This window comes from Aotus nancymaae, unplaced genomic scaffold (genome assembly GCF_030222135.1).
Source record: "Aotus nancymaae isolate 86718 unplaced genomic scaffold, 86718_ANA_hifiasm-v0.15.2.pri h1tg000014l, whole genome shotgun sequence".
Classification (NCBI taxonomy): domain Eukaryota; kingdom Metazoa; phylum Chordata; class Mammalia; order Primates; family Aotidae; genus Aotus; species Aotus nancymaae.
The window spans coordinates 5,532,461-5,604,549 of record NW_026988425.1 but is presented as its reverse complement, the minus strand read 5'-3'; positions in this window follow the sequence as shown (position 1 = coordinate 5,604,549).

Genomic DNA, 72,089 nt, shown 5'->3' with positions numbered 1-72,089 from the left:
GGTAGAGATGGGGTTTCACCATGTTGACCAAGCTGGACCTTGAACTCCTGACCTCAGGTGATTCACCCACTTCGGCCTCCCAATGCTGCAACTTTAGGTGTAAGCCTCCGTGCCCGGCTGCCAACTGTCATTTTAAAAGAAAAAGTGAGTTGGTAGAGAGTGCCCCAGTCATCTACAAAAGAGACATCCACTAACCCTGATCAATCTTCCTGTTCATCCAGAATTAAATGAGCAATGAAGCAACTTTGTCCCTACTCAACAAAAAAGAATATCTTTTCAGATAGAATATAAATCCAGTGGGAGACTCTGGCCTTTTTATTAGAAACCAGGGAGGACTGGTGTACAGAGAGGGAACGATTTTACTGCTGCTCAAACAAGAACACTCCCCCCAGTCTTTCCTCATGCCATTAGTCTAAATATTTAATATATTGTGTGATTAGCTGAGAGGAATCAGAAGTTTTACTAACATCTGGGGATGTTTTATGGTCTGCCACAAATGAGTTCTAGAAGGTTTAATGTATAGATCTGGATAATGAAAAACAATTATAAAGAAACAGCCAAGCTGAATTTAGGCAACATGAGTAATATACAGTAATAAAATGGAAACAAACTTGGGGTGGTAAGAAACTCAAATAAGTGTCTTGGGAGAAGTCAATATAATTACAAGTGGAAAGACTCAAGGTGAATGCTATTTGGACATTTTAAATTAGTTCAAGAAAAAGGGCATGATGGTATTTTAAGTTTTCAGAGAGCAAATTGTCATTGTTTCCAATGAAGACAAAATTTCACTGAACTCCCTCCTTGCCCACCAAGAAGGAAAGGCCCTGTTCTGATCCCAAATGTATTAGTATCCTGTGCCTGGCATAACAAAGTGCCACCAACTGTGTGGTTTAAAATGGTAGAAATGTATTATCTCATAGGTCTGGAGCTGAAGTCCAATCAAGGCATCAGAGGGCCTTGTTCCCCTGAAGGCTGGAGGGGACGGTCCTTCCTTGCCTCTCCGTCACTTCTGGCATGGCCCATTGCTCTCTGGTGTTCGCTGGCTTGCAGCTGAGTCACCCCACTGTCTGCCATTATCTTCACATTGCCTTCTTCCCACTTTTCTTCACATCTTCTTTGCATAAGGTCTACAGTTACATTGGATTAAGGACTCCCCTTAATCCAGTATGACCTTATTTTTAACTAGTTAAAAATGCAATGACATCATTTCCAAACAAGTTCACATTATCAGGTGTTGGGACTTGGAGCTGCAAACATATCTTTTGGGGGGACACAATTCAACCCATAGCACCAAGGAAGAATAGTGCCTGCTTGGTAATTTGAACATGTGCCTTCCTTTGGGTATAGCTGCTGTTAGCTTCAGTTCCACTTGTTTTATTTTCTTTCCTGGTAACTACTGAGTATTTCTGTACTTAAGGAAGGCCTATTAAAGAACCTTTTCAAGCATACACACGGCAGCAGACTGGCCACATTTGTAAGAATTTCACCATCCCAGCAGTTCTCAGGGCCCAGGAAGCTCTCTTTGTTAGTGCACAACTAGGTCACAACCAGGAAATTAGAAATGAGAAGGCTGGGAGTGGAGAACCGCACTAGGCTCTGGGTTCCTATGAGTGAAGACGTCTATTACTAGATTTCTGATGGGGTGTCTGTGTGTGCATGGACACAGGGTGGAGAGAGACGAGCAGAATGTATTTAAATAAATGATTGAAAATCTACCAGCATAGCTGAGCACACAGGGAAATCTGATTTACTACAGTCTTACTCTTTGAAAATCAGTGATCCGGGGCATAAGTAGCATGCAAACATTTTTTATTTATCATTTTTCTCTTTTATCTCTCCAAATATTTCTACCCATCTTAACACAAGATTTTACTAAGTCCCAGTATAGGAAACCTATGAAAAAAACAAGAGCACTGACTGAAGCGGATGGGGTAGATTCCATCGCACCTCCTTTTTCACGGATTATCATCCAGCACAACTCACACTGCAGCTGCAGCCGTGTGCATAGTTTGGTGCAAGCTCAGACTCATCTGAAGTTAGTGGAGTGTGATGGGATGGTCAGTTTTATGTGTCAGCTTGGTTAGGCTGCCATGCCCAGTTTTACGGTCAAACACTAGTCTAGATGTTAATGCAAAGGCATTTTTTAGATGGGACCAAAGGGCAGAGCTAAGAGCCTGGGTGGCAAAATTAAGCCAAAAGCCTTCAGAGATATAAATGACTGAAACATGTCTAAGGATCAGGAAGAACCCTAAGCAAGGAGCATGCCCTGTTTCCAGTCTGGATTATCCTGGTGGGCCATAAATGTAAACACAAGTATCCCCATATGAGAGAGATTCAGGCAGATTCAACGTAGAGGGAGGAAGAGGCACTGTGACCACAGAGGCAGTGGAGACCAGAATGACATTGCCATAAGCCAAGGGTCACCAGCAACCACCATGAACTGAAAAAGGCAAGGGCCAGATTCTCCTCTTGAGCTTAAGGAAGGGGTGTAGCCCTGCTGACACCTTGATTTTGGACTTCTGGCCTCCAGATGTGTGTGGAAATAAATCTGTGTCATTTTAGACCAAGCAGTCTGGGTGATTTGTTCTAGCAGACACAAGAAACTCACAACGAGAATGAGAATGAGATGGCAGGGCCCAGAGAGAGATGGGCAAGAAAACAGGTCTCCTCCAAGGTGCCCCGCCATGGTTAGAGCCACCCCGGCAGGCAGCCGCTCCCCTCACCACTGCGCCCTTTTTGCTACGTGGCTGCCACTTAGACTGCGTAGGGTCTAGACCTGGGCGTTGTGCGGGTAGCTGCAGGCCCTGGGCTGGACGCAGCTTCCACCCAGCCGGCATCACACTGGGCTGACTGCATCACTCTGAGCCCAGTCTAGGGATAGATTCTAGGCTGGGCATAGTATCTGCTATACTGTAGCAGACATCTGTCCGGGTCCCTCTGGCAGCTGAGAAAACACATGATAAGGGAAGCATTTCCTTATTTGTCTTATCCTTAATGCCTGTGAATACATCAGGATGCTTATTTGCGAAGGCTGCTGCTCTACCCATGGGGGTGCAAGACTCAAAATAAAAGCCACACCAGGTGGCCAAGAACAGCCATACTTTTCCAGGAAGGGGCACTACACCCCACTTGGAAATCTGTGCTTTGGCTCTCCTCATGGAGCAGGTGTGGTGGATTTCACTTACATGAAAAATTATCTTTTTGTTTCAGAATTAGACTCCCAGACAATATCCCCTAGAGGGTTATAGAACTGCAGCCTGAAGAAACTTAGGGAATATCTGATTCATTACATTAATTGTGTTCATTAAAAATTTACATAATAATTTAGGAGCATTGAAAATCCATTCAGGGTCGACTGATTTTGAAATATATTTCCATATGAGCAAGGTACCTAAAGAAAACCACCTCCATATTTAAAGACATTTTAGGACCTAGGCCTTAAGGCAACTCTTCTAGTTTCTATTTGACACTGAGTTGGATTGTCCATTTTGCTTGATCTGGAAGAAAGCTGATAATCATGTTTCCGAATTACCTCCCAAGTACAAGACACCAACAGACGTAGTTTTCCTGGGGCTTCTTGTGAAGCCAGCTGTGCTGGGAGGCTTCCAAGGCCAAGTCAGGTTGGGGGATGGTGCCCCTGGGTGGGTTAGGGGGCTAGTGGGTGGCATTCAGGCTCCACGTCTGCCGTGCTCTACGAGCCCCTTCTTTCCCACCTATTTTTAGACTTGAACGTGTATCTGCTTAGTGGCAGATGTCCCAAAAGCCTTTTGCAATTACCTAAATAACTATGGAATAAAAGCCTCATTTCTAAGGAGTGTCAGAGGTAAATCTCATCTCACAGGCTCATTCTTTTCCAGTCTACTCACAAACTAAAGGCTCAAAGATACAAGTAATGCATTTTTTTAAACTCCATCAGTGCTATATGTTGCTATTTTATCATTCTCTAAACTCTAATTTACTTTTTTCTTTTTTTTGAGCATAGGGGAAAGTTTATTAAAAAGCTTTAGAGCAGTAATGAAAGGAAGGAAAGTGTACTTGGAAGAGGGCCAAGTGGGTGACTTGAGAGACCAAGTGCACCTCTAATTTACTTTTAAAGCAAATGAAAAACAGTCTAAAGAGGAAAAAATGCTGGATTTGGTTTTGGAAAGTTAACTGCAGTCTGCCATGGCCTGCGCAGCTCAATGGTCAATAACTGAACAAAAACCCGAAAACCACTTAGAACAGCGGTCTTCAGACCTCCGTGACCACTGGCAGACAAAGCAAATTAAGCTTCGCCTTCATTCTAAAGCCAAATGCTGTCTGAAAGTCCCACCGGGTCTTGTGTTGGTGGAATGCTTGCTCCTCAGTGCCTTTGCTCACAGCGGCCTGGCTGTCCGGAATCCCATTTTCTCTCCTGTTTAAGCCACATACATCCCTCAAAATCCAGTTCAAAAGATGCCTTCTCAAGGAAACCATCCCCAGCATGAACTCTTCTCTGCCCTGTGCCCAGACTCCTCGGCTTAGAGCATCACAGAGCTCCAGGTAGCTTGATTCATTGCTGGGATTCTGTTTCATGGGCTTCCATAAAGGAACCATAAGTTTCAGAGTTTCCGCTGGGCTTTTTTTTTTTTTTTTTGCTTCAATAATAAATGACATCGTTACTCTTACAAGATTTACTTATCATATCTGTTTACTGCATTAGAATATGATTTGCTAAAGGTAGAGACTTGCCTTATTAATCTTTTTACTTTTTATTGTTCTCCTCCCACAAAATACTCAGCCTCGAATAGAATAGGTGGTCCATTGTTTGCTTGTTTTAGCCTTTTGTAAGTCATACTATTCACTGTTTCGTGTTTAATACAGAGTATTATTTCCTGCCATCTGTGCTCAACAGAATAATCCCCTCTACCTTTGTGAAGATGTTTATGCTCTAATCCCTGGAAGCTGGAAGCATGTCACCTTGTGTGCAAAGAGGATTTTGTACGTGGAATTAAGATGATAACCTTGAGATGGGGAGCTTATCCTGAATTATTCAGGTGGGCTCAATCTAGTTACATGAGTCCAACTTTTCCTGGTTCTGGTCAGAAGTAGATATGATGACAGACAAAGGTCAGAAAGATGCACCATGAGAAGGACTCAGCCATCACTGCTGATTTCAAAGGTGGCAGAGGGGAATGGGAACCGTAGAATGCAGGAAGCCTCTAGGAGCTAGAAATGGCAAGGAATACATTCTCCACCTGTGTTCATTTCCCAGGGGCCGTCACAACCACTTATCACAAACATGGTGGCCTAAAACAACAGAAGTGAATCTTCTTACAGTTCTGGAGGCCAGAAGCCCACAATCAAGGTGACAGCAGGGTCCTCCTTTCTCGACAGACTTTAGGGGAAGGTCCTTTCTGGACTCTTCTGGATTTTGGTGGTTTCTGGCAATTCTTGGTGCTCCTAGACCCGTACACACATCTCTCAAACTTCTGCCTTCCTTATCCCCTGGCCTCTTCCCTCGGTCTATCTGCATTTCTGTTTCTCTGTTTTATCTTCTGATGAGGACACCAGTCATTGAATTATGGCTTACTCTAATCCAGTATGACTGCATCTTAACTACCTAATTACATCTGAGATTCCAGGTTGACATCAGTTTGGAAGGGGCATGATTCAACCTAGTGCACTCCCTAAGAGCCTCTAGAAGAGACCACCACTGCCAGAGCCTTGGCTTCATCCCAATAAGACCCACTTCCTCCTGCTTTTCTCTAGAACTGTGACGTAGTGAATTTGCATTGTTTAAGCCACCAAGTTTGTGATAGTTTGTCATGGCAACCATAGGAAACTACCTGCCCCCCAGGCTGGGGTCACCGATTTTGTCTTATTATGAATCACAAACTTTACGGGTATCTGCTGCTATGTTCATTCCTGAGGACAACATATTCATAAGCATGTCAGGGGAACACAGTTCACTGCCAGTGGTCTCCTTAATAAATTCCAGCAAAGAACACTGAGAGGTTTTATAAAGTTTCCACTTGTGTTAAAGTAGGAAGGACTGCATTGATTTCTTAAGACGCATTGCTTTGAGGCCTGGCTATACCTTCACCATCCTTGGAACTTCTTGGATTTGATACCCTGAGCTGCTTAATTCCATTTTCCATACATGTGCTTTCTTGCAGTTTTTCATTAAAACTCACCAAATGGTGGTAAACAGAATGGCAGAAAATAGAGGATTTTTTTTGTATTTTTATAGCCAAATCTGAGAAATGTCAAAAATAGCATACGAATCTTTCTGATTTCACACTCAAACTGTTATAAATAACAGACTGGGGTGGCAGAGTGGCTTGCTTGTCCCTAAACCATCACTTGCCAGGGACAGACATGCATTAGACACAGGTTTCAAAGCAAGTCTCGCTCACTGATGGTCGCTGCTGTGAAGAGGACACGCTTCTGCCCCATCTTCCCCATGCAGGCTGTCCCTGTGTCTCAGTTCAAGCAGAGGCTGGAAGATCCAGCAAAAGAGGCACAGTTGCAGGACGAGAGTGCAGGGGCCCTGGGATCCAGTGAAATTCTGATTTAAGGGACACAGTTTGGCAGTATGGCTGTGCTATTCCTATGGCTGCTGTCCCAGTCACTGCCTGAGAACCCACAGAACTGCATTTCTTAGAATATGCCCAAGCACTACAAATCCATCTGTTTGTCTAATCATCCATCAAAACAATTGATGAGTCCTTTTTTTTTGGAGACAGAGTTTCACTTTTGTCACACAGGCTAGCGTACAATGGGGCAATCTCAGCTCACTGGAACCTCCACTTCCCAGCTTCAAGCGATTCTCTTGCCTCGGCCTTCTGAGTAGCTGGGATTACAGGTTTGTGCCACCATGTCCAGCTAACTTTTGTATTTTTTATTGGAGACAGAGTTTCACCAGGTTGGCCGGGCTGACCTCTGATGATCGACCCTCCTTGGCCTCCCAAAGTGCTGAGATTATAGGCATGAGCCACTGCGCCCAGCCCAACTGATGAGTCTTTATCATTCATTTCTCAATTTAGAATGTTTATTTCAGATTATTCTCCTGAACTTTGAGGATTATCATACAGAATTATAATACATTTTTTTCTGTATAAAGTGTTTACACTTTAAACATAGTATCTCTAAAGAATCAGGGGTATAAATTATGAGGAATATGGAAAGCATTATGCTGTAAGGAGCTAAGTGCATTGTGGTTTCAGAATTTCTGACTTGAATATATACATTTATATATATTTATGCCTTTATGTATAAAAAGATGACAGAATAGTCATGTATATTTTCGAACATATATAAAGAAAATATCATTGAATAAATTCCACATTTCCATGTATTTGTTCAGGTTAAAAGACTTTCTATATTAAGCCCTGCAGATGAAATCAGAACTCTTTCAAATTAGCAAATGCAGGCAGTGGATAAACTTTATCCTTGACACAGTCTCTTGAGGGACGTCTAAGCATTTTAATATAAAATGAGGAGCAAGATATTCTCTACAGTGAGCTCAATTTGCCTTTGCATTCCCGCCACAGCATGTAATAATATTCATTCATGGCAGATTAACGGTTTGGTTTGTGTTATTGTGCAGAAAATAAATGAGATAAATAATAGGCACTATCTAGGCCACTGGAGCACAATTTGGTTGGTGTGACCGTGGATGTCACTGTCTGTTTCAGGGAGCTTATTCCATAAGCCCACAAGATTCCTAACCACTAAGAGAATCAGATGATCATTGTCTTCACTGCAGTACCCAGACCATCCCCGTCCTGGAAGTACTGCTGGATTGGAGCTTTTTCTGAGGCAAGAGAGGTTGTAAAAACAAACTCCAGTGTCAGCTGCGATGTACATCAGCACCAGCATCTTGAGGCTGTGAGTTGAGAATCAAGTGACAAAAGTCAGTGCCCCAGCCTGGTGAGCATGCTGGAAGATTGTCAGGTTTCCCTCTGGGTAAGACTCAAGTAAAGTCAGCTGACTTCTCTGACAAGAGCTCTCCAAACTTCCACTATCGGTGGGGCCACATTATTGGAAATGACACAGTGGAGATGTCAGTCACGCCCTTTGTTGAAACTCTCAGAGATCTCAAATAGAGGGTCTAGGCAGTTGGCTCAGAGCCCTGAGAGCTGATCAGGCCAGGGGTTTGGCCACACATTACAGTGACCACGGCTGGGCCAGAGGGCCAAAGACTGGCTTCTAGTGTTTGATGTCTTTTACATGTGCCATTGACAAGTCATGGGGGTCTTGTTCTTCCTCCCTAAAATAAAGATGACATTACTTTGTATAACTGTTTGATAAGGTTTGAAGAACAATCACAAGAAAATATATTGATAACAGTATGTTTTTCTGCCAATGTGAAATAAAGTATTCCTATCATAACACTGCATTTTAAAAATTATTATTTTTTCCTCCTCTAAGTCAGAATCTGCAATCCCCACTCCTCACTCAGATGGGAGACTCAGGGCACAGAGAAACTGATCACCTAGCCCCAGATCCCAAAGCAAGATGCTGTGAAAGAAAGCACCATCGCCCCTTCTTCCTCATTTCCAACTGTGCAAGGGGCACAGGTCAGAGGTGGCTGCTGTCTGAGTTTCAGTCCAGAACAGGCCAACTTTTTCTATTTTTTCGACACACCAGATGTCTCCAATTACTTTAAAAGATATACTAAATTGTCAGATATGTGTTTAGCCAAAATCGATTTCGATTTGCTTTTGAGGAAGGTTGGCAGGTTATGCTAAAAGTGTATCCATTTGGCCAGCTCCTCACAACAACAAAAAAAGCAGTGAAAAGACAGATCTTTAAAATAACAATCGCTAATATTAATCGCAGGTCTTGTCTCAAGAGACTCACAGCAAGATCCAGGAATTGATCTTATCGATCTGCATAAAAACCACAGGGAAGGAGGGAGGAAAACAGGAGCAGCTTTTATTTTCTCACTGAAAGACAAGACAATTAAGGTGGGGATCCAGCGTGAGGGAGCTGCGAGGGTAAGGGGCTGCAGATCGGACTCTGGGGGTTCATTCTACGAAGATCCCCTCTGTGGTGTAAGTGCTCTCATAACAGTGTTGCATGAATATTCATGGATACAGCCACTTACCCTTGGAGCCAGCTTTATCCCACTTGGGCCATCACCATCAACAGCAACCCGGCTTTTACATTTACCTTTAACATGTTCAGCCCTTTGATTCTTTTCCTTTTAAGATAACACTCTTTATAAAAGAGCTCTCATGTTTAAATAATTTATCAATAAGCATGTGAAATTGGAAGACTCTGAATTTACACTCACAGAGTGGAAGGCATCTGTTCTCTGGAAAACAAAGGGCCATAAATATCGATATTAGAAAAGAATTCCAGCCCCTCTTCCCCACTGGCACATTTCAGACTTAATCATCAGCAAGACCGAGTTCTGCTCATTATTCTACCCATGGGATAAGGCTACTTTATTACTGTCAAGACTTTGTTCTCTAATTATTTACAGAACATTTAGTAGAGGGCAGAGACCATGAAAGAGACTCCTGACCTTCAGGACCTTGGCGAAGGCAACCTCCAGGCTAGCAGGGGGAACCCGGGATAGAGTTGCTCACAGGAAATCATGGTGGTTTTTCTCTGAAACCACAACACAGCGTAAGAGGGAAAGATCCCCCAGTCATGTTAGAGGGAAGACACTGGGATATGTATCCCATGATTTTAGTGCTGTACTCTAATTTTTCATAATGACTGTTTCTCTGTGTTACCTATATTGTTTTGACGAGTACCTATTTAAGGACACAAAGAAGATGGATATTTTAAGGTTTGAGAGTTAATGTGTGTCAGACTCCATTATTTTCAGCGAAATAGATAGATTCTTTCTGTGTGGGAGGAAATGGGGCACAAGAGACAGAGAGAGAGTTTCTCTGCATCCCCAAAGGTATTTCCAAGTTAAAGCCTAGTTGCCAGTGAGGGGATAGAGCAAGAAACTTTGTACTGGATGTTCCAGCCAGAGGAACGACTGTGAAGGGGAAAGACCATCAGTGTGTCCCCACGAGCCAGGATGGAGACAGACTCCCTGTGAAAGACTAACTCACGGGAGATGTGGGTTCAGGAGGACAGGGCTCTTTAGAAGATGCCTAGAATGCTGCCATCCTTGCTGTAGAACCTCTGGGGTTGCTTGTCACTCAACTGCAATTACATGTTTCCTGTGGAACGTCCAGGTCAAGATTCTTGCAGACTGAGTAGTTTTTGGGGGTCTGGTTGGAGATTTGAGCTTGATAATGTAATACTCATGCTCTTTGCATCATTAATTCAACAAATATTTATTGGGCACCTCCTACTGCTGGACAGTGCTCTATGTGTTGAAACTCCTGACACAATAGTCCACATATGACAAGATTATCGTAGAAACAAGTTCTAGCAACAAGATCCCACCAGATAGACTCATCTGGGTAATTTGTACCTCATATACAAATCCATCTGGGTAATTCGAAATCTGATATAGTCTATGAACTAGATTCTTTAATTGGTATAAGGAACCTTCCAAATAAATTGGAGCTCTAGAATTGCCTCCAAAATAACTCTTTAGATAAAGGCAGTAAGAAAATGTACAAAAGTTACAGCTGCCTCACCCTCCTATTTGTATACTCACTTTCCTTCCCCAGCCCCACCTTCTCCTGACCATCCATCCTACCCCAATATCCTTGCATCTAGAAGAAAAATGGTTTGAACAAATTAAGACCTAATGAGACAAAACTGCAGCCTTGGTGTATTAGTCATCTACTGCTTTGTAACAAATTACCCACAAACTTAAAAGCTTAATCAGATAACAGCTCACAGTTTCTGTGGGTCAGGAATCTGAGACTGGCTTGGCTAGATGGTCCTGGCTCAGCATCTTTCATGAGGTTGCAGTCAGTCTGTTAGCTGGAGCTATAGTTATCTCAAGATTCAGCTGGGGCTGAAGGATCCACTTCCAAACTCATTCACATGATCGTGGGCAGCCCCGGGTATCTGCTGGCTATAGGTGAGAGACTTCAGAGAGACTCATGATGGTGGGGACTGTCCCTAGGGCTGCTCACATCAAGTGAGCTATCTGAGAAAGGGGATGGGGAGAGAGAGAGAGAATGGCCACCAAGATGAAAGTTGAAGTCATTTTTATAACTTAGGAGATGAGCAGTCATCACTTCTGCATAGGCTGCTGGTCACCCAGAACTACCCTAGTCAGTGTGGGAGGGACTTAACACGGTATGAATAGTCAGTAGGCAGAGCTCATTGCAGACCACGATGGAGGCTGGCTGTACCCTGGGTTAGATCTGAATTTGCCCTTCTTCAGGCTGTTGCCAAGCCCCACTGCAGGGGTGAGCCTGACGCTCGGGAACAAATGGAGATGAGGTCTACTTGGCAGGGAATAGGGGCAAGCCTCCTGGTTGCAGGTAACCTCTAAGACCAAAGCCAAAGAATAGCATGTGACCTTCCTGCTGCTTAGGAGGAGCTCTGTGAAACCCTTCAAACCAATAGTAAATGTGTAAGTACAGCGTCTCTCTTCCTGGAAGTTGAGAAAACTTAAAAACACAATCTTGTATATCCTATGAACCTATGAAATCCTAAGAACCTTATAGATTAGTTGGGTGCAGTGGCTCACGCCTGTGATCTCAGCACTTTGGGAGGCTGAGGCGGGCCCATCACGAGGTCAGGAGATCGAGGCCATCCTGGCTAACACGGTGAAATCTCGTCTCTACTAAAAATACAAACAATTAGCCAGGCATGGTGGTGTGTGACTGTAATCTCAGCTACTTGGGAGGCTGAGGCAGGAGAATCACTTGAACCTGGGAGGTGGAATTTGCAGTGAGCCAGATCGCGCTACTGCACTCCAGCCTGGGTGACAGAGCAAGACTCTGTCTCAAAAAAAAAAAAAAAAAAAAGAATCTATAAGATTGTTTAATTGTTATGAGGAACTTTCCAAATAAAGTTTGAACTCTAGAATTGCCTCCAAAAGGACTCTTCAGGTAAAGATGATAAGAAAATGTACAAAACTTAAACCACTTCATCATCCTATTTGTGTACCTGCTTTCCTTCCCCATCCTCTCCTTCTCCTGACCATCCATACTACCCCAATATCCTTAAAACTGCAACCTTCATGTGAAACAGATCCCAATACTACCTAGTCCATAGACTATACACCTTTTCCTTTTCCATCCCTGAGCCATCGCTAAAGGACTCCCCAATCCAAGGATCACGTGGGGACAGAAACTGAAGAACTGAGACTTGTTTTAGGCACAAAGCTTTCCCTGACTTCTCTCATTCACACGATCTTTGGGTGAGATCAGAAAATGCAAACACTTGGCTTGAAATGACTAGCTGGCATGACCCTGCAAGAAATTTAAAGCAAATGAAGAGAGCTCTCCTATTGGCAAATGATGGCAAATGGCTGTGATGATGATAGCTTGATCTAGAATTTCTGCTTAAAAGCACAGCACGGAGGAGGAGAATATCTGAGGCCAGGCAGGGAGTCCTGAGGTGCCTCTTGGTGTCTCTCTGCCCTGTGGCCACAGGGGAGAGGCAATTACAGTAACCACAGCCTACAAAGAGAAATGGAATTAAGGATCAGGCTCGGAAAGAAGAGATGAGTCCGATGCAAGTAACAGAGGTGGAAAAGGGAGGTGACAAATGTCAGTTACAGCTTGAGATGACCCCAGCAGTGGAGACTGTAGCTTATTCTAGAAATTGCCTCTTTAATGTCTGCTTCTAAATTGTGGCAATATATACATAACACAAAGTGTACCATTGTAACCATTTTTAAAGGCACTGTTTAGTGACATTAAGTACATTCACATTGTTGTGCAAACGTCACCACCACCCATATCCAGAACTTTTTCACCTTTTTCAACAGAAACTCTGCACCCATTAAACACTAACCCCCATATTCCCTCCCCGAACCCCTGGCAACCACTATATTACATTTTGTCTCTATGAACTTGGCTATTCTAGGTGCCTTATATAAGTGGAATAATAGGACATTTGTCTTTTGGTTACTGGCTTAGTACACTTAGCATAATATCCTCAAAGTTCATTCATGGTGTAGCACATGTCAGAATTTCTTTTCTCTTTAATGCTAAAAATGTTCCATTGTGTGGAATAGTTTTGTCCATTCATCCATTGCTGGACCCTTGAGTTGCTCCACCTCCTGACTATTGAACAATGATACTATGAGTATGAATGCATAAATAATCTGTTTGAGTCCCTGCTCTTAATTTTTTGGGTATATAATCAGAAGCAAAACTGCACCATCATTTTATGTCTTTTCAATAGTCTGCGGCCAGCCACCACTTGATGATTAAGATGGAGTGAGTTCAGCGCGATCGTGCACAGATCCAAGTGGTGCCGGGGCACAGGGGGACTGCAGCTTTGGGTGGCCCACGTCACATGGTCATGTCCCCACAGAGATTTTACGTAGAGCAGGTAGGCAGTTCCTATGTGGGCTGGCAGCATCCCACCCCAAGAGTTTGCTTCACCTCTACCTCGGTTTTGTGTGTATATACGTGTGCAACCTCCACCTCCTGGGCTCTAACAATCCTTCCACCTCAGCCTCCTGAGTAGCTAGGACCACAGATATGTACCACCATGCCCAACTAATTTCTTGTATTTTTGGTGGAGACAGGATTTTGCCATGTTGCCCAGACTGTCATTTTATTTCCTTGTTTTTTGTTTTCTTGTTTGCTAGTTTTCTGGAAAGCCAATATGACATTTTCAGCTTGAGGGCAAGGCAGGCTGGAAATGTTTGGGAGAAACTTCCTCTGGGAAAAACTTTCAACCAATGGAGAATAAAAGTTAGTGAATAAAACCCGAAGGGTGTCATTCTCTAGATGGGCAATTCTGAGACATGTCCCTGTGATTGCCTGAGTGTCCCTGGCAGGATCAAGCTCCAATTTCCCCAGTGGCAAAAGCTCAATAATTCACGAATTGTCACTCCTATTCCCTCTCTGTTTTAGCGTCTGCACTATCAAATAAACCACCTGTGCCCAAGCCCAAACCTCAGGTTCTCTGTTAGGATGATCCCAGAAGAAGATAATGAAAGTCCCCAGTCAACCACATGGGTGGGCAATAATTATATGAACATAATACAAAACAGCCCCGTCTGCCCACGGATTTTCTAACCTTCCAGAATTGAGATCTTCTGTTTTGGAAGAGAACTCTGTCCAGTCATTAGAGAAGAGAGAGCATATTGTTCTTATCTGAAGAGAAGGAGAGATTTAAAAAATTAGAAGTATGCCAAGAAAGCTAACAAATGAGAAATATTCATTTGTACATATTACCAACCAAATAAAAGCAAAAGTTTATAATAGTAGTGTATATGTGTGTGTGTGTGTGTAATGTATGTGTATATATATACATACGTACACATACTATTTGTTATGATCAGGTTTTATTGCTGTTTCTGAATTCATGGTATATATACAACATCGGGTTTTGCTCAAATTATAAATTTATAAAATGTACAAAGTCACTGGGGTATTTTTTCAGGCTATAATTGCTCACCAGTTGATATTTCCTGTCTAATTACCTTGGTTTCTTTCTGAGAGTGTAGAAACCTCTGAGCAGGCACATACTGAAAAACTTATTTATTATGTGCATCTACATTTTGAAATGAAAAGGTCATATAATAAAAAATGGTTGATCTTAATAGACTCTGCTTAATTTCATACTTCATCATATTTTGAAATATCCCAGGAGTGAACATCAAGGAAACTCTTAACATTTACGATTGAGATGATTTATGATTTAAATTATAATAATTTTTTAGTTTTAAAAACTAAGAAAATCAGTTCATAATGTGAGAATTTTCTAGAATACTTGTAATTTTAAGTAAGCATGCTACATTTATGTCTATTTGTTTTACACTAAATCACTGTAGTAAAACAAGAAAAAAAAGTTGATACTGAAAAAAAAAGTTGAAACAGAATAAAAGATGGCTCCCATCTGTTGTGGAATGTACTCTGCCCATCACCCAAATTTGTATGTTGAACCCCTAACCCCTCAGTGTGACTGTATTAGAGACGGGGCCTTTAGAAGGTAATTAAGGTTGAATGATGTCATAAGGGTTGTGACTTCATCCAATAGGACTGATGTGTTAGTCCATTTTCACACTGCTGATAAAGACAAACCCAAGACTGGGTAACTTATAAAGAAAAATAGGTTTAATGGACTCATGGTTCCATGTGGCTGGGAGGCCTCAAAATCATCATGGAAGGCAAAAGGCACATCCTAAATGGCAGCAGGCAAGAGAGAATGAGAATCAAGCAAAGGGGAAACCCCTTATAAAATCATCAGATCTTATGAGACTTACTCACTACCATGAGAACAGTGTGCGAGAAACTAACCCCATGATTCTATTATCTCCCACTGGGTCCCTCCCACAACAAGTGGGAATTGTGGGAGCTATAATCAAGATGAGATTTAGGTGGGGACACAGAGCCGACCCTTATTAACTAGTGTCCTTATAAGAACAGGAAGAGGTGCCAGAGGCTGCACATACACAGAGAAGAGGCAATGAAAAGGCACTGTCTACACTGTCACTCCCAGTGAAAAGGCACTGTCTACACACAGGAAGAGAGGCCTCAGCAGAAACAGTTGTGTAAGCATGCAGCCTGTGATGTTCTGCGTTCTGTGTGACAGCCTTCACTGATGAATATGCCAGCACTCCTGTGCTGGATGATCCCTAAGGATGGGTGATTTCACTTAACTCTGTGCACCCCAAACCACTAGGGCACTATTTTAAATTTGGCAGATTATCCATGAATTCATATTGATTGAATTCATATCAACTCTGTAAGTGTTGATGGTGATTACACTGAAATGTGAGCTCTCTGTCTTGAAGATGAACAAGTCACGGGCCTCACTATTAGAGGTCCTGCACCCTCACGACTGATGAGTGGGTAACTGAGCTGTTCATGTACATGCATCCCATAATACACATGTCAGACAAGCCAAGGCAGCATGCCCAAGCACAGATGAGAGAATCCACTTATTTGTTGTGAGATTTCTCTGTGCAGTTCAAATGTTTAAACAGTAACGTCATCATCAGTCAAGCTATTACGGGCAAACATCAGGCAGATCCAGTGAATTCTAGAGATGGGGTCAGAGGTTGCCCCCAGTCTTGCTGCATCCCCCAATGAGAGATCAACCTGAGGTCCACTTCTTTCTTTGGACAACCCCTTTGCTGTTTGTGCTCAAATCCCACAAAAAGGTTTTGGCAAAGTACTTTAAGTGTACTGCACCGTGTCTTTGCACCTCACTCCCATGGAAGTGCTAGAAGCTGGGCTGGGCCACCCAATTCCACCCCTGCTGGGACTCCTTCCCAGAGAAGCTGGGGGAAGCGGGGGACATGTGAAAAATCCCATGACGCTGAATTTGACAGCCATTTATGAACCATAAAACATGAAAGCATGTCCCTGTGTGCACTGCCTTGGTCAGTGTACAGCATACATTTCTTCAGACACATTGCTGCCTCCACACCTGTCCTGGCTGGTTCACATCCACATGCCATCTCTTCAGATGCTGACATAGGAAGGCAGCAAATTTGTGTCTCCATTGTCAGCTGGGATGGCTTCGCACCTCGATGAGGGTCATCAACATCCAAAAGCTGTGTTCAGCAGCATCAAAACGTGTTTCCTAAGGAAATAATTTGGGAAAGACTGAGTATCTAACTCATAAGCCACCTTATGTTGAAGGACATCTAGGAATGATTTGACCGATACTTTAAAGAAATTTGTCAAGGTGCCACACACACAGCAGGGGGCTCCAGCTTTCTGGTAACACTTTGCAACTCGCTCAGGACCCAGCTGAGGTAGGAGAGAAACAAAGCCCAGTAAACAAAGGCAGAGAGGGAGGATCATTATAGCACAAACAATGACATTAAAAAATCTACATAAAATAGAAATGAGCTGCAGCTGCTTCCCATCCCAGGGATGACAGGGCCCTCCTTCCAGTGGAATAAATCATTGCCTCCTGGGTCCCTATTGCAAAACCCATGATAATATCTGGAAGGAGGAGTTGAGTCTGGGTTGTGCTGCATAATCATGAAGGGAAGTAATTTTAAGTTTCTGCAGGCAGTTCACAATCTGTGTGGGGAGGGATGTGAAAATGACAAGGAAAAGAGAGCAGAAGGACAGGAGAGAGAGGACCTGGTGAACTGAGTGGGAGGTCCAGGCCCTCCCAAAAGACACCATCAGTAAAAGAAATCCCTGGTGCTGGGAAGAGGCGATGCCTTTCTAAGGCTGGAAATGCTGGCCAGGACAGCTGGAACTGTTTCCCTTCCAGCAGACAATGAATTTTTCCCAGATTCATTCTTTGCTAGCCCCTAAAGGTCAGTAAAATCTTCTATACATGTTAGCCCTATGTTCCAGGTGCTTTAGGGTGATGAAGGAAAAGGGAACTTGCCATCTGCAGCATTTTTCCACCCCACTCCCCACTTCCAGTAACCGTTGTTAAAAACAGGTCAAGCATCCCTTGCTCCTCCCCACTCATATTTATATTTGCAAACTCTACTCAGCTTCCTCTGCTCCTGGCTTCTCTTGCATGACAAATAAGTGCTCTGTGAAAAGCCTGCTGAGTCAGTGAGAAGCTTTGGAAAGACCACATAATGTTTTCATATTTACAAACATGTTTGGATACTTGTTTCTTTTTTACATCTTCCATTTCTTTCCTGAGATATTCTATCTTTCCATTTGTTTCAACAATGTTTGCCATTACTTCTTGGCACATTTTACAATAGCTTCAACTTTTTAACATATATTTCCAAAATCTCTGTTGTCTTGGCATTGAAATCTATTGAATGCCTCTTCCCAGGTAATATGAGATCTTCCTAGTTATTCATATAATGAATTTTGAATTATATTTTGGACACTTGAGTATTATGTTACAAGACTTTTGGTCTTGTTTATACTTTACGAAAAATGTTGATATTTTCAGTTTTAGGTGTCAATCATTGGGTCTGATCTATAAGTTATATTTAGCCTTCTGTAGTTTGAGTGTCCACTATTCCATTTTCAAAGGCTTTGCTGCACTGTTATGTTATGATCTGTAGCTCTGTAGGTAACACCCAGTCTAGAACCAAGGCAGTAGAGAATATCCTTTAGTTTAATTATTAGAGTTTTTGGTATGCCGTTTTACAGAAGCTTTATGCATGTGCAATTTGAGATGAGCCTAGGAATTGGTAAATAACTTCATGGGGCTGTTATCCAAGTTATTCTCTTTCTACAATGCTCCCAAGTACTTTTTGGTTTTCTAGAATTCCTTTATTATTATTATTATTTTACATTTTAATTCTATATCCAAAAAAGCTAAGGCTTTATTTAGCCTATCTACTATACACTTCCCTGACTATGCCAATAATTAGGGCCAAGGGATGGGAGGACATTAAAAAATGAAACAAAAATATTTACCCCACCTTCTTAAGACTAAAGCTCCCAGAGAAGAAGTTTCCTTCCTTCAGATTTAGGCACTTATGGGTCCAGCTGCCCTTGTATCTCCAGGAGACAACTTTAGTGCTCCTTAATCCTGGGCTAGGTTTCTCCTGGAGCTTTCTTTGTCCACATTAATGCCTACCTCCGAGTTTCATGCTGTCTTGCATCTGGAACTGGAGAAATTTTAAACTCACCCCTGGTTTGATAGTCCTCCAAATTCTGGCCATTTTCTTCAGTGCACCTGGTACTATTTAAATCCAGACTTCTCAAATAGTTGATCCCTGCATTCTGTCCAGATCTTATAGCTGCATTCATAGAGACACACAAGGTAGCATGTGCTTACTCAATCTTACCTGGAACTAGATTCTTACCAAATGTGTCCATCATCCTGATTTCATGTCTTGTGATTGAAATAATCACTCCCCTGTAAGTGGAAATTAAGTTTTTCATATACATTGCTTAATTAGTTTCTTATAAGATTCTTATTATTTCACCACTCTAACAGAAGAGGAAATTCAGACAAAGAGCCTAGAGCCACAAAGCTAATATGTGGCAGAAGGGACTCTGAACTGTGCTTTTAAATGCCAAGTCTAGCACTTTCAGTGCCACTTCCTAGAATTTTTTAAAAGCATAATCAGCTGGAAACATATTCTTACAGAACCAGAATTTTTCTTCTGGAATGAGGAATCAAAAGCTTTGCATAAAACAGAATTTTCTGCTAATAGCCTTGAATTAGAATGATGGTGATAATGGTAATGATGGTGGTGATTTAAGAGTTTGACATAGCTGATGCTTAAAAAAATAATTATTTTGAGAAAAATGTGTGTATGCTTCCACAAAACTCCTCTACCAATATATACATCAAGGATAAAATATAACCTTTATAAGTAAAATTTCAATGATGCAAAATAAATAGCACTCAAAGATAAATCCTCTCAGTAAGGCAGTTTACTTCTATAGAAGAGTGTGGCTCGTGGGTGGAGCAATGGTGGCCTTATGCTTGGACAAGGTGGGGAGGGGTACTTATGCCTGACAGGTCGTCCCTACTGCTTCCCCTATTGGCTAGGGTTAGACCACACAAGCTAGACTAGTCCCAATTGGCTATTTTAAAGAGAGCAGGGGTCCAAGCTGGAGTGGGAGGGTGGGTGTTTTGGTGGGAAGGACGGTTATGGGCAGGTCAGAGCAGATAGTGAGGAGTGACCTAGGTCAAAGATGGTGGCTGGAGCAGGCAACTGGAGCAGGTGACCAGGATGAGTCAGGTTGGAGCCGGGGGCGGGGGGGAACAGATGCGAACTACTGATTAGAACCAGTGGAGAAGGTTGTTTCCTGGAATTACAAGGAACTTTAAAATAGAGAATTAAAGAATAAGAGAGCTGAAGATACTGACATACTGATTCTTTGAAGAAAAACTTGGGGTTCACTATAACATAACCATTATCATACCATTCTTCCCAAATCTTGATATGTATGTATTTATTCTTTATATAACACACAGAGTATTTCCTTAGGGACTTTTGTGATGAAGAGTATCAAGACCTCAGATTGGGTGGATCACATTTCTGTAGAAGAAAATACTGTTTTATTTCCTTGGAGCTTGATAATAAGAAAAGAAATGAGATATATTCTCTTCCTGTTTACAGAAAAAGTATTACTGAGAATGAATGGTTAGTAGCAATTTCAAAATTTCTGAAACAGAATATTGAAACTAATAAATATATATTTTCCAATTTGTATGTGTGTATATAGAGATTATATAGATAGATATCTTTATAAATAACCTCGTTTCCTATTGAGAAATAGGAATTTTATATTTTTCTACTAAAATTGAAAGTAGAAATTCCAGTTATTTAAAACTCTGAAAATGAAAGCCCTCTCACAAGAATTCCCCTGATGAAACTTGCTAGAGGCATCTGGTGTCTCTGAATTTTAATAATCTCTTTTTTAAAAAAGTTTTCTTTTTTATCACACACATTGAATATAAGCATTTGTTTTCAAGCTTTAGTCTCACCTCCATGTAATCAGAATAATATATATGGTATCTCCATCGTTTAGCTGGAGGCTTAGAGAAGTATGCCCCTGAAAACCTTCCACATACTTTGATAAACACTCCCATAAGGCTTTCTGCATACCTTGGAACCTTCCAGGGTGAGTCTTTGCATTTTTTTCTTGTTAAAAGGATGAAACTGAAAGATATATTAGAGAAGGAAAAGAAACAAATTTGGCATACGATTCCATAAAAGGATGTCGGATTTGGCACTGCAGGGAGGAAAACTACAAAGAGATTCAGGAGAAACTTTGCTTCAAATAGACCTTTTTTTTTATTTTTCACAAAACAAATAATAAGAAACAATGCTTCCTTCCTTTCAGTTCATCTATTCTGGGAAAAGAATAATTTGTCACAATGATGTCACTGGAATCAGACTGTCTCTTGGAAAGGCCTGCTTTCTCCACTTTGCCCCTCACAAGGGAAGACACATCTTTAGGGGCCAAATCCCTATCCCTTCCATTCCAAACGTGCATATGCCACGAGCCAGTGCTAGAAGTCAGAGAGAGGCTATTGATGTCAATATATTTCTTGATTGTTACAATCTCCATTTTAAGTTCCTGTCTCTGCTTACTAAAGAATATAATTGTCATGACAAAATACGATATACATGACAATGAAGTTTCTAATTATCCAACAGATGTGAATGCTTACCATTACATTTGTACCTTAAGTAAATCCAATAAAAATGTCTCTGAGTGACAAACTATATTTTTAAAGTCTCTTCTAATTTTAATGGTTTATGATTCTAGAAAACTATTAGAGGTAATATCTAATCAAAATTTTATATATATATATATACACACAAACTAGATACATGAATACTTGCAGTATTTGACTACCTCATAAATTACTTTGAATGGTTTAGTCTAAGTATCTCAAACATTTACTCTTTGAATTTCATTAAACTACTGTATTGATTCCACAGTATAACTGCAAAAAAGAATCTACTCAGCAAAGAAAAATTTTAGTCTGGTCAAATTATAACTTGTGAATGAACTGGAACTTAAACGCTGAAATTTAATTGCATTCTTAACCAAATTTCATCTTAAACTGAGAAGGACTTAAGGAAAACCCTGACTTCTGTTTAAAAATACCACGTTTTAACAGAACAATGGTTATGATAATTCAGTCATTGCTTAGATGGAATTTATAAAGAATGTGATTATTAAGATTGGTACCATGCCTGTCACTTTGAATGTCATTCCATGAATGTTCAGAAAGACAAATGCATTCATTCACCAGAACTGATCACAGAGCTCACTGGTGACAGCAGGTGTTCAGGAAGGCTACAGGATTAACCAAAGCAGAGCTCTATTCTGCATGGATCAGTCCATATTGACAGTCACTTTGTTGTTGTTATTCTGAACAGTATAGGAAAGACTTATTTCTTCTTGATGATTCTAAGAAGAAATTATCCTAATCTGTAACTACAGATTGTTGCTATGGATTCATTGTAGAAAACGTGGACGAAAATAATTAAAATGTATCTATATCTCAATTCACAGATATAACTACTGGTAATAATTTGACGATACAGTGTCTTTCTTACAAGTGCCTTTCTATGCAAACACATACACATAGTGTATATATATATATGTGCATGTACATGTAGAGATAGCTCGATTAACTTTTTGAAAGTGAAGTCTACCTAAGTTGGTGTTTTGTGTGTGTGTTTGTCCTAACATCTATAATGTAAGCGCTTCCCATGGAGCTTGGTGTGGATATCAGCTCTGAAGTTCAGGACTGCAGCCCGAATGAGAGGTTGTGAGCCATTGGAGTCATGGTGTGGGCTCAACAGCTCAGAATCTTGTGTGCTAAGCACCTGCTATGTGCCCCCAGCTGGGCTTATAATTGTTTGTTTTCTTCCTATGAATCGGCCACATGCCTCCTGGTTTAAAGTCAGGGAGGGTGAGCAGAGGCTGGGTCCATCACACAGAGATAGGGGCTTGCAATATGGACTCTGGAATATTTAAATGTTGCCTCCATCAAAATTAATCCCAGGCATATCTTCCTCATACAGCCTCATTGATTCACATTCAACTGGTAGCCAGTAGACCAGATCTTAGGGTTCTCAAGCTGAAGGGAGCGGGCACATGCGGAGCCTGTGGGTCCAAAGAGAAGTTATCCATGGCCACTGCCCAACACGCTTCTGCAATAGGAAGCTGAAAATAATAAGAAGCAAGAGCAAGGGTGATCAGTTAAATCATTTTCTATCGTTATAAACATGTCCTGATGAGACCCAAGACTGTAGAGAAGGAAGAGAAAAATCACTCCTGTTAATGAGGTAGTAAGAAATATTTTACCTATTCTAAAAAACAAAATTTAAAAGGTAGCAAAGAAAAAGCTAAGCCTTAGGAATTCTAGTATATATATATTTCTCTTAGCTCTCTGGCTACCCTGATTTGTGTGCCCTGCGTGTATGGCAGATGCTCAGGGCTCCTCCATGGAGAGGAGCTTATTAAATATCCAACCACTTAATACGATCAGCCACCGAGCCCCATACACATGACATGCATGAGCATCTTCCAGATGAGAACTGTTAATGCCAGAATGTCCTCTAAATAATGTATCTATGTACCCTCCCACCAGCATTCAGGGTCGTCCCCATATTCACACACCCTAGCCACATTGGATCAAATCAGTCAGGTCCTTTCTGTATCAGTTAGATGTATGAAAACACGTCTCTGTTGCTTTAATTCTGTTTCCGTTATTGTTAGTGGATGGATGTCCTTCCACCATGCCTTCCTCTCTAGATCTCATCTTCTGCCATTTTGCTCCATTTGTGCCTTGCTCTTTTACCTGTGAGATTACCTTTTTTCCATAAAACATAATAGTAATAACTACATTTTCCCGACTTTTACTATGGTCCAGACATAATGCTAAGGACATAATAGATATTACTTCCTTGGGCCAGGTGCAGTGGCTCATGCCTGCACTCCCAGCACTTTGGTAGGCAGAGGCAGGTGGGTCAGTTGAAGTCAGGAGTTCAAAACCAGCCTGGCCAACATGGCAAAACTCTGTCTCTACTAAAAAAAAAAAAATACAAAAATAAGCTAGGCATGGTCCTGCACACCTGTAGTACCAGCTACTTGGAAGGCTGAGGCAGGAGAATCACTTGTACCTGGGAGGCAGAGGTTGCAGTGAGCCAAGATCAAGCCACTACATTCCAGCCTTGGTGACACAGTGAAACTGTTTCTGAAAACAACAACAACAAAGATATGACTTACTTGAATCTTCAGAATGACCCAATAAAGTAAGTACACTCATTATCACCCCATATTACAGCAGGACAAGCTAAGGTACCAGGAGGTTAAATGACTTGACCAAGATCATACAGGTAAGGATTACACATAGTACTGGACAAATAGTAAGTCCTCATTAACTAGTATCTACTATTACTACTGGTATTATTACGTTATTTATGGATTTTTAAATAGATCTTAATTTGTAGAGCAGTTTTAGGTTCACAACAAAATTGAGTGGACAGCACAGAGAGTTCCCATATAGTTCCAACTCCCTTCACACACACACAGCCTGCCCCACTGTCAACCTTCCCACCACAGTGATAAATGTCAAACTCAATTAACCTATGCTGACACAGCATGATCACTAACATCCGTAATTCATGTTAGGGTTCACTCTTGATGTTGTACACTCTACGGCTTTGGACAAATGTATAAAGATATAGATCCACTATTATAGTATCATACAGAATCATTTCACTGCCTTAAAAATCACCTGTTCTCTTTTTATTTTTCCTCTCCCTGACTCCTAGCAACCACTAATTTTTTTTTTCTTCTTACTATTTATTTATTTATTTTTTTTTTTGAGATGGAGTCTCACTGTGTTACCCAGGCTGGAATGCAGTGGCACAATCTCAGCTCACTACACTCTCCACCTCTATGGCTCAGGTGATACTCCTGTCTCAGCCTTCTCAGTAGCTGAAATTGTAAGCACCTGCCATCACACCCAGCTACATTTTGTATTTTTAGTAGGGACAGGGTTCCACCATGTTAGCCAGGCTGGTCTCAAACTCCTGACCTGAACCGATCTGCCTGCCTTGGCCTCCCAAAGTGCTGGGATTACAAGTGGGAGCCACCTTGCCTGGCCTAACCAATGGAATTTTGAATGTCTCCATAATTTTATCCTTTACAGAATATCACAGATTTGGAATCATATAGTATGTAGCCTTTTCAGATTGACATATTTGAGTTAATACACATTTAAAGTTGCTCCATGCTTTGTTTTTGTTGTTTTGATGTGTGTGTGTGTGTGTGTGTGTGTGTGTGTGTGAGAGAGAGAGAGAGAGAGAGAGAGAGAGAGAGAGAGTTAATAGCTCATTCCTTTTGGTGCTGAAAAAATTCCATTGTCTGGATATATAACAGTTTGTTTATCTACTCATCTACTGAAGGACATCTTAGATGCTTCCAAATTTTAGCAATTATGAATAAACTGTTATAAACATTTGAGTGCAGATTTTTGTGTGGACGTAAGTTTTTGGGTAAACACCAAGGAACTCAATTGCTGGATGATATCGTTCAATAAAGTATGCTGAGTTTTGTAAGAAACTGCCAAGTTGTCTTCCACAGTGCCTGTACCATTTTGCACTCCCACCAGCAATGAATGAATGTTCCTATCGTTCCCCCTCCTCACCACCAGTGGGTGTTGTCAGTGTTTTGGATTTTGGACATTTTGGATTTTGGACATCCCATTGTTGCTTTAGTCAGCTATCCCCTAATGGCATCCGATGCACAGCATCTCTGCATGTGTTCACGCCATTGTACACCTACTTTGGTTAAGTGTCTGTTCAGGCCTTTGCTCACTTATTAATAAGGTTGCTTGTTTCCTTCCTGATGAGTTTCAAGGATTCTTTATACGTTGTGGTTAATGGTCCTTTTTCAGCTCTGTCATTTGCAAACATTTTCTCCTGGTTTGTGGCTTGCTTTCTCATTCTCTTGACTGTGTTTTCCACAGAGCAGAAGCTTTAATTTTAATGAAGTCCAGCTCATTAGTTATTCCTTTCATGGATTAACTTGGTGCCTTTGGTGTTGTATCTAAAAAGTCACCACCAGACCCAAAGTCATCTAGATTTTCTCCTAGGTTATCTTCCAAGAGTTTTATAGTTTCGCGTTTTTCCATTTAGGTCTATTATCACTTTGAGTTAACTTTTGTGAAGGGTATGTTTGGGTCCAGATTTTTTTTTTTTTTTTTTTTTTGCATGTAGATGTCCAGTTCTTCCAGCATCATTTGTTTAAAAGACTAGTTTTTCTCCATTGCATTGCCATTGCTTCTTTATCAAAAATTGGTTGACTATACATGTATGGATCTATTGGGTTGCATTTTAAAAGGATTTTAGAAACATATATACATTGTGAACATTAATCTCTTGGTTATTTCATAAGCTTAAAACCTTTTCTTCTAGACTGTTGCTTTTCTTAATATTTTTCATGGAACAGAGATTTTAACATGCAACAACTTAACTTCTTATTTCATTAAAGTATCTCACATAGACATGTAGGTATATTACATTGCTAATATTATTATTATATTATTAGCATAACAAAAAGATGAAATGTTTAAAAGAAAACTATTATTAACATAATAATGGAAAATTTAATAAAATTATACAACATATAATGTATAATATAATCATAATTTTCTGTTATATATTCTATTTTTCAAACAATATATTTTCTATATAATATCCCATTCTGTTATATAATATTCTTATATTTTATAATCATACATTTATATATTAATATAATAAAATGTTAAATACATATCAATTAATATATAATATATAACATGTTAATATACATTTTGTTCTCACATCCTCATCATCCTCTTTTTATGTCATACTAATTCATCTGGCATTTGTCTTTGTGTGTAACATAAAACGGAAATACATCAAATCTTTATTTTTCTCAAATTGGTAGCTTTTCTAAAAAATATGAGACTGATTCCATATTTTCTCCACTCTATTGAAATAGATTTTCCATATACTTACTATAAAGAGGATGTTATTCTCCACTGTATTTTTTTTCATTTTGAAATTTTTATAATGCTTTTCATGAACTTTACAAGGCTTTTTCCTTCCACACAAATTTTATAATTGGATTGTCTAGTCCCCTAAAGCATGTTTTATGACCTTGCCAGGTGTTGCATTAACCTGTCTGTTGCCTGGAGAGTGGGACACAGGCTGAGGGCTCCACTCAGGGTCCGTGTGTCCCTACTCACATTTCTTTTATATTCTAAAGATTGTTATAGATTTCACATATATTTAGGGGATTATTTCTTTACTTTTCTATAGGTGCAATTGTAAAATTTTAGTTACAAAATGTTCTAATTGCTTGTTCTAGTACAGAGGAAAGTTATTGTTTACAGTTCTGATAAGTGGCTGTTTTACTCAGTGTGCAAACGGCTTTCAGTTCATCCTCCTGGCTTTTCTAGGCATCTCATTACACTGTTGGTAAGTGCCAGTTTCCTCTAACTTACTTATTTTTATTTTCACCACCGTGATGAGGACATTGGCTGATAGGTGGCTGTTAGCAGGAAGAGTAGAAATCTCCGGCTTACACATGGCTCTCACGGAAACGGTCTGAGTTCACACACGTGGAAGATTTAGTGAAAGGTTCTAGTAGACAGCACGTATCAACTTAAATAACTTTCCTTCTTCTCCTACTTTGGCAGGTTTTTTTTTTTTTTTTTTGAAGGAATGGTGGTGAATTTTGTTACATGCTATTTCAGCATCTGAGATACTTACATTTTCTACTTGAAAGTGATGATGTGATTAATTTCAAAACAGATCACCCAATCCTTTAGTAACTTTGAGAGGTAAGTATTGCTATACCTGTCTTTACAGATCACCACATCAATGCCCTGAGAAGCCAATTAGCTTGCCCATGATCATAGCTGTTGAGTGATGGAGCGAAGGTTAAATTAGGTTTGTCTGGCATCAAAGCTTATGACCTCACTCGGGCTAGACCTTAGAGCTAAAGTACTCTTTTAACCTCCCTTTAGACTGTGGGACACTTTTTAATTCCTGAGAGGGAGGAATGGCAGGGAAATATCATCTGTATTAAGTGTCCCTGTAGAAAGCTTTTGTGCTGCTGCTGTGGATGCAGTTCCACATGGTCCCAGGTGAGCAGGGATGGAGCTATGGCAAACACCTCCTTCAGGGATTCCTCAGTCACTACTCTTCTAGGCAAGCTGCCTGTAGTGCCACCTGAGAGCCCATGGCCCTAGCACTGCTGACTGACAGTGGGGACAGGAAGAGGGGAGAAGGTACCTCCCTCCTCTTTGGCCAAGGATGGCAGTTTTCTCATCTACTCATCCCTTCTCAGAGTGGGACAGGCCAGTGTCTCCAATATGCTGTGGTCCTGAGATACAGTGTCATCACCCCCCAGTCTTTTTGTCAGATGTAGGCATGTTGTGGCAGCACCTGTCTCCCCAGGGTTGGCCTGGGTCCTCGTCCTCCTGGGCAGTTTCTTCTATTCATGAAAACAGGTGAGTCACCTGGGCCAGCCTAGACCCACCTGGACAGCTAGCCATCCTCAGTTTCACCTCAATGGAGCTTTTCATCACCTGCCCAGCAATCTATGCCCTCCTCCCTCCTCCCACATCCCAGGGGATGTGGTTGCCCAGCCCAGAAGTTGACCCCAACTGCCTCTGCCCTAGGCACAGCTGGTCTCCAGGCTGTATTAGTCCATTTCCACACTGCTGATAAAGACATACCTGAGACTGGGCAGCTTACAAAAGAAGGAAGTTTAACTGGACTTAAATTTCCACATGGCTAGGGAAGCCTCACAATCATGGTAGAAGGCAAGGAGGAGCAAGTCACATCTTATATGGATGACAGCAGGCAAAGAGAGGTTAAGGAAGATGCAAAAGTGGAAATCCCTTATAAAACCATCAGATATCGTGAGACTTACTCACTACCATAGGGACAATAAGGGGGAAATTGCACCCATGATTCAATTATCTCCCACCAGGTCCCTCCCACGACACATGGGAATTATGGGAGTTCAATTCAAGATGAGATTTGGGTGGGGACACAGAGACAAACCTATCACAGGCCCTGTCGGTTCTGTTTCTGAAATGTCTCTGGGCCCCATGCCCTTTTCACACTTGCATGAGAACAGTCTCAGCCACCCCACCTTCTGCAGCTATCAAAGAGCTCCATGATCTGCCCCTGCTTGGCTTCCTCCAGGCCTTTCTTCATTCTGCACCATGGTGGTCCTTCCAGAAGATAAGCCCCTGAATGTCCACCTCCATGGCTTCCCACTGATCTTAGGACAAAATCTGTGCAGGGTTTTCAAAATTAGTACCATCTGGCCCCTGCTTCCCTCCCCACCTCACAACCCCCTCCTCTGTCGTATTCTACTTCCCATGCAAAGTGAAATTCCTCCAGCCTGGTCCCTCTTACCTCCAGGCCCACACAGGCTGCCTGGGTGTCCTCTGGGGTCTTCACACCCTATTTCCCAAATACAGCCTTGGCAACTTTACCTGCAACTGCAAGCAAGGCACATTGTACGTCTCCCCTGGGGAGACAGTGGGGCATCTGTGTGTCCATTGCTACAGCCAAAAGGATTCTCAAAACAGAGCCTGGAACTGAAGATGCTTGGGAAGCACCTGTTGATGGAATGGTGCTGTGTGAGGGCTATGGGTTGAACTGATCCCCACCCCCTACCAAATGCTTATGTTGAAGTCTTAATCCCTGCTGTTTCAGGACAGAACTGTATTTGAAGACAGGACCCTTAATGAGGTAGTTAGGCTAAATAAGGTCATATGAGTGGCTCTAATTCAATATGGCTGATATCTTTATAGGGATTGGAGACTGACCTGGGCAACAAAACAAGACCTTATCTCCAATAAGAAGAAGAAAGAAAGGAAGAGGAAGAAGAGGAGGAAGAAGAAGAGAGAAGAGGAAGAAGAAAAAGAAGAGGAAGAGGAAGAAAGAAGAAGAAGAACAAGAAGGAGGAGGAGGTGGAGGAGGAAGAGGAGGAGGATGAGGAGGAGAAGAAGAAGGAGCAGAAGAAGCAGAAGCAGAAGAAGAAGGAGGAGGAGGAGGAAACAAGAGGAGAAGGAGAAGAGGAGAAGAAAGAGGAGGGGGTTGGAGGAGAGGGGGGAGGAGAAATGGAGGAGGAGGAGGGAGGAAGAGGAGGGGGGATTAGGATACAGATAAGACATAAAGAAGGATGACAATGTGGGGATACATCAAGAAAGAGCCAAGAAATTGAGGTCTCACCAGAAACCAAACCTGCAGATACTTTGATGTTGAATTTCTAGTCTCCAGAATAGTGAGAAAATAGACTTGCGATGTATAAGCCCTCCCCTGTGGTGTTTTATGATGGCAGCCCTACAACGCTAATGCAATGAGCACCCATGGTTTTCCTAAGAGAGCAACACTTTTCAAGTTCTTACGGCTACAAGGAGCAAACACACAACCAACAGGCTTCAGTTCACATCTCCATGTCTGCTGCTCGCACTTGCTGCTACCGGCCTCCACTGGCTTTTTTCTTCAGTGGTAGTTTGGCATATAATCCCTCTCCCCATCAGTTGGAAACCCACACTATACAAAACATATTTCACCTTGTCTTTAATTTAGGCATGACCAAGGTAGCATTTTATATCAACCTATAGGCTATAACAAATAAATATGAAAACTGATGTCCACACAAGCTAAAGAATGTAGGTGGTAGAAATAAACTGTAGAAACAAATACACACATGCATAAACACACATGTAGAAACAAATACACACATGCATAAACACACACAAGGGCATACACACATACACATACGCATGTGCACAACACACATGAACATGTACATATACACATGCACACAGAGTTATAACCAATATGCACGCATACATACTAGAGTTGTAAAATAATCAGTTACTCTGAGTTTGGGCAAGCTGAGTGGTATTTGGACTGCCTTTAAAATTTGTCACATTAATTTTTGTGCTTTCAAGAGACTGCATTGGTGGCTCTATCTTCTCCCTGCTTTATTTTACTTTATTTTGTTTTATTTTATTTTATTATTTTTGAGATGGAGTCTTGGTCTGTTGCCCAGGCTGGAGTGCAGTGGCATAATCTCAGTTCACTGGAGCCTCTGCCTCTGAGGTTCCAGCAATTCTCCTGGCTCAGCCTCCTGGATAGCTGGGATTACAAGTGCACGCCACCATGCCTGGCTAATTTTTGTATTTTTAGTAGAGATGTGGTTTCACCATGTTGGCCAGGCTGGTCTTGAATTCCTGACCTCAGGTGATCCACCCATCTTGGCCTCCCAAAGTGCTGGGATTACAGGAGTGAGCCACTGCGCCCAGTCTTCCATGCTTAATTTTTACGTATTGCCTTTTGATTGGCTGGTTTTTTCCAGAGGTGGCGTGGTTGAGTTTAGATCCATAATCCTATTCATCATCATGCCAGCAACCATAGCAAAGGCCACCATTTCTTCTCCCCATGCTGTTACAATGCTGGAGGATGCAGAGTGGGCAGAGACTTATTGACACAGTGTTATTTAATTACCTTCATAGCCTTTTGCAAAACCAGGAAGGAAGCATTCCAAGCAGCCAACTCACTATCTCAGGCAGCATTTTTTGGTCTCTGTGTGTCTGCCTCTCACCTTCATATCCTTGCTGCTTGCTCTCCTGGGCTTTCTCAGGAAAATGCAGTTCCTCCAGATTTGTACCCCTGGACATGAGCAGCCACATCCTGTACTGCAGGCAGCTGCCACTGAGCTTTCAAACCATGCCTGCCCAGATCCCAGGGCTCAGCTTTTCACCATCATAATGAAACAAAATTTCTAATGAAGTGCTGAAGCTCGAGATAGAAAGATTTTTATTTTGTCAATGTTAACTTTACCAACAAAATAATACATTTGTCTGGGCCAAGTCTCCTTTATTGAGGATTCCTGGTGCTCTAACTTTATGTCACTGACATTTATTAAAATTTAAAAAAAAAAAAGGTCTCAGTGCAGAGCTGAAGCATGCAGATCAAGCCACACAGCTCTATGAGATCTCATCCCCATGAAGGATTCCCTCCCACTGCCCCCACAGAGAGTGGGCCAGGCCGTACCCCAGCCCTGGATCCTCTCTAACGCTGCTGAGATGCATGAGGTCTGCCTATAAGGGATTTCATGGAGAGAGGTCCTTGGGCCATGGCCTCAAGCAATACCTCATTCCTCATTTCTGAGCAAGAGCAGAGGCTTGCTGGCGCTTGCACTCAGCTAAGGGGAGTGAGATGAGCCATGCATTCCCTGTGGGCTTTTGCTCAGCAAGGGCATAGAAAGCAGGGTGCCTGGAGGGAAGGATCAGGCCTCTGCAAGAGGCAGAGTCAGGGATGCTGGTGCTGGAAGGTGAACATTCTCAGTTTATTTGTTACCGATCAATGACTGCACCTGTTGGTGGTGGTGACAGTTCTGTGCTCTCCCTCGAGCATGAGCCTCCATGGGAAGCCTGAATCACACTTCACAGAGTGTCCTGTGTCTCCATCTGAAAACACCATCTCCCTATACTACCTCTGTTTTCTCAGCTTCAAAGAAAGAGGCTGAGCTTTCTACTCTGAGTTCTCAACCCTTTGTAACAGCTAACTCTCTGTTTCAGACATCTGGTTAACTCAATTCAAATTCAAATGTCATGAGCATAACAGGGCATCTATCTATTCATATTACTGAAAGCCCATGAAATAGGACTGACTTCTATCAGGACTTGACCCAAAAGCTCAAGTGACACCAGCAGGCTTGGTCTCCTTCCCCCACTGCGATCTGCCTCCCTAGCCCCTCCCCTGAGTGCAGAAGTCACATTGACTTACCTCATGATAGCAAGGTGGCTGCAGGAGCTCCAAGCATCAAGTCCTTATACCATCTTTCAGGGGTTGAGTAGTAGCTCCCTCAAAGATCTCCACACTGCAATTCCCAGAACCCGTGAATATTACCTTTTGTGGAAAAAGGAACTCTGTAGATGTGATTGAGTGAAGGCTCTTGAGATAGGGAGATTATCCTGGATTTTCTGGATAAACCTGAAATGTTAACACAAGGGTCCTTATGTGAGGCAGCCTGCAAGGTCAGAGACAGGGAAGGAGGCATGATTACACTGCATGGCTGGATTGAAGGTGGAGGAACACAGGAGCCTCTAGAAGCTGGAAAGGCAAGGACATGGATCCCCACCCAGGAGCCTGCAGAGGGGCCTGGTTCTGCCAGCATCCTGACTTTAACCTAGGAAGACTGACTGGGGATGCTGGCCTCCAGAACTGTAAGATAATAAATCTGTATTGTTTTATGCATGCCAGTGGGTGTGCACTCACTTTTCAGAGGAGCAGGAGGAACTTCTTTTTCTTTTTCTTTTCAGAAGGCACAGAAAATATCTCTCCTTGCCCTACTGGCTCTAACTGTTTTGTTACCATGCCTGGATCAATAGCATGACCAGAGGGATGGGATAGGTACCGATGGACATACACCTCAAAAATAACTAGGGAATTTTGAACATTCTATGAGCGAGGCAACACGGGCGGTTCTTTATAGGAATGTTCTTGAATCTATAAAGAGAAAAAGGAAAAAAAAGAAAAAAGAAACAACCCTACTGTCAAAACAAGAATAAATATCTTGCAAAAGGGCATTTAAGTCACAGAGCTGGGGCTTAAAAAAAGAAAAAAGAAACAGTATCCCTACAGTCAAAACAAGAATAAATATCTTGCAAAAGGGCATTTAAGTCGCAGAGCTGGGGCTTTCTGCCTCCAATCCCCAATTCTTTCCATCTCTTTGCCTCCATGTCATGTCATATTTCTTTTGTCACATCCCACAACCATCACCATCATCACCAGTGCAGCAACATGGGCCAAAGAACCCCCCAAGAAGATGCTAGAGCGTTTCATAATTTGAGCATGAGAGAGGGAGACCCTGCTGCATCTGACTGAAATATGGACAGGCCAAGAGTTGCTCCTGGGAACCAACTCACCCTGTTTAAAGCTGAGGTTAAGGCCTGGCCCAACCCACCTCCTCTGTAGTTGATACTTGAATTGATTGACATGGGGCCAAGGTCTCTGCCATTTCAATTTCTCCTGAATCAAAGTCCCTTAACACCAATGAAGCAATGAGGGGGCCTCATCCTTAATTGCTACTGATCCCCTGGAGTTTGGAGGGTCTGGTCCACCCAAACTGGTTCTGTTCATGCCACCCCACCCAGTCTTTCTGTTTCCTGGGGCTCACCTTCGTATTCCACCTCTTGCTCATGCGGCATCACTTGAGACATTGATCACCACCTGCAGACGGATGAATAAATGTGTTTCATACCTGGCTCAGTGATTCAAGTGGGCTAGGGATGGTCGTTGGCTGCTTTCAGAGGGTGAAATGCAGCCAATCAGCCAAGACCCCCTGTGAATCCACACATTTATTCTGCAAAGATTTTACAATAGACTTTCTAAGTTAACACCCTTGTGGATAATTAACATGGTTAAGAGAGTGGTTTTACGAATGATAAAAGCTTTAGGTTTCGGGCCCAGAGTAAACGCTATTAACGGGTAATTCCCCTTTGATCTCCCCCTGCAAGGGCCATCCAGCACAAAGTTTACATGAGTAAACACAGTGTAGACAAAGGGGTGTGGGGTAAACAGACGTAACTGAGGAAGCTTCTTATCGTCTTTATCTCTTTCCTATGCTGAAGTAATGGACCGGCTGTCTTTGGCCTGCCCCAATAAAAGGTTTGAGACTAATCTATAGCTTTCTGTACTATTTTGCCAGCCACCCCGAGTGAATGCCAACAATCACTTCACCTACCCATGAGCAGAAACCTCCCTTTCCAGAGACTTAGCCACTGAAAGTACTGATGGCATTTGTGTCATGGGGGTTGCCCTCCTGCTTCTCTGCCTTGCTGTGTCAAGATGGGAGCTCTTCCCCGATACAAGGCAAAGAATCCCCACCCCAACCCCTCAGGGTGGTTCCTGCAGTGGTTTGTGAGGTGTTCTGGGACTAAGTGACCTGAATCCCTGCATGTTCCAGGTGACCCGATCCTTGAATCACAACAGCACCACCCTGCAATTGCATCTTCTCCCTCTTTCATCCCCATGAAGATGCAAGCTCTTGCAGCTGGGCTTGGTGCCACTCTCCAAAGCTGCCACCCACAGACCCTGCTGAGGAAACTTGGACTCCAGGAAACTCCCACACACAGGCCGCTCTCCAGAAAGAGCCCCATTCCTGAGGGTTTGTTACTTGCTATTGCACAGTTTAAAAGCAAGCATCTCTCCTAACAGTAACTTGCATATGCTCAGTTTTTTTGCTTTTCTTTTACCCTAAATGTATTCTTTAAAAAATGACAATTCATATGAACCCATCAATCTCTATTTTTAAAGCATAGCACCTCTCCCTTCCTCTTCCTTTCCTGCTCATCTCTGCAGAGGAGAGACAAGCATTCCTGCTCCTTGTGCTGGCTCTGGGAATTGCCTGGCTTTCCTCAAGGAGAAAGCTTCACTCAATGTGACAGGGAAGGCTACATTTTTTCTGTAGATAGTAATTGTTTAGGTAATGTGAGATGCAACTTGGAAGAAAGCCATATCATGTTTTTGTCTTTCTCTGGATTTTTACCCACTAAAATGCTGACTAAGCAAAGAGCATGGGGATAAATATAAGTCAGAATTTATTTATTGGGGGAGCAACCAACCCAAAGAGCTAAGTGATTTGGTGACTTTCCCTTGAGCATGTGCACGCTCTCTCTCTCCCCGTTTCTCTCTAGAGAGAGAGATGTGTGTGTGTGTGTGTGTGTGTGTGTATGTACCTTTTTAAAATAGTAATGCCATTTTGAACTATTTTCTTCATTATTAATTTAAAGAAGAGTCATGAAGACAGAATTACTGGTATGAACAGGAGTCAAGTTTCAGAGCTGGAAAAGAGATCTTTATTTCTGCTTCAACTCAGAGGGAGAGGCTGAGACGCAGAAGTTGAAGGGAAGATGGGAACTATAGTCAGGCACCATATAAGGACATTTTGGTCACGGATGGACTGCCTATATGACAATGGTCTCATACAATCATAACTGTATTTCTACTGTGTCCGCTCTGCGTTTAGATATGTTTAGAGTCACAAATACTTATCATTGTGTTACAGTTGTATATCAGTTGCATATCCTTATATTACAGCTGCTTACAGTATTCAGTAGAGGAACACACTGAAGGTGTTTGTAGCCCAGGAGCAATAGGCTCTACCATACAGCTGATGTGTGCAGGGGGCTCGACCACTGGGATTTGTGTGCATATACTTTGTGATGTTCGCACGATGGAATCACCTGTTTCTTAAATTGTATCCCCATTGTTAAGAGATGCCTGACTGCATACAAGTCACCAGCAACCAATAATAGCAGCACACCCAGGACGGAGCCCCTGGCCCGGATCCCAGAGCATATCCCCACACAGCTGTCACACAGGCCGTGCGCTTGGTTTTATGACTCTTCTTAGTTTGCAAACTTACCAATATTTGTCACCATGGGAAAATAAATTATGAGAGATAGGATTGAAGATAATCTTTGCATGATCATTTCTGTGTAGCTGAATTCAAATATCATCAAATATTTGATAAGACTTGGATATTTAAGGAAAAACGGTAATAATTTATTATACTTTTAAACATTTACACAAGTGATTAAAATCTTCACTGTATATTTTGCTATTTGTCTGCAGGAGAACGTTGCAGTGTCTTTGACAGACAGCAAGGTCCCTCTCTTGTGTCCCTGCAAGGTCATCACTATAGGGGGTGGAACTGACTGATCTGACCCTGAGGCCCCTGGCAAGTCTGGGAGCCAAGGAGGTTCTAGTGTATCAGGCATAACTTATATTATGCAGCAACATTTGGAAGTATGAAATAAATCCTCCTCTTTTGTGTTCATTACTTTCTGAAGAAAATCTTTATTCTTACATTTTAAATTATATCATTAAGAAAATCCAGCTATTAAAAACAATTTCTTTTGGTAGAAAATGATTACTCTTTACATGCATCAATTATTTTGTCTATTTGCTCTAAAGTCACTTTGGGAAAGAATGTCATAAGTATTTGTAGTGTGTGTGTGTAGGGGGGGTGCAGAAATGCAGGGAACTGAGTTGTTTCCATGGCTGAAAGTGAATTCCACACAAGAGCAGGATTCATGGGATTTATGATGTGAATACACTTTAAGCAGCCAAGGAAGAGTGGATGCAGTGGTGCCTCTGATGATGTGGAGACGTGGAGGGTGCCCGCTAGATAGGGCTCAGCTGATGCCCACCTCCCTGGCCACCTCAGTGTTAATTTTCCCATGTGTCTCTGGACATCCCCATCTACTGATGGAGAGAAGTAATGAAAGCCGCCCCTGGTAGGTCTCCAGTTCTCATTAGGATGTGATGTGTGCATCAGATCTCTGGGCACTCTGTACATTGCCCAGGTCACCCTGGTGATAACCTGAGAAACAGCAACAAATCACCAACAACTTTCGTCTCTTTTATACAAAAACAGTGATTTTTTAAAACAGTTTAAGAACTTAAAGCCAATTTCTATTAAAGAAAGTCACTGTTGGCCAAGCACAGTGGCTCACACCTGTAATCCCAGCACTTTGGGAGGCTGAGGTGGGTGGATCACCTGAGGTCAGGAGTTCGAGACCAGCCTGGCCAATATGGTGAAATCCTGTCTACTAAAAATACAAAAAATTAACTGGATGTGGTGGTGGGCGCCTTTAATCCCAGCTACTAGGGAGACTGAGGCAGGAGAATCGCTTGAACCTGGGAGGTGGAGGTTGCAGTGAGCCGAGATGGCGCCATTGCATTCCAGCCTGGGTGAAAAGAGTGAAACTGCACCTCAGAATAAAAAAGAGAAGGAAAGGAAGTCATTGTTAAAAGCAACTACCACAATGAATAAAATGTGAGTACTGTAACCTCATGAAGGAAGAGACCCCTTTCTCGTAACAGGAGCCATTTGTATAACATTAGGGTTGGAAAGGCATTTTGATTTTCCAGCCCTGCACAGCTATGACCCTTAACACACACAGACTCTCAGAGGCCTCAGGATTCCAAAGTGCCCCTATAAATCAGGCCTTGCCAAGGTCATGAAGGCCTGAAGCTAGATCTAAAGAGCATGTTTCAGGCTTTGCCCTGCTCGATCTCTGTGACCTGGTGTAAATTGTAATTATGGCATGCCTCACGGTTCAGGCTGGAAAAAATAAAGCACTCTCAAAATAGCACCACGAAGTGCATCAAGTGAAGGGATTATTTACAGAGTTGTGCACAGGGCCAAGGGAAGCCAAGAAGAGGTGGTGGGCACCCAGGACTGGAACACTGCAGAGCTGGGACCACTGCCAGACGATGAGCAGCAAATCACGAGTGTGGCAACCAGAACCAGAAAGAGCAGGCTTTTCAGAGCTGTGGCCTGTGGTCAGGGCATCCAGCCAGTCTGCTGGGGATGGAGGTGGAGGAGTGATACCCCAGGCTTGGCACCTGTCACCCATCCACCTGCTGTCTGGACCTCCCATTGGCAGTACCCAATCTAAAGCTAAAGACAGGGGAGTCCATTCATGCCATCTATATGGAGGACCCTGGGGGGCTTAAAGCTGGGTGCAGAAAGGATTTGGGGGGTGATTGGTCTCTCACTGCCTCATCTGACTCTCCTGGTCCCCCTCCCACAAACGTCGGGCTGCTCCTTCACGGAATCTCCTGTGGCAGCCTCCTCCTCTGCTCATCTGCAGAAACAGCTCTTCCCAAGGGGTCTACCTGTTTTCCCGAGGGGTCTAGCCTTCTGTTTGTGCACCCTCACCCCAGGGAAGTGTGTCTAGGTCCCTCAGGCCAACTACCATCGCGTAATCTCTCCACGGCTTAGTCTGCCATTCAGACCTGTTCAAGGAACCACTATCTGTGACCTCCACTCTAAGGATGCCCCCAACGTTCTCCTGTTAAAACTAGTCTCCCAGGTAGTGCTTGTAGCAGCTGCTACCACTAACGCCTGTTGCCTCACCATCCTAGTCTTTCTTTTTTTTTCTTTTCTCCTTCTTCTTCTTTTTTTTTTTTTGAGACTGAGTCTCACTCTGTTGCCCAGGCTAGAGTGCAGTGGCATGATCGTGGCTTACTGCAACCTCTGCCTCCCAGGTTCAAGTGATTCTCCTGCCTCAACCTCTCAAGTAGCTGAGACTACAGGCATGAGCCACCACACCCTGCTAATTTTTGTATTTTTAGTAGAAACGGGGTTTCACCATGTTGGCCAGGCTAGTCTCAAACTCCTGACCTCAGGTGACCCGCCCGCCTCAGCCTCCCAAAGTGCTGGGATTACAGGCATGAGCCACGGCACCCAGCCAAGCATCCTAGTCTTTCTATTCGAGTTATCTTTCCCTTCTCTCTCCCGTTCCTGCATTCCATGAGTCACCAAATCCAGCCCATGATCTTACCTGAGCACCTCTCAAATATGACTCATGGCACTTCTTCTGCCAAAGTCCTGGCAGGCAATATTTCTCCCCTAATTCCTACAAGTATTTCCTAACTAGACTCCTGATCCCAGGCTTCCTTTGACACAATAAAACCTTCTCTGTACACAACTCACATTTTATTTTTTCTAAGCATATCTAAACTGCTCACATTTATTCAATAGGAATCATGAAGAGTTCAAACAACAGACAAAACAGTCTACTATTCACAGCAAAGACATAGGAATCAAACTAAATAAACATATAAGTCTTCCCCAATCCTAAAATTCCGTAAGATTACAAGATTGGATGAAAAATTAAAACCTAAATGTCAATGAGTGGCATATTAAGCTTTGGAAGAGGAAGGCCTATATTGAGCTAATATTACACAATATTTTCTAAAGAAATTGCTTGCCAATTGCTTAACACTACTGTTTACTAGCACCTAGCATGCAGAAGAAGGACGAACTGAAATTTAAAAAAAAATAGATATCAAAAGTAATAAGATGCCTTGTTTTAGGATCTGCACACCCAGGACTAGGAAGGCATGGAGATAAGACATGAACTCAGGTCTCCAGGCTCCATGCCTAATGATTTTATGAATCTGTCCCTGCATTATAAGGAAGAGGAGGGTGGTAAATTAATTGTATGATTCCTAATTTTGACCATTCAGGAAGCTTTTTCCTTACAAAGCAGTACCTCTCTCAGGGTCCTTCTCATATATTTATTTATTGCTGATCTGGAAGGGAAAAGGCCAGTGAGTTGTCATGGAAACTGCAATTGGCAGAACAGACAATACCTCTATTTTACCCAGAAAAATACATCCTGAGCCTTAAGCACCAGCCAGTGCCAGTCAGTCAGTCCTGGCCAGGACCACCACCCTCATCTCCCCTTCTGCAGCGCCTTGGCTCCAGCCCTGATCACCTCGGTCCTGAGTCTCCAAACAACTCTTGACATCTCCCACCCATTGTCCTTCAACAATCTGTGACAGTGCTTAAAAATGAAAATCTTCTCCAGTCCCTCCATCCTCTGCCCTGGCCAGCACAGCCTTGCTGGAGTTGCCCTGCCTACGTCTCCAGCATCATTTCTCAGCTGGTTACCACCGCAGCCCAGCAGGCTTTCCTTAACCAACTCATCCACAAGCATGCTGCCTCAGGGCATTAGCACACAGGTTCCCTTAGCCTAGAACATCCCCAGGGGTGGTTTTCTATTTTGTTTACCATTAGATTCTCCACTCCCAGCAAGTTCCCAGCAATTTGGCATTAGAAGCATGAAGGCAATAAGAACACACAGGTTCGCAGTGGCCTAAGACAACCTGGCTGAAACAGACAGTTGGGAGGGTTTGACTCAGTCAGGAGAAAGAAGCTGACAGCATAGGGGTCCTACCCATGGCAGGTTAGAGATGGTAAGGTTTTCCAAGAATATCAGCATCTAGCAAAGGTAATAACATCAACTGAGGTTCAGTACATATGGGGTTCTACAGTTTTATAATCAACGGCTGCATTGACTTTCCAGAAGATCTTATTTGCTTTCATGTTTTTCTCCCTCACCAGACTGAACTTGTGGGAACAACGTTCTTATTTCCCCTTATTTTCAAAGCATAGGGTCTGGCACATAGCAGATGATTAATCATCGTTTAATTGATTATTTTGCTATCTGGTGATTTATGGTTTTGTGTAGTCAATTCAGCAAGTCTCTAAGTATATTCTGCACTATTAGTTTAATTCAGATTGTAGTCTGAAAAGTCCACTTTAAATGTGTAGACATACATGATTTTCATTTCCCAGAGTAACTCATACATGAGAAGAGGGGCAGCCAGAGAGGGGTGCTCCACCTGTCACTTGGCCCAGGTGCTGGTGCAGCAGATCCTGCTTCGACAGTGCTGCCCTTGAATTCCAAAACCCAGTCAGGGTGAAATGGCCTATGTCGAGACATTTAGAAGGTAGATTGCTAGGCGTGCATATCCAATAATAACGTGATCAGGACTGTGCACAGCCAGCCTCATTAGCATATACTTTTATTCTAGTCATGACTAGAACAATTAATCACACAAGCTGTAACTCAGACTACCAATTTCCATGGTGCTATCTATTAATTTCAAATTAATGTTCTGCCCTTTGTCAATGAGCTCAGAGTACTTCACGCTAAGAGAATAAACATAAGTACATAATGTAAGAACATTTTTGGCATCCAAAGTTTTTTTTTTAATGAATGAGAAATGAAGCCAGCTTTCAGCTCTAATTTAAATATTAAAGCTAAATTGTACTAGAAAGAATGATGCTCAGAAGAAAGAGTCTATAGGGTAGGGGTTGTAGGTGTTAAGAGATCCCTCTCACCAGCCAGGCTGTCAATTACCAGCTTTTTGATCTTGAGTAAGCTGGACAACCTTCTGCACTCCAACTTCATTCTATGTAGTCAGAGATAAACATGAATGGTCTCCCTCCTCATGAATCTTTTGTAAGCATCTTGTGAGATATTGGATGTTCTGGCACACTCCAATGGGGTGGTTGAGGAGTGTCTCATAAAATGACTATTTACAAAGTTGCAGGGAGAAGGTAGGGAATGCCCAAAGCATAGTGCCTTGTTGTCAGGGGTGAGGGCATGGAGGGTATATTAGTCCATTTTCATACTGCTATGAAGAAATACCCAAGACTGGGTAATTTATAAAGAAAAAGAGGTTTAATGGACTTACAGTATGATATGGCTGGGGAGACCTCACAATCATAGTGGATGGTGAAGGAAGAGCAAAGACACATCTTACATGGCAGCAGGTAAGACAGAATTTGCAGGAGGACTGCCCTTTATAAAACCATCAGATTCTTGTGAGACTTCTTCTTCACTATCACAAGAACAGCATAGGAAAGACCCACCCCTGTGATTCAATTACTTCTCACTGGGTTCCTCCCATGACATGTGGGGATTATGGAAGCTACAATTCAAGATGAGATTTGGATGGGGACATAGCCAAGCCATATCAGAGGAGCTGAGAACCCAGACAGAGAGAGCCATGTGAAGAGGGACTCCTGGCAAGACCTGGGACCCTCAGTGGTCAGGTCACAGGCAGCTGGCAGTCATTAACCTGACCTCACCTTACTCCCTCCTCCTGGCATGACTGACACTTGCTGTTTATTAGATGAACACAAATGGAAGCCAGAGAACAAGGAAGCCTGTTGATGCAGCCCATAAAGGCCAGGCTGAGGATGCCGGAAGCATCAGGATGGGTAAGTCCAGCAAGATTGCTTCACCAAAAAAGCCATCATGTTCTCTGAAGGAGGGCTTTTCTAAAACCTCCCAGTTTGAAGTGATAGTTAAAGAATCAAATAGACTGGGGAGAAATGCCAGATATAGGTGATGGGGAGGAAGGCAGCAAACCACACTGCCATGTGTGTACCTATGCAACAATCTTACATGTTCTTCCCATGTTCCCCCAAACCTAAAATGCAATAAAATATATATTAAAAATAAAAAAGAATCAAATAGAGAAAGGCTATAATTTTTTAGGCAGATTAAATTCTCAAAATCAAAGAAGCTTTGCAGTCTGCAAATGTGTTATGATTGGAGCACATATTCTTATCCATCATACACAAGGGAACCTCAGTCATAAAACCATACTACACCTCACTCTGGAAATGGACCAATATCAGAGTTATTCCTAACAAGGAAGAAAGGCAACTGAGAGTGTTCTTTTCCCTCAAGGCCCCTTTAGGGGCATATAATGCAGTTCATCTTGACTACTCAAACACATAGTAGAACAGCAGGACGGCCCTTCCCCATGGATAGCAAGTCAGATACCAAGAGGCCACCTCTATTCCTGGGGAACAAGGAGTTCTCAGTCAAGCTTTGAGCACTAATTACACTAATGTGGTAGTGAAAACACTGCAGAAGATGCAGAAAATGATTAATTTGCATTTTTAAAATTATATTTTGAGAGGTTTCTTGTAAGATGAATTTTGGTTAAAAAATTCCTCATTTCTGCATATTGTTATCATTAAGTTATATCCTCAGAGAAGAAAATGGAAACTTACAATATGAAAGACTGGTTATCAAAATACCCCTGCAAACCAAAAAATATCTGGGACAGGCATCAATCAATTTAGAAAGTTTATTTTGCCACGGTTAAGGATGCATCAGTGGCATAGGCTCAGGGGGTCCTGATGACATGTGCCCAAGGTGGCTGGGGCATTCTTCTGAGTTTCTGATTAACCTTTTGCTGAATACACAATTTACAGGAATAGCCACTTATGCCTGAGTCAGGTTTAGTGAAACAATAGGACAAAGGCAGCAATCAGATATGTGTTTGTCTCTTGTGAACAGAGGGATGGCTTTGAGTTCTGTCTGTCCTTCATCCACAAAAATTTTCTTGTGGGCAAATTATGAGGGAGGTATGTAGCTTTTTAAAATCTTTGTAGCTATCTTATTTAGGAGTAGAATGGGAGGCAGGCAGTTTCCAGCTTGACTTTTCCCTTTGGCTTAATGATTTGGGAGTCCCAAGATTTATTTTCCTTTTGCACATTTTAATCCCTCACCTAAGGGAAAAAATTCCAGACACTCCTCAGATGTTAAGAAAATGACCACTAAGATGAAGAAAAGGGTCATTCATTGACCATCTTTAGCTCTCCAATTATTTGGGCAAATCATGCGGCCATATCCAAACATTAGGAGAGCCAGCCCAGATCTCGTCACATTTCTTCAAAGAATGCACAAGGAAACCACCACAGAAAACCCAGAACTGTGACTAAGAAATGAGTGATGCATAGTTGATTCTTGAATATGTAGTTTGACGTTTTTGAGATCAAAAATACACTGGCACATCATTATAATGTGGCCTACTTTTTCTATACTATACAACTTTGCATACTAGAAAACATGAATCACAATTTCATACAGAAACCTCCATATAGAATAATTACTGCATCCATAAGTGCTTTATGATTGTCTAATCTCTCTCACAATGCTCTGTATTCACAATCACAAATAGATTCTTGCTGAATGTCCAGCCAGTGGCTGATATATCATGTGTCCTCAGTCTGCTGTCCCTACACTTGAGCCCCTCTACTTCTGTTCCTTTTCTCCTTTCCACATGCACAGAACAAAGAAGGTGGTGAATATTTGGTGGTGGATGACTGGGTCCTGTGAATCATTTTCAAAAGTGTTCGTTTACTTCCACACATTTTAATACAGCCCAACTCTTATTTTAAATTAATGCTTAAGAAAGCACAACCAATATGTCTGAATAACTAAGTAGGAATACTAACTGAAAGCTCAGTAAAACTAGAAAATTATATCAAATACATGGCATTCTTGAATTCCTGAACTCAGGTGAACTGTCCACCTTGGCCTCCCAAAGTGCTGGGATTACAGGTGTGAGCCACCACACCTGGCCTCAAATATATGGCATAATATAACACCCTGGTTGAGAGTTGCTGCCAAATGATCAGAGGGCAGCAGACTAAGAGAATGAGAGCATTCACACTACGACCTGTTTTCTTCCTCTGTGTTTGCCTCTTACTCACATAGTTCTGTGTAACACATTGTCACAACTCCAACAGCTAAGACAAAAGAGATCTATCAGACCAGAGTTTCTGTGGATTAGGAGTTTGGGTGCTACTGATTAAACTGGATCCTCCACTTATGGGAGTCCCATGGCTGCAATCAATCAGAGTGTCACCATGGGCCGAGTTCTCATCTGAAGGCTCAGCTATGGAAGGATCTACTTCCAAGTTTCCTCTGGCTGCTGGCAGAATTCATTTTCTTGAAGCTCGGGAATAGAATGCCCAGGCTTCTCACAGGTTGGCAGGAGGGGGCTGCCCTTAGGCCCTTGCAATGTGGTAATTGACTTCTCCAAAGTCAGAAAAAGAGGGCCTCTCTCAAACCAACCTGCTAAGACAGCCTTACATAATGTAATGTAATCCCAGAAGTAACACTCCATTACCTTGGCTATATTCGATTGATAAGGATCAAGTTTCATTCATACTTCAGGATGTAGGAGATAAGAGGCCAGCTTGAAAGTCTGGCTTCTAGAAACCCTACAGTAAAGACTTCCCCAAGCAAATAATCACCATCCTCCTGCTTTGTATAATTCATTCACACATTTTTCTGAAAGTAAAGAATAGCTTTACCAAATGAGAACATATTCCTTTGAAATTAATCATGTGAAAGAGGCCACACACACACACACACACACACACACACACAACAAATTCAGCATATCATGACAAGGTGCTACAAATGTCACATGTAGTTGTAACGTTTTGGAACACAAGTTAGGCTTTAAGTTGATCTAACATATATGCTTTATTTTTAAAAAATAGAGATAAAACAGGCCACAAGTAAACTTTGTATTCCTGTTTGGTAATGCTAAGATCATGAGAGACTAAATCTTCCCATCACTAAACCAGGACTGTGTGCACAGACTCAGTAAATCAGAATTATAATAGTAATTTTATAATAGAACTAAAGACACATACCCACACTCTCATGCATGCACACATACAACATACATAATTATAAGCATATATATGTTTAGCATAAATATAAAAACATATGCATAATGATTATATAAATACATATTCAACTAATATTATGATTATAAATATAAATCTATGCTATGCTGATAACACACATATGTTTATAACATCACACAGACATATGCTTATTACCAAAAGATAATAGATTAAGATGTTCTGAAACTTTCATCCTGGAAGTTTGTTTCCAGGGTGTGCAAATGGTGGAAAATGCTTAGAAACAGCAGAGTTAGCAAACTGGCAGACAAAAATTATAATCCCTTTGGAAAAGGCAAGGGCAAATCATACAATTAATAGAGCTGTAATATAAGAATTAAAGTACAATGAAAATCTCACCTACATACTAATTATACTAAGTCTAGTCATAATTATCATAGCTTTTGCATTCTGAAAGAAAAATTCAAGTATAAACAATAGTTCAAACTCAAAGAAAATATTTTAAAAGAAGTGTTCTGCTAGGCTAAACCTCCTTAATAAGTTTATATCACATAACATCACATTATCATATGTTTCTAAAAATACCACTGAAATCATAGATTCCAAATCCCAAAATTGAGAGTCTTGACAAGATAGTTACCCCATCTGTCTAACCCTACTATATGTCCAAGGCAGCACAGTCCTTTCTGCAACAGCCCTTACTGGCATCCTCTATTCAGCATGTATTTAGTAAGCACCTTTTATATGAAGGTTTTAGGACAATATGCCAAACATATTCTCCATCCTCCTCAGAGTACATTCAAGTAGGAAAGGATGAAAGAAAAATAGTAGCATTAAATGTGATAAACTCTAATATAAAGCACAGAACATGTCCAGACGTGCTGGCTCACTCCTGTAATCCTAGCTCTTTGGGAGGCCAAGGTGGGCAAATCATTTGAGATCAGGAGTTCAAGACTAGCCTGACCAACATGCTGAAAAACTGTCTCTACTAAAAATACAAAAATTAGCCAGGTGTGGGTGACACACACCTGTGATCCCAGGTACTTGTGAGGCTGAGGCATGAGAATCAGTTGAGCCCAGGAAGTGGAGGTTGCAGTGAGCCAAGATTGTACCATGGCACACCAGCCTGGGTGACAGAGCAAGACTGTCTCCAAACACACACACACACACACACACACACACACACTCACCACTATATAAGAACATAAGTGTTGTTTCTAACCCAGGATAGGGGTAGTATAGTGATAGGCATGGCTTCCTGGAGGAAGTGAAAACTAAGCTAAGCCTTGAAGAATAAATTGGGAGTTAGCCAGGAAAAGAGAAGAAGGGTTAGGTCATATTCTAGCCTAAGGACAGCAGACAGCAAGTGCCAAGGTCTGATAACAAAGCCAGATATGACGTATTCTGGGAACTGTGAATTTCACGTGGAGGTGCAGAGACTGAGGAAGGTTGTGGAGTGGAGAGAGGGGACATGTAGGATGCTCAGGGAAATTTTAGAAGCATGTTGGGGAGGGAATTTGGACCCTACCCTAAAGGCAACCAGAATCCATTTCCAGTATCTTTTTTTTTTTTTTTTTAAACAGAATCTTGCTCTGTTGCCCAATCTGGAGTGCAGTGGCATGTTCTTGGCTCACTGCAACCTCTGCTCCCAGGTTCAAGCGATTGCCCTGCCTCAGTCTCTAAAGTAGCTGGGATCACAGGCATGTTCCACCACACTCGGCTAATTTTTTGAATTTTTAGTAGAGACGGAGTTTCACCCTGTTAGCCAGGATGGTCTTGATCTCCTGACCTCACAATCTTCCCGCCTCAGCCTCACAAAGTGCTGGGATTACAGGTGTGGGCCATGTGCCCTGCCCTCCAGTATCTTTTAAGCAGAAGAATAGCAAGAGTAAGTTTTTTTTTTTTTTTTTTTTTTTGGAGAGGGATCATTCTGGCTATTTTGCAAAGGTTGAAATTGACCGAGGTGAGATTGGAGTCAGGTGAGTCTGTGTGATGATCATTGCTGTAACAAGGCAGCAGGTGACTGGCCCAGCAGGTGGTGACAATGATGAGGCTGAAGAAATGAAATTAATGAGATGATATGGAGGAGGCAGACTCCTCCAGACTTAGGAAGAGCAGATATGAGGACTGAAGAAGGTGTAATCTGCAAGGATAAGGTCCTGTCTACTTAGGGCAGCATTGGCGTTGCCATTCTTCTCAGTAGAAAGCCAAAAGGTGGCAGAAGGTTTAGGAAGGAAAAAAGGAAGATTATAAATCCCACGTTGAAAATATTGAGTTAAGTTGCCCAAGTGACATCTAAGTGAACGTGGCTGATAGTCAGCTATAGGTGTGGTTTGAGTATATGGATTTGGACCATGAGTCATTTAGTGCTCAGTCACAAAAGTAGAAACCATTCTGGCTGAATACAAGGAATTATTATCTTTCTTAAACACCTCTATATCATGAAAAAAAAATATTTGGGAGAAATCCTGTTTCACTACTTCCAGGCCTCAGAATTTTTAAAGCTACCTAGGAGCTTCTCATGGACCGTAGGATGGAAAACTGCCTCAGGGAGGTTGATAGGTATAACAGTACTAGCAGGACGCCTGTCTTATGGAAATGGAAGCTGAAAGATCTGAGATGGAAATCGAAACAAGAGTGTTGAAAATGTTAAAGGCTGTGCTGAAGAAGAGCCGAGAGGGAGGAAAGGGAGGCAAGAAGGAAGCAGAAAGCATATTCACCTTGTTCCTGCTGTTCCATCAGTGCAAATAAGCACTTGACCTTGAGTTTGGCCTAAGGGAGCAAAAATCAGTGTTAAACCATAATATACGAAGAAGGCCAGAAAAAAAAAAAAAAAAAAATTTGGATTTATTTCCCTGAAAATTCTTATTTATTATTTCCAATAATATAGCAACATATAATCTATAATTTGTGATTTCATTAAAATATTTTCCCATTTTAGAGATTTTAAACTCTCACAGTAGGGTTCAAAACTCACAAAGATAAGGCACAGAGAGAATGGACAGTGGGTGTGTCTGAAAGGTCCTCTGAGAAGTAGATGTGAAGATGGGACAAGAAATGCAACCAATTAATTGAAAGAAATTAATGTGTATGTTAAAGAGCAGAGAGAAGTAAAAGATGAGAAGAACCTTGAGACCATGATGCAGGTTTGCTACCTGTGAGAAAGAAAGGATTGAATAGGAAGGGTCTGAAACCTCAACAGACCTGAGGAAGCTTCAGCCAGGCCATGGGGAGTCCTGGAGCAAAGACTCCCTGTTGGCTCCACTCATGGGCAGGAATGGGCCAGTTCCTGTTCCCTGGCTATGCCAAGGCACTGGTGCAGAGCAGCCTAGGGTGAGTCCAGAGGGATGGGAACGAGGGCTGTCAATCAACTCGGCGTCCTGAAGCGGGTTTCCCTGAAGAAGGTGTAAGTGCTGCATTTCCTGGCCACCCGATGGGAGACAGCCAGAACTCAATGCCTACTTCTTCAACTCCATAATGAAAAGGTTATTTGCTTTTCACAAATTATTCTTTTACTTTGGAAATTCCACTATGATATTTAAAACATACTTTAATTTTGAAGGCCTTAACGAGGCAAAACTTTGAAAGCTTTGATGGATAAAATTGAAAGTGCTTTTTCAGTTTCTTTTAAAACTTCCCATAATAGAGAACTCTCAGGTAAGGAGAAGCTGCTATTTAGTCTTCAAATCTACAAGATGATTTCACTGGGAAACTAGTCAAGACTGCTATTGGGACATAAAAGCTGAGGACCTTCGCTTCTTTGGTGTGTTACTGGGTTTTACATTATTTTAACCTTGGGATTATCTAAGTCATAGATTTATCTTATTATATAGGTCTTGTTTGTATGAATACACACAAATGTTTGTATGAATACACACACATATATATATATGATGGGTATATTTATTCACTTTATGCTACATATATGTATGTATACATATACATGGATATGCATGTGTGTATATATAGTGAATATTAAAGATCTTAGGTTAGAAGCAAGAGAAATGGAAGAAAATTGCTGTAAATGCCTCAAAACCAAATATCTAAGAATATCTGTCTCCTAGATAGGACAAACTATAAAGCAGTTTCTGTTGTTGTTATTCTTATTTTACCTAAAAGGATAATGGTAAAAATTATGTGGAAAAGCAAAATTCTGAAAGCAAGCCTTAGTCATTTACAATTAAAACATGTTTTAGCCAAGACAGGCAACTATATGTTACATTTTCTTTGAAGGATTCGGGTGTTTCGCCTGCATCAGCCGCTGGACACTCACTCTTTCAATTCCCACCACAGCTGTAGGCAACAGGTGCTGTCGATGTCCCCTTTCAGAGGTGACAGACTCAAGGTTTGAAGAAATGATGTGACTCACCCTAATTTACACGGTCCAAGAGGTTTGGTGTTTTACCTTCATTTTAAATTCAACTTATTTGCAATCATACATGATAATGGAAACATCGCTTTTGCAGGGTAGAAGCTGGATGTAACGATGCTAGCCATGAAACAATCTAAGATGCCTTCGCGGTTTTAAACAGCATTCCCAAACGAAATTTACAAATAACCTCCGAAGGCTGAAGCTAATAATCAGGCTTGCCGAAGCTCACGCCCTTCACTTTTCCTCTTAAGTTGAGGAAAGCTGATGTCTGCACACATGAGCAGGTTGGGGTGGGCTGATCAGTGGTGCTACTCTTTTCATAGTTTAAGAACCAGTGCAACAAAATTAGGCAATTCAGTAGTGACATGGCCACAGCCTGCTTTGCTGGGGCATCACATATATTTGGACAACAACGAAAGGCATGGAAAGAGTGTTCTGTCACACACCAAATGTGCAGAAGCCCGGACCACAGGAGAGCACAGCGCAGTGCAGCCTGCCCGGCAGGTTGTAACTACCTGCAAACTGAACTGAATCCACTAGGGTTCGTGAAATCTTCATCACTGTGGTTTGTGGAACCAGGCTCCACACACAGTTGCTGATTGTTAGTGTAAAGCTTCTGAGTCCAACTGCAGAGCTCAACCTGGAGAGGGTGAAAACACCGTCCTCACATGGAGAGACCTGGTCCTCAGTGGCAGGTCTGTCCTCACATGGCTGCAGTGACTGAAACTAACAGGAGCAAGCCAATTTCATAACCAACCAATCACATACAAAACGAAACAAAAACAAAAAGAACAGTAACAAATGTTACAGGTGCATGAAATGATCTGAAGTGGTCTAAAGTGCAATAATCAGCAAAGGAAGGCATGGACTATACAAACACGCACTGCCTTTAATTGTTGAGGGGATGAAAAGCTCCAAGCGATAGGAGCAGCAAAGAGAATGCATGGAAAAGACACCATGTTTGGACAGGCGCAGTGGCTCACACCTGTAATCCCAGCATTTTGGGGGCCTGAGGCAGGCAGATCACTTGAGGCCAGGAGTTCAAGACCAGCCTGGGCAACATAGCGGGGCCTCGGGTCTACAAAAAATTTAAAAATTAGCCAGGTGTAGTAGTGTGTGTCTATAGTCCCAGCTACTCAGGAGACTGAGGTGGGAGAATTGCTTGAGCTAAGCGGGTGAAGGCCGCAGTGAGCTATGATCACTCAGTTGCAAAAAAAAACCAAAAAACAAAATGAAGAAACAGTGCAAAAAGTTTAGCACTGAGAATGGGACAGAAGTTACCCATAACTTCTGTCCTCAAACTTCAATAACCTCAAATTGCATGCGTGTCTCAGGAAATAATAGGTTAAGGTATGAAGGAAAGTTGGGTAGTCAGGGTCTGCTGCTCGAGGAGTCAGATGCAGCCTCCGGAGAAGCATCTCTCCTGTCCATTCTCACACCCAGATGCGCCACTCGGCACCTGCAGTGATTACCGTGAGGACCAGACCAGCTCATTCCTAGCCCCCAAGTCTCTGCCCACAAGCTCCATGGCACATGAAGACATTTTTGTTTTATTGGGTCAGAATATATTGACATCTTTAGGAATTATTTGCATACCACATATTCTCAACATTGTCTAAAACAATCAATGAACATTCACTTAAAATAGTTCTTATCCCAAATATTGCTACTGTTATTGTTCATAAAAGTGTGACTCACTTGAACTGGCATATAGTGTAGATTTTGAGTATCTACAACGAATGCCATGAACGTCACAGACTTTCCTAAGATTAAGAAATATTTCAAATCCTATGTTCATGGAGGTTCTAAAAACAAGAGAGAAAGGCAATCCAGTTTAAAGGATGGGGCCACCAAAATGCCAGAGCATTTGTTATTTCGCTTCTGAACTTGACAACATGGGAGGACATCCACCCAAGGAAATGCTGGGATTCAGGCCCAGCCCATATCACTCATCCTGAAAATGGAGAGCCTGTGAGCATTTGAGTAAAAAGATAAGCATTCTAACAGCAGGGAGAAATCTCAACAGGGAAATGCTCAATTTATAAGCTAAGTAGAAAATACATCTATTTCATGCTCATTTTAATGTCTCAGGTGAATGCTAATTTCCATAAATATCTCAGAGTCCTTTCAATTTTCTAACATTTACTCATTCTGTGATGTAAACAATCTTAACATAAAGACAGGAAGCTTTCACAATTCTCACTTAAAGAAGAAATGCTCACGTCACTCCTGGCATACTCTTCTCTAGTTTAACTTGAGCAGGAGGAAGTTCAGGGAAACAGAGACTGTTCCTTTGTTTTGAAACCTATTCAGTTTCCAGTGAGCCACACCACTAACCACACATATTTACTCAGTCTGCTTACAGTAGCAAACCAAACTCTCAAGTAACTGAGACAGAATCAGTCTTGTTTTTCTTAACATTTAAGTGAAGCAAACAACCAGATTAACAATTTAATTGTAATTGAAGCACACCTGCAAGTGTAAGGCAGGCTCCCCCAGGGCTGTTGCTGTTGGGTTCAGTTTCTAAAACTGATCATCTGGCTGGCTCTAGCTAAGGCTGTTTCTGTTTGATGTAGGGACAGTGACCTCTGGAAAATTAGTTGGGAATTACCCAGTTTCAAGCATATCTTGTAAGCACCAAAGAAAGTAGGTGACTGGTCAGAAAGACACGTTGAGTCAGGCGCCTTCCCCATGGCATTTTCCTCGTTCTACTTCAGGTGAAGACCAGTGGTGAATTTACGAACATATATTAAAAGAGCATAACCTCACTAAAATGTGGCAAGCATTCCTGTGAAGCAGAAATGGGCTCCAAACTCGCTATGTACAGCACAGTCAAGACTCAGACCTCAGAATTAGATGGGAGACCCATTCCTGCTGAGCAGCATAGACTGGAGAGGCCTCTGTGAACAGGAACCAGTGAGGCTCACTTACCATTGTGTGTCCCTTCAGTGTCAAGGCTGAAGAGCTGATATGAACTGAGTTCTGGACTAGGCTTGATGAGCCACTGAGGGCTTAGCAACACTGTAGTCTCCCCTTCCCCAGGAGAATGTGTCCCAGAGCCCCCAGTAAACACTGAAACCACAGGTTGCACCAAACCTTCTATGTACTATGTTTTCTCTTATATATGTACTCATGATAAAGTTTAATTTATAAACTCAGCACAGAAAGAGTTAACAGCATTCACTAATAATACAACAATTACAATAATATGCCAGCTTCACTACCTTTGCACTTTGGGGCCATTCTTAAGTAAAACAAGGGTGACTTGAATACAAGTATTGTGATACCACAATAGTCAATCTGATAACTGAGATGGCTGCTATGTGACTACCAGGCCGGGAGTGTAGACAGTGTGCATCTACTGGACCTACGGAGGACTTTTGTCCTGGGCAGGATGAGAAGGATGGCATGAGATTTCATCATGCTATTTAGAAAGAATTTAAAACTTAGGAATTGCTTATTTCTGGAATTTTTTATTTAATATTTCTGGGCCACTATAGACCTACAAACCAAAAATAAAATTCTAAGGCCCCCAATCATCTGAATGGACCCCTCCTCTTGGCCAGGGTCATTTAAGAGTTAAGCTGAAAATCGAGTTCAGGCCATGGCCGAAGACGGGGTTGGACATGTCTCATTACACCCTCCAGCATTAACTTCAACACAGACTTCAAGTCTGATAAAAAACATGTATGTACAACCTATTCTCTCTGAAGCCTGTTACTTGGAGGCTTCATCTGTGTGATAAAACCTTTGTCTCCAAACCCCTTATCTTAACCCAGGCATTCTGTTCTATTGATAATAACTTGTTCAACCAATTGCCAATTAAAATATGTTTACATCTACCTATGACCTGGAAGACCCCCTCTCACCTTCGAGTTGTCCCATACTTCCGGATTGAATTGGTATAAATCTTACATGTATTGACTGATGTATTATGTCTCCCTAAAATGTATAAAAGCAAGCTGTACCCTAACCACCTTGGGCACATATTATCAGGACCTCCCGCGGCTGTGTCATTGGTGCATTCTTAACCTTGGCAAAATAAACTTTCTAAGTTGACTGAGCTATGACTCGGTTATTTTGGGTTCACAGACCAAAGGTAACTGAAAACACAAAGTGAAACTGCAGATAAGTGGGTGCTACCGTACCTGTGTGCAGAGAGAGGGAAATTAAACACAGGTGCGCACAATCACATGAAACAACTTGAGACGAGCTTGGAAACCAAAATTCCAAAGCACGTGAAGAAAGAGTACCAGTCATGGAAGTCCGAGCTCCACAAACTCACTAAAGAAAGCAGTTACCCCAAAGAAAACGCAAGTGACAGAGCAGCCTTCCAAAAGAGAATGGCATCCAAAGAGACAAAATAAGAGCAACGGATCAGAAGGTGAATACAAACCAAGCAGAAAGAGATTATGTAAAGAGCCAGTTTGAAAGTATAAAAAATAAATTTCAGCAGGTTATTTAATGGATAGTAGAAAAAAGTGTTAGAGAATCAAAATGTTATGGTGGCAAATATCCAAGTCTCATGGCACCAAATCTGTTACCAGTGGAAGGTGTCCCGGTAACCTGCGGTGAGTCCGTATGGGTCGGCAGCAACCTCAGCTCTTGCCTCCTCAGAAGAAAGAATTCAACTGAGGGGTATAAGGCAGAAGAGGAGACCGGGACAAGTTGCAGAGCAGGAGTGGAAGTTCATTTAAAAAGGCTTTAGAACAGGAAAGAAAAGAAAGTACACTTAGTACAGTCCCAAGTGGGCACTGAGATCAGGTGCAGTGTTTAACCTTGACGCTAGGACTTCATAGGCTGGCCCCTTTCCTGCGAGTCTTTCCTCAGGGTGGGCCTTATTGCCCACATGCACAGTGTCCTCCTTACCCTTGGGAAGTGAGCACCCACAGCGTGTTTAGGATGCTGTACACATGGCCACCTGAGACTTTCTTCCTCTTCCTGTGGAGTGCCCCCAGTGGGTCATACTCCTCCATTTTATCTCTTCATGCACGGAAGGTGCGTCTCCCTGGCACCTGGATTCAATTAAGACTTTAGTGCAACAGGTGTGAGCCATTAGGAAATGGCCTCTCCCTGGCACAGGCTGCCAATTTATCACTTTTAAAGAGGCAATGTGAAACTTTTAAAGAGGAATGTCACCTGACATTCCTGGTGGGTGAGGGAGGGCCCTTTCCTGCCCTGCTCATGCTTGTCTAAATACCTGTAACAAAAGACAGTACCAGAGAACTGAACCTGAATTATGGACAAATTTAAAATAAAGAAACTATAAAAATGTTCCTAAAAGTGTAAGGATAAATTGAGAAGCATTCACCTGGAGTTGGAGTTAGATGGAATGGTGAACAGGCAACATTTGAGGAGACAGTGGCTTAGAATATCCCTGAAGTAAAAAGAGACATAACTTCACAGGCATTTCCTGGGTACATACGCAACAGGGTAAACTTGCAAAATCTGTATCGAGTTACATCATAATAAAACTGAAGAATATCAGGGCAGAAAGAAACTTTGGTCTCCAGAAGATAAAAAAAATAAAGTTAACCCACAAAAGACTGATCATTTCTTAACTAAATATTAAAATTAGCCACTGCCTAGAAAAATCCATTAAAGGATTAAGCACATCAATTAAAATATTTAATTCATGCAGATAGAATAATTATTCATGATACAGTTTTAAGCATCCCACTCAAAAAAAGTAATTCCAGGCACAGCCTCGTATGACTAAGAACCATAAACTCTAATCACCAGAGTATATCTTTCAAATTTTGTTCAACCTCTTATTCTGTCTACACTTTCAAAGGCTGCAAATCTTTGGATTTGCACATGAACAACCTCAGATATGCCCTTTCATCCTGCTGACTTCCTTCCACCTCAGATACCTGTGACTATCTCCTCCGCTTTGATACTCAGCCCCACTCAAGAAACTCTTCAATCAGTGGGATAACGTCATGTGAGTTGCCTTTTTTTCTTATCTTGGCAAATGCTATCTGCATCCATTGCACAGTATGAACACACTATCGTATGGTTTATTTACACGATGCAGCAGTATGTTTCTTCAGTGTAAAGCAAAACATAATTTTTATCTGGTATTGTATTTTGCAAGCAAATGCTCAAATACTTCATTAATTGTTAAATAATTATGAAAATGGCTTGAAAATTATTTTATAATGTGCACAAATCTTTGGCAAATTTTCGTTTATAAGTTTAAATGCTTTTTAATGATATTGTGAGAAATCAGTGGGTGTTTCTGTTGAATTGGGAACATATTACAATTTTACATTTTCCCAATGTAAAATAACAAAAAAAAACAGTCTTCTGCTTTCTGAAAATTTAGAATTAGTTTAGATTTGTGTAATGAAAGGTACCTGGATTTGCAATGCAGCCATTATTGCAGTCACAATCGATTTTTTGCTTTCTGGTTTAAGAACTTGTGGTGCAACAATACAAGAAACTCATCTATAGAAAGCTCTGCAGTGGAACCAGTATTGTAAGAGGGATCCAGTGACCCAACAGCGTGGGACTAGCACACCCGTTTCTTGATTATCGCTTAGGGTCACACCCTACATGACTCTTCATCTGTGCACCATTTCCCTTCCACCACTAGGAACAGTTCATTCAACTCCAGTTTGTCTAATCAGTCATGACTTTAAGTAGGACAAGAGTTAAGTCTTGCATGTCAGGATTCAGCATTGAATTATACTTGCAGCTTGGACTAGCATGAAGGTTTTAAGTCCTTTCTCTCCTTGACAATGTTGAATTTTACCTGAGACTTGTGATCCTAAACAATAGTGATAATTAAAGAAATCCTCCCACCCTTGTTTGTTCTGGAAAACAGTTTGTTGCAAAGAACCACTCTTCTCTGTGTAATGTAGACAAGACTCACAGTTGCTCCCCTGACTACCTATGAAAAAAACAGACGCAGATACTTCAAATTCCCATTCCTTGCCTCCTAAAAAATGAACTGAACTCTGTGTTGGGAAACACTGCAAAGCAGAAAGGACTTCAGAGTGCCTACGTAAATTGGTTATGAGTAACATATAAACAAGGAACAACAAACTGCGGAAGGCCGCAGGAGGCCTCTGAGGAGGAAGGCCTCTCCATGCCTCATGTTCCGGTGCAGGGTGGCCTAGGCTCTGTTACCATAAACATTGTGCTCAAGGACCTAAAACCCTTTCGTAGCACTACAATGTAGCCAGACTTGTAGGCCTCTTGTAAGGCCCGAGTTCCATCAGCTGTACATAAATAATAAACTAAAGATACCACATGTTCTTATTTTGTGAAACTCCCAAACCGCCACTGTTATCAACCCTTAGGATGACACACCAGTTCCGGCTCACTAATTCACTTCCGGCTCACTGATTCATTCCACCATCACTCCACCCCTACCCTATAGATCAAAGTGATTGTAATCAATAAATAATGAGAATGATCAGAGCTCGGGCCTTCACTGTCACCTCCGGAGTAATAAAGTGATGGCCCCCTGGTCCCATTTTTTCTCTTAATCTGTCTTTCTCTTATTCCTTTGTCGCTACTGAACTTGGGGTACCCACAGGTGATGTGGGACTCATGGATTGCCTATACTTTTCACTCACTCAATAATCTGAAGGAAACATCTGATCTGCCAAACCTCTCTCCTTCTCCCAGGTCTCTGAATTTCAACTTATTCTCCGTCTGAACCAGCAGACAATCCCTCCTTAACCACCTCTCTCAGGAATCAGTTACCATACGGAAAAATACTCCCTATGGTAACTGTGCCATCACACCACTCACTCTCCTAAAGCCAGCTCTTTCTAGCCTCATTCACTTCTTTCTAGAAAAGAAGACTCTTTTCTGCTGACCTCTGAGATATTTGCAGATGTTATGACCAGAGCATGCTCCCTACATCAATAGCCCCCCTACCCTCATTGAAACTGTCCCTTTGAATAAATCTCTCTTTATCTAGTTCCAGGTTTTTTCTTATTTAACACCATAGACTGAAATCTTTATTTCTGAGTTCTTGGATCTAGGCTTTTATTTCCGAAATTCCCCCAGGGTCAAAAGCCCTGTCCTTAAATTCGGACCTTGTAGCCAGCACCCACTTTGCTAACACTTAACAGCGAGGTCAGCCACCACCTCAGCTTGGGAAAACTGCAAAGTCCCTGTTTCCTGTCAACCTCTGACTCCAAGGCCTGGGATGCTGCTACTTTACTTAATTCCTATAGTCTCAGTGTATTCTTTATCCTGTGATAAACACTTATTAAGTCACATGGATCAATTCACTAGGCTAACCTAGGTTTCCTCCTGCATCTTGTCACTGTGGGTTTTCCTATAGTGTCTATCTCAGCCCAGCGAGTGGGTCTGATCTTATATTTTAGCTTCTCAGAGTCTTCTCAATTCCACTGTATCTCAAAATATGAAAAAAAAATCATTGCAGCACTTCTGTTTTAAAATAATAAGGAAGTACTAAGTGAAGAATTTTTACAAAACCCATGGAAGCCAAGATATATTGTAGGTTTTATAACATTAAAACAAATTATAAACAAGATAATTGCTCTTCTTTAAAGAAATGTGTTTAAAAATTTCATCTAAGTATATGATAAACCATTATAAAACACTTACACAAACAATCTAGATCTTAAAAAATCAATACAGTTAGATCTCAGAAAATATGCTGAGCTTAAACATTTTGGATTAAAATTCTCTAAGGATTAAAAATATCAAATTTCCAATAGAATGGCAGCAACTTTTTACTAATAATTGGCTTTTGGAATAATCTGAATTGAACTGTGATTGTCTCTATATTAGGATATTCACTACTTTCTACCATAGCAACTATCTCCTAAATAATTTCTGCATGCTTGGAATTTATTCATAAACTTTACTGAAATAATTTAATTTGGAAATGTGAGGTCATCCCTGAAGTAATTGGTACTCATTAGACATTGACTGTTTTTCCTTGAATATTTTTCTGATAACTAACATTAATGTAAGCTTGTGTGGCTAGATTATACCTCACCTTATACACACATATGTCAACCACAGGATTGCAGAAGCAGAACCATAGGGCAGAGTACTCCAAAATAGCCCAAGAGAAACAAAGTATCCTTGTCTCTTAGCTAGAATGGTTCCCATGCAGATTCAGGTGTTTAAGAAATATGGTTATTATACATAGACAGAAGACTGCATCCTGTCCTTCATCTGAAACCTCAATAAGAGCAAGTCCTCTCCAAGTTGTCCTCCATGAAAAACGGTGTCTAGAGTGGAGAGAGCACAGATGCATGTCAGACTTTGCTGAACCAAGTTGTACCTTTACCACCGTCAAGCTTCTGACAATGGCCAAGTCACCTAAGAACTGATTCTGATCTCCTTCACTGGTCAAATAATCTAAGTCTTTTCTTTATTAAATTGTTAAGCTGCAGTGAGATAACACATGTCAATGCACTTGGAAGGATGAAAGCAATACTCAATCAAAGTCACCATTAAAAACAGAGAAATGTGTCCCAGAGATTCTGGTACATTGTGTCTTCATTCTCATTGGTTTTGAAGAACATCTTTATTTCTGCCTTCATTTCATTGTTTATCCAGTCAACATTGAAGAGCCAATTGTTCAGTTTCCATGAAGCTGTGCAGTTCTGAGTATGAACACTTTACAAAAGAAGACATATATGAGGCCAACAAACATGAAAAAATGCTCATCATCACTGGTCATTAGAGAAATGCAAATCAAAACCACAGTGACATACTATCTCACACCAGTTAGAATGGCGATCATTAAAAAATCTGGAGACAACAGATGCTGGAGAGGATGTGGAGAAATAGGAACACTATTACACTGTTGGTGGGAGTGTAAATTAGTTCAACCATTGTGGAAGACAGTGTGGTGAGTCCTCAAGGACCTAGAAATAGAAATTCCATTTGACTCAGCAATCCCATTACTGGGTATATATTCAAAGGATTATAAATCATTCTACTATAAGGACACATGCACACGAATGTTCATTGCAGCACAGTTTACAATATCAAAGACTTTGAACCAACCCAAATGCCCATCGATGATAGACTGGGCAGGGAAAATGTGGCACATATACACCATGGAATACTATGCAGCCATAAAAAACAATGAGTTCGTGTCCTTTATAGGGACATGGATGAACCTGGAAACCATCATTCTCAGCAAACTGACACAAGAGCAGAAAATCAAACACCACATGTTCTCACTCATAGGTAGGTGTTGAACAATGAGAACACATGGACACAGGGAGGGGAGCATCATACCCTGGGGTCTGTCAGGGGGAACTAGGGGCATGACAGTGACAGGTGGGGAGTTGGGGAAGGATAACATGGGGAGAAATGCCAGATATAGGTGATGGGGAGAAAGGCAACAAACCACATTGCCGTGTATGTACCTATGCAACAATCTTGCATGTTCTTCACATGTACCCCAAAACCTAAAATGCAATAAAATGTATATTTAAAAAAACAAAAACAAAAAACAGAGAAAATGTCCATACCAGCTTTGATTTCAATCCCCATGTTTCAGATAACAAGTGCCACCAACTCAAATTCAATTTCAGTTGAGAGCCCCTTATACAACCATGGTAATTTCCTTCTGCACATAAAATGCACATTATTTTATAAATCCAGAGTAAATTGCTATTAAAGACTTAATATATGACAAGCCAAAAATGTTTCTAATTGTATGTAACTAAACCATAGGAGTTAGAGGAGATTTGAATCTGACTTCAAGCAGAGGTAAATTGTCCTAGCAACTCAAAGACCCATGAAGGAGAAACTGATGTTTACTGAAATTCAATTAGATTTTGGGAAAGTGTGTTATGCAGTATTGTTACAGCAAAACTTTCATAATACAAAAGTTGGTATCAGAAGTGGGGTGCTGCCCTAACAAATACAGAAATTACATGGATTGGCAGAGTAGCAAGCAATAGATAAATGATATTAGACACTGACAAAATGGTTATCTATGTTATGCAATGGCAAAGTATTTGGTCAAATTATTATCTCTAATAATCTAAAGTCAGAAAATGTTCTAATGGTCTGATCTGGTGGCACTGGACAAAGGTTGTAAGTCAGATTGTGATAGTATGAGTTTATTGTTATTATTCTGTTTGACAAAGTCCTTTAAGGAAGGTTTTATTTCATGAAAGATCTACAGAGTTTCAAGCGGAATTACAGGGAATAGGTAGAATCTAGAAATTTCAGACCCTGAAGATTTGAAAAATAAAACTATTCTCATTCATATTTACACTAATACATGGGGTTCAGCATACCTTCTCATCACACTGAAGGCACTTTTAAGCAATGCTGCAAGATAGATTAACAGAGCATCTGAAGGTTTTAATACATTCAGGATGTATCAAATGGAGAGTCTCCTGGGTATCCATTTCCCATATTGCTAGATAGGTTACTTTTTCTTTCCATATTCGCAGTGATTTTCCACTTCAAGAAGTAGCAATAAGAAGTTGTGTTATATTAATTTATTGAGGGATAAATCCACTTTGATTCTGGTAACCCAGTTCCCAATAGGTAAGCCGTGATGGGTGTTCCTGGATAGCCCAGCTTCTCCCAGACTGAAAGTCAGACTGTATTATGTGTCTAACCTGGCAATATGTTAAGACTTTCTTTTAGTGTTGGTCTTTTATGAAAACATATAAATGGTCTTTGTTTTCCCTTTGAAACTTATGAAGCCAAAAATTATAAAATTTTTCAAGGCACATTATATATGCTTGGTGATGAAGTGTCAAATATGGGTGTTGATACAGCTAACGATACTTGAAGAAGGACTGAAGAAAGAATTTTGACATTAAGAAGAAATTAATCAGTCTGTCTTGAAAAGAAAATAATACATTTAAAAATCAAAAGACACCACATACTCATTAAAATAGCTGAAGTCTAGAAAGCTTACAATATATGAGGCAACAGTAGCTTTCATTTATTTCTGGTGAAAATGAAAAATGGTACAGCAACTTTGAAAGGTAGATTGGCAATTTGTTATAAAGTAAACAATCTTCCCATAGAATATAGCAATGGTGCAGCTATGTATTTACCCAACCAATTTGAAAAATGATGTCCCCACAAAAACCTGAACATAAACATTTATGGCATTTTCATTCACAATTGCTGAAAACTGAAAGCAATCAAAATGTCCTTCAATAAATGAATGGATAAATAATCTGTGGTACATTTATACAATGAAATAATAATCAGTGATAAAAGGGAAATGAACTCTCAAGCCAAAAGAAAATGTAAATGAATCTAAACTGCATATTGCTTAGTGAAAGAAGGCAATCTGAAAAGGCTGTGTGATTCCAATTATATGGCATTCTGGGAAAGGCAAAACTATAATGACACGAAAAAGATCAGAGGTTTCCAGGGGTTCACAGGAAAAGGGGAAATAGCTAAAGCATAAAGGGATTTTTTTAGAGCAATAAAACCATTATGTACGATACTGTGATGGTAGATACATGACATTATACATCTGTGAAAACTCATAAAAATTTATAGCACAAAGAGTGAACTTTTATGTAGACAAATTAAAAGAAGATCAGTTAGGAATTTGGAGGATATCCACAGGAATGCAGTCTGTGACAAAATAATATAACTGTATTACAAATGCATGAAACAGCTTCAGTAAAGGAGATGGGGGAAACTATGAGGAGGACTGGAATTTGTAAGAGTAAGGACAGAAGACACTGTACTTAAGCACTGTACTCTAGTTGATAGAGTAGTTACCTACGGAGGTGTAGACTAACAATTCTGATACTATTATACATGTGTACCATGTGTACTAGAACTGAAAAATGAACTGAATGGACAGTGATTGGTAGGAGCCAGATTTATCACTGTTGGAGGAAGAGTTTACAGATAATCAAGACAAAGAGGCTAGAATAATTCAGATAGTAATGGATTACATTTGGAGATGTTGAGGCTCAGAAACCAATGCCCCAAAATGTGGCATTTTGATGTGCTGAACTAAAGAAGCCTCAAGGTTTCTCTGACCTTTCCACCTCCCACTTTATCCCCAAAGAAATTATATTTTCTTTATCTGCCTAAGATCAAGACCCACCAAAGAGAATAATTGCTTTTTCTTCCCCTCCCTGATCTTAGGGAGGGGAAAACACCTGTACAAACCTGAACAGACTCTTTTACAAGATAACGATTGTGTCCAAGGATCATTTGAATTCCAAAAATAGCAACTTACAAGTTAATTTATGTTCTCCATCCAATTATTCTTCATAGCATTCATTTATTGCCCCTCAACAAAATCTTCTCCCCTCTCCCATAACCAAGATCCAAGCCCCCATTGTTTCTGTAACTTCAAGATGGTATATAAGCTTCTGTAACTCACTGAAGGGTTGGGATGTTTTTCTGAAGGCTACTGTGTATACACATTAAATAAGTCTGTATACCTTTTCTCCTACTGATCAATCTACTTCATGTCAGTGATTTTTCAGCAAATTTTAACCCTTGACCCCCTTGTGGTCCTTGACCCTCACAGAGACATCAATATAAATTTGTAGTTAGCTTAATAGAGATGCATGGCTATGTACAGAAATGTTTATAGACATGTGTACTTCTGGGGTTAGTGTACACATATATTCCCTTGATCTGTCAGTTGAGAGGACCTAGGAACAGACACTCTTGTAGAAAAGAGCACACCAAGCTTTAAGATCTTGGTTTTTAATGCTATTCAATAAGCAAGGAACAAGGACTACTTGGAGAAATGGCTTATTCTAAGACTGGGAAGAACATATACAAGATGACACATCTTATCGTGTCAAACAGTGATGGAGTGTTATGGACTGAATGGTTGTGTGTCCTCAAAATGCCTATGTTAAAAATCTAACTCCCAATGTGATGACATTAGAATATAGAAGGTAGGCCATTCTCTGGGAAGTGATTAAATCATGACGATAGAGCCATCATTTAAACTGCCTTTGCAAAAATTATAATAAAAGCAATCTAACCTAACTGACTTCTTCTTGCTTCTAACCTCATAAGCTAACTACAACTGTTTTTGTTAAATTTATAACAAAGATAATAATAGTTTCTTCCTGAAACTGACCCTCTCCTTACTGGGGGCCAAAACAACCTCTGTAAGATTAATATAAGGTCACAAGTTTAGAATTATGGAAGAGGCCTGAATTCTGCTAAAATGTAGGCATAAACATTAATCAGCTATTGTTTCCTAGCTTGCCTTTTTATAATAACTTCCCTGATTGCTCCTATAGATCACATCACTATTGTATAAACCTAAGACTGGTCTTTGACATATTTTTCAGACTTTTGCATTCTGGCAACCAACTAACTCCAATGGGACCCATGACTCATACCAATAAACTGACTCAACTGATGACCCCCAACCCCATAGGAACTGACTTGACACATGAAAATGGTTTGTATACTCCTATGGTTTCATTCCCAACCAATCAGTACTACCAAGTTCCTAGACCTCTACCCATCAAATTATCCTTAATCCTGGCCTCCACGTTCTTGGGACGAGGTATCTGAGAAATGTCTCTCATCCTTCTGCTTTGCTGGACCTGCGATTGTTAAACTCTTTCCTTACTGCAAAACCTGCTGTCTCTGTGCATTGGCTTTTTTGGGCAGCAGGCAAGAAGAACCCCTCAGTCTGTTACAACAGTAATAGTGCCCTTACACAAGAAACCCTAAAAGTTCTCTCACCATTTTTTCTCCATATGAGTATATAATGAGAAGAAAGCAGTCTGCAGCCTGGAACAGAGTCCTCACCAGAGCCCAACTATGCTGGCAGCCAGAACTTAGACTTCTGAGCCTCCAAAAGTATGAGAAATAAGTTTCTTTTGTTTATAAGCCACTCAGTCTATGGTAATTTGTAACAGAACCCTGAAAGGACTAAGATATGGAGGGATGTAAAAATTCCAACTGAAAGAACTCCCAATGTCTAAAATGCAAAAAATTTGAACAGTAAAATAAATAAAATAGTATTGATATATACAATGAGTAGTGATATATCTGTCTGATTTAAAGGAAGAATTGAACAAATAATAAAGGAAAGGAAAGCAAAAAATCTCAGTTGCAAAATAATCCCAAATTATTTATATAGATATTGTTTCCTGAAGAAGTTGTACCACATATCTCCACTCCTTAGGTACAGGGTCTCCCAAAGAGTCTAGATACAAAAAAGTGTCTAGACTTCCTAGAGTCTAGCATTCTAGAGTCTACACAATATAGACAGGAAAAAGTGTACTTCACATTGGGGAAATCTAACAAACACTGCCCCAGCTAGGTGACCAACATCAATATCAAAAGTGTTAAGTCATGTTGATATATGTACCCTTGATACGATGTGATGAAAATGTCACATTACTTCTGTGGTCTTCCTACTAGAAGACCATAATCCCAGGATAATCATGAGAGAGCATCAGACAAGTCCAGTTGAGGGACATTCTATAGATTACCTTACCCCATACGCCTCAAATAATCAAGGTCATCCAAAACAAGGGAAGTCTACAAAACTATCACAGCCAATAGGAGTCTAATGAGACATGACTACTAGATGTAACAAGATATCCTTGATGGGACCCATGAACAGAAAAAGGGCATTAAATAAAAACTGAGGAAACATGAAATATGTATAAATTTTAGTTAGTAACAATGTGTAAATAATGATCCATTCATTAAAACAATGATAGTATACTAATGTAATATATTGACGACAGGAGAAACTGGGTATCAAATATGTGGGAACTCTCTATACTATGCTTATACTTTCTCAGTAAACCTAAAACTGTTCTAAAACAGAAAGTTTACTTAAAAATGTATTCACAAAATGGGTCTCTCATTTTGTTAACACTTCCAAAATTATAGTAAAGTGATAGAAGCAAAACAAATGTTCTCAGATTTTGGTAAGGAGGATAAATTTAGTGAAATGCACAGTGAAAAGTGCTGAAGCACAGGGAACTTACCCCAGGAATTCACTGGCCATGATGTCAATCTCTCCAGAGGACAAAGGGAAAGGAGGAAGAGAAGTCACAAATGTTTCAGGACAAATGCTTGCAAGAATCATTAAAGAATCCAGAAAAATGATTGCTGTTACAAATGAGTTTGACCATGACTTGAACAAAAACATCACATTAAAGACACAATTTCAAGTACAGTTTTGTTCTCAGGAATTGTACATTCACAAACAGAGGGAATGCAAACACATACTGTTATGTGTTGAATTGTGTCCCTTATAAAGATGTCGAAGTTCTGATCCCCAATACCTGCGAGTATTTGGAAGTAGGGTCTTTGCAAATGATTGAGTTAATGTGAGATCATTAGGATGGGCCTAGATATAATATGACTAATGTCCTTATAAAAGGAAAATTTGGATTCAGAGAAAGACACACATACATGGAGAACACTGTGTGAAGCTCAGTTAGGCTGCCCGAGCCACAGAACCCCAAAGATTGCCAGCAACCCTCAGAAGCCAGGAGAGAGCCAGAGAGAAGATATTCCATCACAGCCTCAGAAGGAACCAACCCTGCCAACACCTTGATTTCAGACTTCCAAGGCTCCAGAGCTGTTAGACCATAAACTGGTGTTGTTTAAGCCACTCAGTTGGTGGTACTTTGTTATGGCAGCGCTGGTGAATTAGCACGCATGGCTCGCTGTTCCCTTCCTTCCTTCCTTCCTTCCTTCCTTCCTTCCTTCCTTCCTTCTTTCCTTCCTTCTTCTTCTTTCTTTCTTTCTTCTCTTTTCTTTGTCTTTTTCTCTTTCTTTTTCTTTTTTCTTTTGCCCTCCCTCCCTTTCCTTTTCCTTTCTTTCTTTTCTTTGTTTCTTTCTCTTTCTTTCTTCTTTCTTTCTTTCTTTCTTTCTTTCTTTCTTTCTTTCTTTCTTTCTTTCTTCTTTCTCTGTCTTCTTCTTAATGTTTTACCAATTGCATTCGTCCTGATTATTCACTTCTAGGGCATCATATATGAAGAAGAGAGACCACCTATCATTTCCGTGAATTTAGATGTGGACAGGCCTCAAGTCATGGACACTGTCTCTTTCACCTGCTTACTCTTGTTGACATTCACCATCCACCAAACAGCAACAGTGACTACAGACTCCTGTCCCTTTCTTCAACAAACCCCAACCAAGCAACATTTGCATTCATAGAAAAACTTTCCTTTAGTATTTCCTTGTTTATATATTTAATTTTGCAAAATCTGTTTGTATTAATTATGTATGTTTAACATATTGTTTTATTATTTTTGTTACATTACATGTTTATTTCAGTGTAGAAGGAAAATATAATTAGCATATTGGTCTTTATAGTATCATTGAACACTGCAAACAAATACATAATCTAATGAGTTCATTAAGTGTTAAATAGCTAGGTACCTGATATTTAAAATTATTTATATTGTGGAGAAAGTGAAAGCTTTTTTTAAAAAAAATACTTTAAATGGTGATAGTTTTGGTTATGCTGTGGTACAGTATTTTTGTCCCATTGTGGCTACACTGCTCTCCAACATGAGTCGTATGAATCATTAGATCCAATGCCTCTCAAAGGATCTGTGACAAGCAGGGCTACTGAACAGGGACTAAGGTGCACTTCAACCAATGACTCAAAGCATAGAACCTTAGGTTTCCAAAATAAAACTAAAACTTTAGATCAATATTCTGTTTTTTATGCACATCTTTCAACTTGCTACTGAACCCTTATAGTCTGCAAGCCATAGAATTGGGTGTGAGCAGCAGAAAATCCATCATCAAGTAGAAACACATGCAAGATACAGGGTTCTGCAGAGTCCTGAAAGCACAAGTGAGCAGCATGACCATTTGGCACAGATCTCATGGAACTCACTTCTTCTCTTGCTCCTGTGCCTAAACTCACACTATGACCTCATGCAGAGTTCCCTATGGATTAGTTGATTGAGGAAGAAAAACAATACTCAGGCTTTGTGTATAGATCATTTTTACAATATGGTGGCAACAACCAATGGTTGACAGCTACAACATTATAGCATCACACAGGGCTGTCCATAAATGACACAGGTGAGGGAAAATCATCCCAGTAGCCAGAATTTTGAGCAATAAAATTTGTGGTCCACATTTTCCAGACTAAAAGACAGAAGATAAACATCTGTATATTGATTTACGGGCTATGGTTAATGGGTTGGTTGTATGGTCAGAAATATGGAATGAGCAGAACAATCTTTTGGGGTTGAAAGGCTGGGTAACTGGTGCATAGAAGGATCTTTTGGGATAGGCACAGGCTGTGGAGATGTTCACAAGCCATATGAATGTCTACCAGAGGGCATCTCTGCAGAGGAGGAGGCTTTTAGAACCAGGTGAGCTGTCTGTTCACTGGCCTCCTTCCTCAGCCACACCAGTGCCAGACTAAAGGGCATAATGTGTGGTAGGAGACCACACATGGGGTCGACAACATGGAATTCCCCCACCAGCATGGATCTGGCTCCTGTTGCTATTGCATTCCATTTTGACAAGAGCTCCATCCCCCGGCATAGCCATCTTTCCTTGAGGGGCCATCCAAGTACCTTGCTCCAAGCTGATTGTGTGAAACCACTTCTATCATGAAAGGCGCAATGATTTGCACTCTCTGGAAAACACACGTATTTTGGGCATAAATATGGACATGTATTTGCTTTTCTGGTCTTTAATGGTTCTGTCGGCAAAAACATCGGTGGGTGTGTGGAATATTTGATTCACATCACGCTGTCTCACCATCACCTCTCCTAAAAGAGCAATGAGTGTCACAGGAGAAGACGCTAATTCCCTGGAGGACTCAGTGGTGTTGCTATATAGGAAGGGCAGGAGGAACTAAATTTAGAACCTAGGGAATCCTCAGGGGTTCATATTACTGCTCACTGCTCACTCCCTTTGTAAAATATAAGTAGAAAACTATAGCATCCTAAATGGAAAAACAAGATCACCTTAAAAATAAAGGTTTGGGTTACTTAAAAAATAAAAGTTTGGACCACCCTAACTCACCCAGGAGTAGCTGTAGTACTACCTGAGAACAGAAGAAACATGGACTGGAATTACAGTTATCAACTATGTTTCCATTACAGAAGCGTGGACTCGAGCAGCTTTGCACATTTCCCTTCTAGCTTGTTATAATTTGCATATATTTACTAATTTTTCTCTTTCTTTTCCTCTACATTTTATGTAAGAATTGTTTGTTGTTATGAACTTTACAATTTAGTCTTAAACTTACAGAATGTTTACATGGGATTGTGACTGAACTACCAGAGAAATCAGCATTATCTGAAGGTAGGTACAGTGACTTTTGAGAGTGGAGTCTGCCCTCTCTGTAGGTGAGACCATCTTCATCTTGATCAGGCATAGTTGCATTTTCTAAGCAGAAATCTGTAGTTGCTAAAACGGAAAGGGTCTTAAATATAGGCTGTACTTGGATGCCGAGCAGCCCAAGAGGTGGACTTTTCAGTCATTTGTTATTGTTTCTCAGCTCCTTGTACTATGTGATGCTGGGACTGCAACCCCAAAACCATTTTTCATTCATTCTCACTCATTTCCTGTCAGGTTCTGGGGGTGAAGATATTGGAAGAAGATTGAAAGGGAAGAGTCACTTTCTTCCTGGGCCCAGCTCCTCTAAGCATCTGTCACATGCAACAGAGGGCAGCTATGGCTCGAGGCTCTAACTTCCACTGGCATCAACTCTTAAGACAAACTCCACAGCACAGCACTCGGTGTTCCAAGATCCAACCACATGGCGATTTGCCCTGACATCTAAACCCAAGCAGTCTCTCTGTTGTGCCATTCTGAGGTCTGGGTATTAGCCTTGTCAGGGTCTCCCTCTGAGCTTCAAAGCCAATAATCCCACTTCCTTCTTATGTTTCCCCAACTGTAGACAGGTGATGGCTGTTTCCTTCAGTTACTAGTAAATGGATCACCTAAAGCCTGGAGGTGTTAGGAACTTCCAAAATTTACTAATTATCTGGGTTACATTTTTTTTTGTCTCTTTAGACTTTCAACTTTTATGTAAACAACTACTTGTGTCTTCTGTTTGAAATACCTGGGCATTATTCCTGCTTTTCTCACTAAATCCTAACAGATTAAGTTCATCAGGGGAAATCCACACCTCCTGTGTGTGGAATATTCAGAATCCTCATGCTGCTTGTGCCTGCAGTGCACTTTGCATGTCTAGAACTGAAGCCGATCCCTTATGCGGTGGTGACCGTGATCCACAGAGAAGTGTAGCAAGGAGTGTGTCCTCTCCAAGGCCAGGGCTAATTGTGAGAAGGAAAAACCAATATAACAAAAATATTGGACTTGATAGGCCTGAGTCTGACAGGAAAGTACACAGCATGTTACCGCACCTCAGTGGTGAAAGGATGGTCTGCAGAAGAAAAAAGGCAGGTTTTGAGTTTGCAGAGTAGATTAATGTACCTGATTTCCAGGGAATTACCTAGAAAGAAAGGAGAGTAAAAGGTGATTTTTAGTCTCCTAGGCTTGATTCTGGATTTCTAAAGTAAATGAAACTATTCCTAGAGAAAGAGGGGTTCCAATGCAATTAAATGGCTCATACTTTCAGAGAACCAAGTGGGAGCAACCTCGTGGGGTCCCCCAAGAACTGGATATCAATGTTGGACTCCAGAACACAGTCCACAGTGGTAACCCTCAATCTGCCATTGAGTTAAATAAGACACGATGAGCTGAGATTCTTGTACCAAGCAATCTTCCTTCCAGAGAAACCTAAGCCTGACCAACCAACCTACAATGATGTTCTGAAATAAACCCTATTCTTAAAAAAAAAGTAGATTCAACCAAATATAGGTAGTTCCTCTCTTCTTTCACTGGGAGAAACTTTCCTGAAATTAGAATAACATGTGACATATCTAACCCACAAGGACAGCAGAGAAAACAAAGTTATAGGAATGACAGAATTATACAGGTAAATCGTAGCAGTCAGCCTCTGGGTGTCAAATACAGTTGTGGTGTCTATCTTGGAAATGATGGGTGGCTGTGTCAGCAAAACCAGGCACGGCTTCCATCTCAGAAAAATAAAATCTTCATTGGACAGTAATCGGTATCAGCAAGTTTTGAGTTCTCGAATATGGAACATTGAGAATTGCAGGTGAGAACTTGTTAGTGCCTGATTTCTCATAGCCTCGGACCCACAAAAGCTGCAGGAATTATTCTGGGAAGCTTACGCATGACAAGTAACACAGGCTACAAGCCCTGATGAGCTAGCCTGAGCCTCTTCCGACTGACTGCCTCTTGCATTTGCAACTCATGAGTTCGGAATGTTGGCAACCAGAGGTGGCTTTGACAACACACACATTCTTTTCATTTACATAAGTAAATCTCTGAAATAAAGAAAATGGATAAATTTACAATAGTGGGTACCATGTGACATCCTTCAGCTTTAATTCAGAACGCAAATGCTAGCCTGTGCTGGCCAATATGCCATCTTCATGGTATGTGGTCACTTTATGTTCCACACACTTGATTATATTAAAACGTACTCTATTTTTCAGTGTCTGACACTCTCAAAGCAGTAACATTGTGGAACTATTAGAGATATTTAACATAATAACTCCACTTATCAAAGTGGCAATGTATTCTGTAAAGACCATGAAGCTGGTGGCTATGTACCTCCTAAATTATTAAGATTTTATCAATTTGTGTTTCTTAAAGTGAAGAACACCAGCATGTAAGCTTTCATACATACACCCCAAAATGAAATAAACCTCCCTCAACCACTGAGTTACTGTAAAGCTCTTATTTATAAAAAATCTAAAAACCATAGAGTATCATGTTTAATTTTGTGAAATTCATTGGAATCTGCTGCTAGTTTTTTATTTGGGTGAGTCCATCTTCTCTCACAGTCATCCACTCTCCCAAAGGGACTTTTATTTTTCTTCAGAGAAGCAATCTTCAAAGGTCTAGAACCCCAAGGTTTGCCCAATGTGCACTCCTGGAGGGAAGGCTGAGAGCATTGCAAGACTGACTGCCTGCACTGCACTGACTCATCACGAAGATGCCACTCACCCTCAAGAGCTTTAGACAGTATTCCCTTGACATCGATTCATCTCAATACGGTTGTATGATAAAGGACCATCTCTGGCACTGATTGAATATTTCTGGATATACTTTTGCCATTTTACAAGTATGCCCTGAGTCAACCTTAGCTTCTTTAAGCCAAAAATTTCAGAAAAAAAAAATCTAAGCTCATGTTTTCCTTTCTGTGTTTCTCTGATTTAGACCTAATCATTTCCTAATTTCCTTTGAAAATACTTCCACGTTGAGGCTTCAACACCCCACTGACAGTATTAGCCAGCTTGTCAAAGCAGAAAACAAACAAATATATTCAGAACTTTAACTTGACACTTGACCAAATGGACCTAATAAGTATCTACAGAACACTCCACCTGAAAACAACAGAGTAGAAGTTCTTCTCATTTGCACAT